This window comes from Mauremys mutica, chromosome 7 (assembly GCF_020497125.1).
Source record: "Mauremys mutica isolate MM-2020 ecotype Southern chromosome 7, ASM2049712v1, whole genome shotgun sequence".
Classification (NCBI taxonomy): Eukaryota; Metazoa; Chordata; order Testudines; family Geoemydidae; genus Mauremys; species Mauremys mutica.
The window spans coordinates 33,290,381-33,351,328 of NC_059078.1; the positions used below are offsets into that span (position 1 = coordinate 33,290,381).

At 59.9% G+C, this 60,948-nt stretch overlaps 5 protein-coding genes across 11 annotated transcripts; 1 reads left to right on the top strand and 4 right to left on the bottom strand.

Annotated features, from left to right (window-relative positions):
* Window positions 1-294: 294 nt before the first annotated feature.
* TAF6L (TATA-box binding protein associated factor 6 like) lies at window positions 295-8,650 on the bottom strand. Of its 5 annotated transcripts, none has more exons than XM_045025417.1 (10): window positions 8,471-8,650; window positions 6,657-6,743; window positions 6,325-6,475; window positions 5,676-5,726; window positions 3,735-3,829; window positions 3,272-3,346; window positions 2,911-3,131; window positions 2,508-2,640; window positions 2,117-2,245; window positions 295-1,704 (listed from the first exon to the last, which is right to left on the bottom strand). In XM_045025417.1, the coding sequence occupies exons 2-10, from the start codon at window positions 6,726-6,728 to the stop codon at window positions 907-909; spliced, it is 1,725 nt and encodes a 574-aa protein (XP_044881352.1). In that variant the 5' UTR covers window positions 6,729-6,743; window positions 8,471-8,650; the 3' UTR covers window positions 295-906. The 5 variants fall into 5 exon arrangements, with proteins under 5 accessions (XP_044881352.1, XP_044881347.1, XP_044881348.1 ...); XM_045025412.1 differs by lacking the exon at window positions 8,471-8,650 and adding an exon at window positions 6,975-7,234; XM_045025413.1 differs by lacking the exon at window positions 8,471-8,650 and adding an exon at window positions 6,975-7,233 and having other exon boundaries at window positions 295-1,689.
* Window positions 8,651-9,945: 1,295 nt separating this feature from the next.
* Window positions 9,946-21,792, bottom strand: TUT1 (terminal uridylyl transferase 1, U6 snRNA-specific). Of its 3 annotated transcripts, none has more exons than XM_045023315.1 (10): window positions 21,622-21,792; window positions 19,924-20,114; window positions 19,630-19,839; window positions 19,205-19,319; window positions 18,996-19,126; window positions 18,646-18,802; window positions 18,178-18,287; window positions 17,911-17,962; window positions 17,716-17,808; window positions 9,946-13,993 (listed from the first exon to the last, which is right to left on the bottom strand). In XM_045023315.1, the coding sequence occupies exons 1-10, from the start codon at window positions 21,692-21,694 to the stop codon at window positions 12,975-12,977; spliced, it is 2,151 nt and encodes a 716-aa protein (XP_044879250.1). In that variant the 5' UTR covers window positions 21,695-21,792; the 3' UTR covers window positions 9,946-12,974. The 3 variants fall into 3 exon arrangements, with proteins under 3 accessions (XP_044879250.1, XP_044879249.1, XP_044879251.1); XM_045023314.1 differs by having other exon boundaries at window positions 17,911-18,033; window positions 18,646-18,872; window positions 21,622-21,791; XM_045023316.1 differs by lacking the exon at window positions 21,622-21,792 and adding an exon at window positions 20,905-21,166 and having other exon boundaries at window positions 17,911-18,033; window positions 18,646-18,872.
* A 64-nt stretch (window positions 21,793-21,856) lies between these two features.
* On the top strand, window positions 21,857-24,202 carry LOC123373973 (putative nuclease HARBI1). The gene is made up of 2 exons (XM_045023318.1): window positions 21,857-22,892; window positions 23,596-24,202. The coding sequence occupies exons 1-2, from the start codon at window positions 22,214-22,216 to the stop codon at window positions 23,967-23,969; spliced, it is 1,053 nt and encodes a 350-aa protein (XP_044879253.1). The 5' UTR covers window positions 21,857-22,213; the 3' UTR covers window positions 23,970-24,202.
* Window positions 24,203-24,735: 533 nt separating this feature from the next.
* MTA2 (metastasis associated 1 family member 2) lies at window positions 24,736-42,541 on the bottom strand. The gene is made up of 18 exons (XM_045023317.1): window positions 42,277-42,541; window positions 40,099-40,166; window positions 39,456-39,549; window positions 37,338-37,455; window positions 36,970-37,033; window positions 36,599-36,716; window positions 36,304-36,406; window positions 36,079-36,178; window positions 35,571-35,759; window positions 35,214-35,288; window positions 35,044-35,102; window positions 34,646-34,743; window positions 34,312-34,451; window positions 33,674-33,902; window positions 33,509-33,598; window positions 26,800-26,918; window positions 26,356-26,504; window positions 24,736-25,407 (listed from the first exon to the last, which is right to left on the bottom strand). Exons 1-18 carry the CDS (start codon window positions 42,302-42,304, stop codon window positions 25,236-25,238), a joined length of 2,013 nt encoding a protein of 670 aa, XP_044879252.1. The 5' UTR covers window positions 42,305-42,541; the 3' UTR covers window positions 24,736-25,235.
* An 811-nt stretch (window positions 42,542-43,352) lies between these two features.
* On the bottom strand, window positions 43,353-59,274 carry EML3 (EMAP like 3). Its single transcript, XM_045025347.1, has 24 exons — window positions 59,113-59,274; window positions 55,272-55,439; window positions 54,952-55,039; window positions 54,123-54,581; window positions 53,505-53,618; window positions 53,112-53,140; window positions 52,896-52,931; window positions 52,419-52,542; window positions 51,948-52,097; window positions 51,511-51,580; window positions 51,126-51,236; window positions 50,634-50,729; window positions 49,917-50,051; window positions 49,628-49,766; window positions 49,180-49,331; window positions 47,333-47,458; window positions 46,928-47,059; window positions 46,678-46,745; window positions 46,291-46,379; window positions 45,925-46,022; window positions 45,339-45,426; window positions 45,001-45,099; window positions 44,704-44,834; window positions 43,353-44,181 (listed from the first exon to the last, which is right to left on the bottom strand). The coding sequence occupies exons 1-24, from the start codon at window positions 59,156-59,158 to the stop codon at window positions 43,984-43,986; spliced, it is 2,946 nt and encodes a 981-aa protein (XP_044881282.1). The 5' UTR covers window positions 59,159-59,274; the 3' UTR covers window positions 43,353-43,983.
* Between the last annotated feature and the right edge of the window lie 1,674 nt (window positions 59,275-60,948).

Below are 60,948 nucleotides of genomic sequence, written 5' to 3' on the forward strand. Positions count from 1 at the left end.
CTTGTGGCAGGCTTTGATTCAGTGTTTGAGAGGGGGCAGACATGGCAGGTGTGGAGATGGGTGGGGGTAGGGGCCCTAGTTTATGATAGTGGGTTAGGAAGACAGGAGCAGGTCCCTCAGATCTGAGAGCCAGAGCTTCCTAGCTGTTAGTCCCTCTGAGATGTGGGCCAGTGCTCACTGAAGGTAGCCAAGGGAAGACTAAGGGGCAGCACCTAGCAGGGGCAAGACAGGGGGTGCTATAGCTACCCCACCCCCATGCAACAAGGGAGAGGTCAACAAGCAAATCCTCAGTCCCCAACAGAAGCAGCATCTTTATTAAACAAGCAGGTGTCAATCCAAGGCTTGGGGAGTGGGAGAAATGCTGTAGGCTGGCAGGAAAATCCAACTCCAAGGGGAGTGCTGAGTACACAAGGACAGGAGCGCTCATCCCTCAGGGGAGGACATGGCTTGGGGCCAGGGAGCTAAGATCCTTTAGTTAGCCTATGGAGTCTCTTGCTGTGTGCTGTACCTAGATCACAGAGAGGCCCCACGCTCTGCAATCACCTCCCCTCTCCCATGCATACTCCCCAAACACCTCCCCAGCAAAGGCTCAGCCATCACACAGCAGAAAACCCTGGATGGCCCTTGGAGGAGTGCACAGTCCATCAGGGCAGAGGTAGCAGGCTCAGCCTGACCCACAGTCTGGGCAGGTAGGCGGCACGGCAGAGGGCAGAATGTCTCTTCAGCACCCCCTGCAGAGTCCTGAGGCTGCTGGGTAGGCCCCCTCCACCCTGGAAAATAAAATCTTCTCCTGAGGGGTCTGGTTTGAGTGGCGGTCCCTGACTTCACCTAGCAAGGGATGCTCAGTAGTAGGGGGGAGGGACGAAGGACCCATGAGCTGAAGTCCTGGAGGGGAGAGGTCACTCCTCAGAGAGGCAGGTAAAGGGAGTACTCTGAGTGGGCCCACTTCTTCACAGGCTTGCTGGTCCTGCCGATCATGGGCAGCTTCTGGGCATAGCGGGAAATGTGGCTAGGGCCGTGGTGCTGGGCGAAGCAGGTCTGGAACAGTCGGCCCTTGCACCGCCGGCCCACCTGCCGCCCAGCAATCACAAAGCTGAAGTGGGGTGGCCCCTGGGGGGAGAAGCGGCACTTCTGGAAAACGTCACGGACCCCGGGCCGGTGGCCCTGCTGGCGTGATGTGCTACGAGAGCGGGGCACGCTGGCCGAGCGATGGAGGGCTGGCCTGCCTGGGGGGTAGTCTGCCCGGGGGCTCTCCTCCTCCCGGGGACTCACTGTGGCATTGGCTGTCAGCTGGGGCATCTTGCGCACCACATCCCCTGTGCCGAAGGCTGGCTGCTCTTTCTTGGTGTCCAAGACCTTGGGGCCGGGAGGTGTCGGCTCGGCTGCTTGCAGCCCCGAGCCCGTGCCAAAGCGGGTGGCCAGGCTGTCCCCAAAGAAGTCGTAGAGCTCCCGGTAGGTCTCATGCAGGGAGACAGCGGGAGGATCAGCAGAGATGCCAGTGCCCAGCTGGGGGCCCCCGCTGCCCAGCTGCAGCAGGTGGCTGGCGATGCCAAAGCTGAACTCCACTTGGGGATCTTGCAGGGGGCTAAGCCAGGGAGAGCTCTCTCGACGGCACCCATCCCTACATGGTCTGTCCCCCTGGGCGGATACTGACTGCGCCTTCATCTTCAGCAAGCGCTCCACTGCCACCTGGCAAAGGAAGAGCTGCTCTGGTTAGAAGCCCTGGCCTCTCCACTCTTTAACCCCAGCTGCAAACCCAGCCGCACACAGCCGGAGACTGGAGGATCCCTGGCTCAGCTGGGCACCTGCATGAGGCTGCTGCTCACACAGCCCTTTCTGCCCATGCCCATCCCCATCCCAGATATAAAGGGCATTGAAGAACCACCTTTACCCTACCCAAGGAGAAGCCAAGTCACCCCCATCCCTTTTCTGGCAGGGGCCCTGTATCTAGTCTGACTGAGGCCAGATGCAATGCTACTGGGAGATGGGAGCTCAGTGCCTTCCCTTCCCAGGAGAGCAGGGGCTTCTGGGCTGCCTGGAACTGCAGTGAGTGTGTGGGCCCTGTGGGCAGAGCTCTGGCCCAGCCTTCTCTCTGGACAGGAGGGGTGAGACTCACCAGGATGGCACCGTATACCTTGTGCCCATCAGCCTTCACCTGAGCATTGGAGACAGAGTAGTCGTCCAGCACAGCCTGCAGGTTTGCCCAGTAGGTGGAGAGATGGGGGTAGAGGACTCGCTCCACAGCCTGGAGAGGAGAGAGCAAAGATCCAGCCCCAAAAGGGCCATTTACTGACCGGGTCCAAGAACCAACAGCACAGCCAATGCATGAGAAGCTAAAGTACCTAAGCTAAAGGGTCCTCTGCCTTGTGTGTGCACAAAGAGATGGGAGTGGGGCACAGAGCACCGGTTACCAGCCCCTGCAGCAGATCACCACTTCCTCCCATGCCCCCCCAACATAGAGGGACCCAGCGTAGCCACCCTCCTGGGAGGCATCACCACTTCCTTACCTTCCACCCCAGGGCATGCAGCCCCACCACTGCCCCATAATGAGAGCAAAGTGGGCGCACTGGATCAGCCAGCACCTTCTGGAGGGACAACAGGATCTGGTGGTACAGGCCACTGACGAGGTCGCCATGCGTCCTGAGGGAGGAGACCGAGCAGAGGCTGAAAATCCCTCGAGATTGGACTTGTGCATCCCACCCAGGACCCTCCCCTACCCCATCATGCTCCATCAGAGCTGCATGCATGGAAAAAGGGAACTCCAGACACCCTTGGGGCACTGTGCCCTGCCAGGGAGAGCAGGGGCAGCACTGGACTCTGAAGGAGAGTCCCACTGACACCAGACATGCTGGCGACTGGGTGGTGGGGGTGGCAGTGACTCCCTTTCAGCCCCTCCCCACCATGCCGCACCAGAAGATGTGGCTCAGGAGCATGGCAGCGTAGTCCCGGAGCGTCCAATGGTCATTGAGGGGGTTGATGGATGCGGCGAGTGGCTCCAGCACGCAGTACATGACGCTGGCAATCAGGCTCTTGACATAGGAGCCCAGGCACAGGTAGGGATTCTGGATGAGGCTCTTGGCAATGTGCAGCAGGCGGTTCAGCTGCTCCAGGTCATGGCTGACGGACTTCACCTGGGACAGGAGAAGAAAGCGAGCGAAAGGCTCAGAGCTGCCGGAAGGAGGGCACAGGCTGCCCCAGGGGAGCCACACTCTTGGGAGGGTCTCCTGTCCACCCCACCCTGTTTCTCAGGTGGGTCACATGCTCCACTCACCCCGCTGACCACATAGACAAAGTAGGGCAGCAGGGCAGCGATCTTCGAGTTCGTCTGCAGGTCCTGGAGGGCAACCTGTGGGGGGAAGTGTCAGATGAGGGTCAGAGGAAGAGGGGTGCCACAGCCAGGAATGGAATGGAGAGCCCCAGCCTGGGGTGGGGGTGTTGCACCACAGTTTGTAATGTCATCGTTCTCCCTCAGTCAGGCTCCCCACACGGGGCCAGCGATCCCTGCTGCATGTCCTCCTGAGACACTCGGGCCAATCAGAGCTGGTGGGCAGTTCTGTGGGTGGACCACTGGTGCCAGAACTTTCTGCGATCCTTCCCCTACCAGGCTGCATCAAGCCTGGAGCACAAATAGCTTCTGTGGAGGCTGGGGCTCTACAGTCCTTGAAGCCCTCATTTGCCCCCCACATTCCAGGCCAGTCTGAGATAAAGGCACCGATCCCCAGCCCCTCACCCACCTTCATTAGCTGCGGGTCATCCCCAAGCACAGCTCGGGTCACATGCTGGTAGTACTTCAGCAGGTCATCTGAGAGTGTGGAGACAGCACTGGGCACTGCAGGAGAAGCCAGGAAGGCAAGAGTTACAGGAATTCAGCGGAGACCCCTCCGAAGCACCAGTGATCCCTACGAGAGCAGCAGCAGCCCGAGCCCCAGTACAGGGTAGGGACCTGCCATGGGGCATTGTTCAGAAAGGAGATGGCAGAAACGTGTGTAGTGTCGGAGAATGACTGGGGAAAAACTCTCATATGAAGAGATTGAAAAGACTGGGATTGTTTAGAAAGGGGAAAGGAGAAAAGTTGATAATGACTGGGACAGAGAAGGGAGATCTGGAGCTTTTTGTGACACTCTGTACTTCGGGGGAACACCCTACACCCCCACGTTCATCTTTATAAAATGATTGTGTGCTATCCAATGCAAAGTTTGTCCTGTTGAGCGTCTTTGGAAGGCTCATCATGCACTGAGCATGGTTGTTATAGTGATGTTATAGAAATTGTTACAGTAATGATATAGGTTATAATTTCATGTATATAGTTATGAGGCTGAAAATGTATCCTCATGGCTTAGAGCAAGCCCAGGCAAAAACTCTCCAAGAACAGAGAGGCAGTTCACACCTCATCCAGGGCACAGATGGGACAAACCCAGCCCAGCCTCACAGGAACAATGGACACTGGCTTCGGCAGCAACAAAAGAATCTGTTAGACCCTTGAGGGAGTCACCCCCTTCCTTTGGGTCAGTTTAGGACTGCGATGAGGTAATGCTCACCTGACTCTGAAGGTGGAGGGCGGGGGGAAGAGAGCAAAGCCAAGAGGAAAGAAAGGACATGATAAAAGGGAAAGACTTTGCCATGCTCTCTCTCCTCAACCTACATCTACAGACACCACCACCAAGCAACTGAAACGCTGATCAAAGGGGAGAGCCTGACTGAAAAGTAACCAGCCAGCCTGTGGTGAGAAGCATCTAAGTTTGTAAGGACATTGAAAGTGTTAAGATCAGCTTAGAATGTGTTTTCCTTTTATTTCATTTGACCAAATCTGACTTGTTATGCTTTGACTTATAATCACTTAAAATCTATCCAGTTCATAAATTTGTATGTTTATTCTACCTGGAGCGGGTGCGTTTGGTTTGAAGTGTGTCAGAGGCTCCCCTTGGGATAACAAGCCTGGTACATATACATTTCTTTGTTAAATTGACGAATTCATATAAGCTTGCAGCATCTAGCAGGCATAACTGGACACTGCAAGACGGAGGTTCCTAGGGTTGTGTCTGGGACCAGAGATATTGGCTAGTGTTATTCGCTTGCAAGTAGCTGGGAGCAGTTTCCATGCCAGAAGCTGTGTGTGAATAGCCCAGGAGTGGGAGGTTCTCACAGCAAAGAAGGGTAAGGCCCAGAGTCGAGGATTGGAGAGGCCTAGCAGATCACCAGTCCGGATAATACCAGAGGGGGAACATCACACTTCTGTTCTCCCAATCTCCTAACACAAGGACAAGGGGACAGGAGCGACCAAAAGGGGGCAAAATTCCTAACTGATAAAAGGACATACTTTTCCTCACACTGTGTGATTGGCCTGGGGGACTCCCTGCTGCAGGATGGGGCAGAGGTCAAGAACTAAGTGAGATTTAGAGGGACTGGATGTTTATGTGGATAACTAGGACAAGCGACCGTTGCATAGTTAATGCTAGCAAAGATTTGGGAAGGGAGAGAAAACCTCCTGCTTCAGGGCTTAGTTTGAGAGCAACTTAACAGGGAGTAGGATGAGGTCATTGTCAGCTCTGCAGGGCAGCAACTGTCTGTACAGCACCCGGCACAGTGGGGTCCCCCTGGTGGTTGGGGCCTGTACGTGCAGCTTCAATACAAAGAGGAGCTAAGGGCAAGGGAATGGGTTGCTGAGCAGTTCTTACCAGCTCCCTGTGGTTCAAGATTTCCTTTCCCATCCAGGTAAGAGACGTGAACTACAATGCAAGCACAGATGCTGTTAAACAACTTGGCTGATCCCTCCAGCCTTCCCTGGGCAGGATGCTCCCCTTCTCATGAGGTAGCCTGGGTGAGGGTTTTAGGTACCCTAGTCACAGAGCACGGGGCATCAACCCCCACCTCGCTAGCTCTGAGAAGACCCCACTTGGGATATCATGCTCAGGTCCAAGCTACGCATTAGGTGCAGGTCCAGTGAAGAGCCACTAGCCCAACACCTTGGATCTGAGTGTCAAAGGAACTAATTTACAGGGGAAGCAACATGTGTCTTGCCTGGCTGAGCAGTGACTAAAGGAGACTGGTAAGCAATCCTGACAGGGAACTATCCTCCCCTGGGGGCCTCCATTGCACCCTACTATGGGATGGGGAGGAGATTGTCCCCAAAGTAGAGGGGCTGGGTGGGTGTCCTGTTGCTTGCACACAGAAGGAAGGGATGTGGCCAGGAGATCCTCCCCAGGGGAGGAACTGGGAGCCCTGTAATTTGGGACATTCAGAAGCAGGCTGCCCAAAGCTCTAGAGAGAGAACCCTGGAGGATGGAGTAACCACACACACCCAGCCCCGCCAGCGGGGTGACACACCTCTCACTGCTGTCTCTGCACAGCCCTTGGGGAGGTTGGTGGCCAGGGCAAGCTCCACCAGATTGATTTCACGGTCCTCCTGGAAGTAGAGCTCCCCTTCCTTTATAGCACGGAAGGGAAGGGGGTCCTGGGAGCCATAGCCGCACACCACCTGCAAGGACACCAGACGGTCACTCTCTTGCCAGGCCCACCTTGGGGACGGCTAGGCCTGCCACCACCACCAGTGTCCTGGTGGAGAGGACTGGACTGGGCGCTCCTTGGACTCCATCCAGCTCGCACTGGTCTGTGGGCAGGAGAGCAGCAGCAACAGGTGAGTCTCTCGCTGCCCTCACCTCCACGTTGCTCCAGCGAAGGGCCCGGTTGAAATCCTCCACCGTCAGTTTCCGGCGCTTGGTGTGTTTCATGAACTGGGAGCTGTTCTGCGGGGGGAGAGGGAACGTGAGGAATCGGAGGGGCCAGCCCCAAGGGCGGCGGTGCGGGCCCCCAGCCCAGCCGCCCACGGGGGGCTTAGGCCAGTCCTGGGGGCAGCCCCCCACGCCTAGGGGGTCACAGCCGGCCCCTCACGGGGAAGGGTCAAGGGTCACAGGCCGCCCCCCCAGCCCCGGCGCAATCTCCGCCCCCAGGACCAGGGCCGGGCCCGGCTCCCGCACCTGGGCGGCCTCCCGCAGGCGGTAACACACGTCCTCGGCCAGCAGCGCGGCCACCTCGTCCGTCAGCTCCAGCCCCGCGCTCTCCGCCATCAGCCGCACGGACTCGCGCGGCAGCTCCACGAAGCGCCGCTCCTCGCGCTCGGACATGGCGGCGGCGAGGCGGGGGGAGCCCGGGGCCCCTTAGGGCTCGGGGGGGGGGGCGCTCGGGGTTCTCCCGGCTGCAGCCTGAGCAGCCCCAATCCCTTGTCTCACGGCGCAGCCAGCCCCGCCCCCGCCGCCTCTCAGCCTCTGGAATCCCAAGCGCCTATTGGCCGCCGTGCAAATCTATCCAAACCCACGCGGGGATATGTCGTGAGGCCGTCATGGGGCGGGGCGGGGCGGGGCGCGGCGCGTCGGGTGCTCGGGACAGCAGAGGGCGGGGCTCAGGGTTCGGAGTTCGAGTCGCAGCCCGCTTTGGAGAGCGGCGCGAAGGCTCCCGCTGCCGGAGGTGTCAGGCTGCTGCCCCGGGCTGTTCCCTGCGCCAGGCAGGCCGGTTTTAGGGCTTGTCTGCGCATGGGGCGTGCCCCTGTCGCTCCACGGACCTAGTTACACTTCAGGGGGTCCAGGCGGGGGATTGGCTCCTGTGACGTTAACCCCGTGTATGGACGCGCTGTGCCCGAGTAGTGCCGCCCTCCAGGGCCAGGGTACCCACCCACGCTGTTAATCCGGATTAACTCCCAGCTGTAGATGGATCCCCATTGCACACACATATCTGCACCTCGGTTGCCAATTTAGGAAAGTATTCTTGTTCAGAGCAGCACTTGAGCACATGCATAAATCTCATCAATTTAAGCATGTGCTTAAAAAGTAGGTGCTTAAATGCTGACCTGACTAGGAATGGGTTTAAAAAAGCATTAAATACTCTTCTAAATTGACGATTTAAATCTATTTCAGGGGTTCTTTTGAAACGGGGTCAGGACCCCTCAGGGGGTCACAAGGTTATTGTGGGAGGTTATTACATGGGGAGTCATGAGCTGTCAGCCTCCACCCTAAACCCTGCTTTGCCTCCAGCATTTATAATGGTGTTAAATATATTTAAAAAGTGTTTTTAATTTGGGGGGGGGGTGACAGTCCATGCCCCTAGGGTCAGGTCAGCATGGGCTATCCATCACAGTTCGCAAAGCAGCCATTTGGCACAGGGCTGTGTGGTCTAGCAGCCAGAGTCTATGGCGCCCCCTCCGATGCAGGGTGGTGTGGCCCAAGAGCCAGAGTCTACAAAACAACCCTGTGGTGCCAGGTAGCATGGCCTAGTGGCCAGAGTCTATGGTGTTGGGGTTTGATAGCCCCGGTGGGGGGGGGGGGGAAATCAGGCCCACTCGACTCCACTGGGCCCCAACCCAGGGCCTAACAGTAGTGTAGTGGCTTGCCACTGACTCAGCAAGGGGTCCTACTGAAACATGCTGAGTTTCCCTGAGTGGCAGAATGGTACCTGCCACCCTCTCTGGGTCACTTCCTACCAGAGTCTGTGTTGGGGTTTCCCATGAGACGTCAGGTCCTCTATGTTCGGCAGGTCCAGTTGTCTCCAGGGTCTCCTCCAGTCACCGGGGTGCAGGCGGGCTGTGACCAGCTTCAATGCCCAGTGTAGTCAAGAGGCTGTCACTGGCCCTCTGCAGGTGCTTCCCAGGAAGGTCCTTCTCCTGCAGCATCCAGCCCAGAATGAACAGGTCTCTCTCCCTTTATACTACTAGAGCACTTGGAGCATGCCCAGTCTTGCCAGGGAGGCGGGACTTCTGCTATCAATACCTGGGGCTTAACCCTATCTGGGCTAGTGCAGGGTAAGCGGACCCCGTCCCAGGGGGTCGCACTCAGAGGCTTGCTATTTGAAAGGGGGCACCGGTACAAAAGTTTGAGAACCACTGATCTACTTCCACACCTAAATAAACATGGGGTGATATCGGAGGTGGAGTATTCACCCCATGTTCCACACCTAAATAAACATGGGGTGAATACTGCCAACTCTGCACTCGCTTTGCTTGTCTTTTGGGAGGCCGAAAAGAGAAGCCACAAGTCTTCACTGACCTCTCCTTTACTGACAGTATAGTGCAGCCCCCTCAGGAAGGGGGAAGGGAATGATGGTTCTCAGGTCCACCAGCAGCCTGTCAGCCACTTAAAACATGTTCCCCTGTGATATCCAGCCCCACACAAATCCCAGATCCTCAGGTGTCCCCCACCCCCACAAGAAGCAGTGTCCCTACCCCATTGTATTAGCTTTACCTTAAATCCCTGCGATTGTATAACATGCAGCACTTGTAATGAAATAAAAGTTTTATTTAAGAAAACAGATTCCACTAGCAACAAGGGAATGGTGGAAACAAATGGTTACAATACAAAACACAATAAAATGCAAATTAGGACCTATGGTGCACAAGGACCAGGATCCAATCAGTGAATGGGTACAGGGTGCCTGAAGCCTCTCCCCCACTCCTCCCTTAAGTGCAGGGCCGGCTCCAGGCACCAGCGGGCCAAGCGCCCGCTTGGGGCGGCATCCTGGGGAGGGCGGCAGATGGCCCCGGTGGACCGCCCGCTGGCATGCCTGCGGGAGGTCCACCGGAGCCGCCGACCGGCAACCGCCAAAGCGCCGCCCCCCGCCCCAGCAAATCCTAGCCGCGGCTGGGAGTTAAAAGGCTCTGTGCTGCCCGCCGCGGCGGGGAGCCTGGAGCCTTCTGATTCCCAGCCGCGGCTGGGAGTTAAAAGCGGGGAGCCCGGAGCCCTCTGATTCCCAGCCGCGGCTGGGAGTTAAAAGCGGGGAGCCCGGAGCCCTCTGATTCCCAGCCGCGGCTGGGAGTTAAAAGCGGGCAGCCCGGAGCCTTCTGATTCCCAGCCTGGGATTTAAAAGGCTCTGGGCTCCCCGCAGCGGGGAGCCCAGAGCCCTTTAGACACGCCTGCCGCCCTAAGGGCGCACAGACTGCCCCCCCAGCCCAGGGCGGCAATTCAGTGCGCTGCTTGGGGCGGCAAAAACTCTAGAGCCGGCCCTGCTTAAGTGAATGACAACAAAAGACTGCTTTAGTCTAAGAGGCCTATGTCCCACCCTTTGTCTGTTCAATCTCCCAAGGCACAGCCGCCCATTCCCTCCCCGTCCCGGTGTTTGGTTGGAGTAGATCCAGTGGTGAGCTGGAGCCAGTTCGCACCGGTTCATGGGAACCGGTTGTTAAATTTAGAAGCCCTTTTAGAACCGGTTGTCCGGCGCGGGACAACCAGTTCTAAAAGGGCTTCTAAATTTAACAACCGGTAAGTTGAAGTGACCCAGGAGCGTAGCTAGGGGGGGAGCAGGGGGAGTGGCTGCTCCCCCGAGCACATTATTCAAAAGTGGCACCTTAGGTGCTCCAGCTCCCCACTCCGCCCCAGCTCACTTCTGCTCCGCCTCCTCCCCTGAACGCTCTGCTTCCCTTCTCCCCCTGCCCCCCACTTCCCGCGAATCAGCTGTTTGTGCAGGAAGCCTGGGAGGGTGGAGAAGCGGTGTGGTGGCTTCACACTCAGGCCTGCGGAGGCGGAGCGGCGGTGAGCGGGCTGCTGATGCCACAGCAGGTAACCCGGGGGGGGAAAAGGAGGGGGTGCGATGCGCAGGGGAACCGCTCCCCACCCCAGCTCACCTCCGCTCCGCCTCCCTGGGCCTGAGTGCGAAGCCAACACTTACTTCTCAGCCCTCCCAGGTTTCCCGCGCGAACAACTGATTCGCGGGAAGCAGGGGGGCTGCGAGCTCCGCATGATCCGGTGCTCCAGGTGCTGCGGTGGCATGGCATGGCTCCAGCTGAGCGGCACAGCTGTAGCGCTGCCAGCCACCTCCAGGCAATGTGGTAAGGGGGGCAGGGAGTGGGGGGAGGGGGAGTTGGATAGGGCAGGGGAATTCAGGGTGGTGGTCAGGCGGTGTGTGGATAGGGGTCAGGGCGGTCAGAGGGTGGGGAGCAGGGGGGCTGAATGGGGGCAAGGGTCCCAGGGGAGCAATCAGGAAGAAGATGGAGTTGGATGGGGCACTGGGAGGCAACCAGGGGCAGGGATTCCAGGGGAGGTCAGGGGACAGAGAGAAGGGGTGGTTAGATGGGGCAGGGATCTCAGGGGGCCATCAGGAATGAGAGGAGGGGTTGGATAGGGTGGTGGGGAGCAGTCAGGGGACAGGGAAGGGGGGTGGATGGGGCAGGGGTCCTGGGAGGCGGGCCACAACCCCCTTGTGGGGTGAGGAGGGAACCGGTTGTTAAGATTTTGGCAGCTCATCACTGAATAGATCTGCCAGCCAGATCAACCTCCACCACTCTTCTCCCATCGTGCACACTGCGCAGTGGGCTATGGGAGAAAAATCTATTTTGGATAAATACATCAAAATTTTCTCATGACACGTTAAGCCTGAACCAGAAGTAGATTGGTGCAGCTGGAAAAGCAGTTCAGCCTCCCCTGTAAATCAATCTAGAGTCCGCAACTCAGTCCTAACTGGCTCAATTGTTTATGTAGCTACAGTGAAACAATCTGCACAGACCAGCGTTAAATCACACACTGCACTGCTGGGCTCTACTTGAAACTACCAGACACCTCACTGCTGCTGCACCCCCACCCCTGGCTTAACCTTCTCCTAAGGTTCTGGCTGCACTTTTCCCCGCACCTCCTATCCATGGCCCCACAAAGTCAGCAGCCTTCCTTGTCAACCTCCTCTTGGCGCTGGGAAAATGGCCAGCTATAACCCCAGGAAGAGGATGTTGGACAGGGACGTGCTCTGCGACTGTGGGGCCTATTTCCGCTCCTCCCTTCCATCACGCATCCGGGCAGAATTCCTCTGGGCTGCATCCAGTGGCTCCCTAGACCCCCTTGAGGAGCAGTAGGCGCTGTCTGGGGTACTCTGCTCATTGTCCCCCTCCAGTTCCCTGCTTAGGGCCCTATATCCTCAATCCTGTCCCTGGTTTATTAGCTGTCCCCCAGTATCACTTGGTTGTTGCCCCTCCCCTTAGGCTGGGGCGCCCGCCTCTCAGATCTCAGTAGGTGCAGTGAAGGGAGTTTAGCAGCATACTGCACTGCAGGGCTCTACTTGAAAGTACCAAGTGCACCCCCACCCCTGGCTTAACCTGTTCATCTCTGTGAAATGCCCTCAGGTCTGGTGCCCACAGGTGAGGCACTATGGGGAAAAGGGGCTATATCGCCTCTAGAACCCCAGTCCTAGCCTGGCCCCCTTCTGCCCATGCTGCCTCACCTGCCTGTCCCTGAGGGAGGGAGTGTTGCAGGCTCTAGGGCCCTAAATACCTTTTCTTCTTCCCTTCCCCCACCCCGACCTATTCCACCTGGGAAAGGCAGTACCTAAAGCTCTGGGAGGGGCCATGGCCCAGCCTGGGGCTGGTCCTGATCTGAGCTGCCTCTCCTGGGGGCCTCCCATCCCTTCCCAGTAACCCCCCCCCTACTGCCCCCTTGGACTCCCTTCCCATAGATCCCTCCCCGATAGCCCCCAATGGAGCACATAATGCTGCTGTTGCTGCATGGAGAGGACAGAGGAGCTGAACTGGCCAGAGTCAAGGTCTGTCCACCCCAGGACTCTTACACCTCCTTCTGCTACTGCCCCCCACCCCTTCCCGGGGCATCAACTGCATTTATACTCACCACTCGTGCCCCATTGGCCATTGCTGATAGTCTGCCCCCGCCCCAATGAAGAATCTGCCCCACCCCCGATAACGTGCATGCAGAATACTGCCAGGCCTTCAAATCCCAGTGCTACAGGGCACCAGAGGGGACGAACAGCAGCAAATTCGCAAGAGGCTGGGCAGGGAGATAGGAGACGGGCCTGCATCCAGCTGGGGACCCGCTCCCCACTCGAGCGAGGCCCCCAGCCACTTCCCCCCATGCCCCAAGCAGCGGGACAGGCACAGCCCAGAGGGGCACTTGGCTAGGCCCTTTATTCCCTTCCCAGTCACATGGTAGAGACACGGCAAAGTCCATTTAAAATAGCATCCCCCAGTCTCAGGGTGCTGGCATGGATGTCACTAGTGGTCACTGCCTGCCCCAAGCTGCTCTGCCCACATACCGCTCCACCATCCTGGGCAGAAAGCCCTGCAGAAAGTGATAGAAGTCCTGGAACAGGGGGCCCTGCTGGGGGGCTGGGGTGAAATACAGGAGGGTCCGTGTGTCCTCCTGGCCTCCGCCCACTCGGGCACAGGCCGTGAACCTCAGCAGTGGCTCTGCCCCCAGGGAATCTCCCTCCTGCTGGATTATGGCCTCCGACACCTTCTCCTCCACCTCCAGAGAGCCAGCCTCCTGCTCCGTGTCTGGCTGGGGGCTGCCCAGGTGCCGGAGCTGGCGCCGGACACGGCGCCGGCCCATCCAGACACGGTGCCACACAGCACAGCTCCAGCTCACGCTCTCCTCCTCCTCTGGCGCTGGGCCCTCCACTCTCGGCCTCTTCTTAGCTGGGGAGACAGCCAAGCTTCCTCTCTCATCAGACCGGGGCTGCTCCCCTCCATTCTGCTCTGTGGGCTCCTGCCCCAGGGGCTCCCCTGCAGGCCCCATGCAGCTGCACTTCAGCACATCCTTCAGCACGAAGGTGATGGCGGCACACACCTTGTCAAACCAGCAGCGCCGGAAGTCCCTGGCCTGGCACAGCTGCTGCCGGCTCCCAGGGGAGAGTGCCATCAGCATGAAGGGGATGGTGATGAGGAGCCCATCGGGGCCCAGCTCCCCAGCCTCTGGCACCCCTGGCTGGAAGAGCCGCACCAGCCCCCAGGCCTTGCCCTTGCTGGATTTGCGCTGGTACTGCAGGCTGCGGCAGTACTTGGCCCCGTCCCGGCAGCAGTGCTGGAACCGCTGCGCTATCTTCTCATTGACGTTGGCTGCCACGTTGTGGCTCAGCTCGAAGGGGTCTTGCACGTTGAAGGGACCCAGCTTGAGCTTGGCACCCACTTCTGAGAGCAGGAAGCTGGGCAGGGGCAGCGCCCGGCCCTCCTGCAGCGAGATCACGCAGCCGGCAAAGTCATGGTCCCCAAAGACCCGGAAGAATTCGGCCAGGAGGGAACCTGCAGGGAGATGCAGACAGATGAGAGGAGAGTGCTGGGGGGAGAAGGGTGAGCCCAGGAGTAAGGATAAGGCCTTTTCCTGTAGCCATATTGTAAGGTCTGAGGCCTTTTTTAATGCAGCTGTATGGCAAAAAGCAGAGAGTCACATCCTCACATTCCATCTAAAGTACTTCAAAACAGGGGTTCTCAAACTGTGGGTCGGGACCCCATTTTAATGGGGTCGCCAAGGCTGGTGTTGGCCCTGGGCCCCAGCCCCACTGCCCGGGGCTGAAGCCAAAGCCCAAGCCCCACTGCCCAGGGCTGTTACATGCCCCCGGCCCAGGGCAGAAGCCCTTGGGCTCCAGCTTCCACACACACCCAGGGTGGCAGGACTCGGGCAGGCTCGGTCTCCAGTCCCCCCTCCTGGGGTCATGCAGTCATTTTTGTTGTCAGAAGAGGGTCACGGTGTAATGAAGTTTGAGAACCGCTGCATTAAAACAACGTCCTATTGGGCTGCTAAGAACGTGATCCTGTCTTAATACCCACCACCAGATAAAGAAACAGAGCTTAAGATGGTTAAAGAAAACTTTGTTTGATGGCATTCTGTCTGGCGAGAAATCACTTTCTACAGTCGTGACTGTACAATCTACACTTCTATTGTTTTGCCTTTATGTTCCCTCCTTCTCTATTGTTTGTCTGTACAGCAGGGGTCCCCAACGCCCGCGTCCTGGCTGGCGGTGGAGCATCCGCCGAAATGCCACCGAATTTCTGCGGCGTTTTGGCGGACAGGGCCGGCTTTAGGCCAATTCAACCAATTCCCCCGAATCGGGCCCCGCGCCTAAGAGGGCCCCGCACCCAAGCCCTGCCAGTGGACTGTACCGGGGTGGCCCAGCTTCCCCAGGGGGCAATTTAAAGGGCCTGGGGCTCCCAGCAGGGACTGGAGCCTCAGGCCCTTTAAATTGCCACCAGAGCCCCACTGCTGGAGCCCTGGAGGCTATTTAAAAAGTCTGAGGCTCCCCTTGCTTCTACTGCCCCGGCCCTTTAAATAGCCCCTGGAACCCCGCCGCTTCCCCAGGGCTCCCCGGCTATTTAAAGGGCCGGGGTGGTAGAAGCAGGGGAGCCCCGGGCCCTTTAAATAACCCCCAGAGTCCTGGGGTAGCAGGGGGCTCCAGCTGCCTCTGCTGCCCCGGTCCTTTAAATAGCCCCCGGAGCCCTGCCGCTTCCCCAGGGCTCCCGTGGCTATTTAAAGGGCTGGGGCGGTGGAAGCAGGGGAGCCACGGGCCCTTTAAATAGCCCTCGAGCCCCGGGCTGCTGCTGCTACCCTGGTGGGGGAGGGAGGAGGAGGAGGCACTTACCGTACAGGGTGGGCTGTACCCCCTGTACCCACACCCCCTGCCTGCAGCCAGCCCCTGCCTGCAGCCAGCCCCGCACTCCCTGCCCTGCCTGCAGCCAGCCCCTGCCCGCACCAGCCCCGCACCTCCAGCCCTGTCTCCAGACAACCCCTGCCACACGCCCCTGCCTGAAGCCAGCCAGTCCCGCACTCCTCTGTCTCCAGCCCTGCCAACCCCTGCCGCACCCCTCTGCGGCCCTGCCTGAAGCCAGCCAGCCCACCCCACATCCCCCTGTCTCCAGCCAGCCCCACAGCCCTTGCCCTGCTTGCAGCCAGACCCCACCTCCAGTCAGCCCCTGCCCTGCCTCCAGCCAGCCCCATGGCCACTGGTGCCCTGCAGTTCCCAGGGCAGTAACCCTGCACACCTGCTTCAATGAGGGGGGGCAGGGAACAGCTGGGACCCACACATGTGCACACCCTAGGGTGACCAGACAGCAAGTGTGAAAAATTGGAACAGGGGGTGGGGGGTAGTAGGATCCTATATAAGAAAAAGACCCAAAAATCAGGACTGTCCCTATAAAATCAGGACATCTGGTCACCCTAGCACACCCCCAGGGAGTGGTGGGGACCCACACATGTGAAACAGAGCTCATTTCTAGTTCAGGCCCATCTTTTTAAAAAAGAACTTTAGGTCGGGTTAACATACAGCCGTATTTTCCTGGACACGTCCAGCTTTTTGGTTCTTAAATCGCCATCCGGGAGGAATTTTTAAAAATACGGACGTATGGTAACCCTATTGGTACAAAATATACATACTGTGGCACATCCCTTAAAGCAGAACTTTTTACAGAGAACCCGTTGCTAAGAAATGAAAGGCTTTTTTTTACATTTTTTTTTTTTTTAGTCATCCCTGCCGGGGCCCCGCCGAAAATGTTCGAATTGGGCCCCGCACTTCCTAAAGCCGGCTCTGGGCGGTGACACCTCTCGATGACACCACTTGCCGCCGACAAGCAACGTCATCGAGAGGCGTCACCGCCGAAACGCCGCAGAAATTTGGCGGCATTTCGGCGGATGCTCCACCGCTGCTATGGTCCTTCATCTGGCGCCCGCCAGATGAAAAGGTTGGGGACCACTGCTGTACGGTCTCTGGTTCGATTGTTGCTGTCCGTTGCATAACTAATTTTGCTAAGTGTAAATCAGCTCTGGTGGTGGGGTATAATTGTCTTACAATGTTAGGATTGGTTAGAAAACTGTTTAGTAATATTTTGGTTATGATTGGCTAAGGTCCAGCCAAGCAAGACTTAAGTTTCACTATATAAACTAAGGTCCAAAAGGAAGTTCTTTGGAACCAACTCCAGGACACAGCCCCAAGATCAGAGCTGCCAGACCTCAACTCCCTACAAACCACACCGTGCAAAAGCTGGAGTCCCCCAGATGACCTGATCCTGACTGGCCTTCAAGAAAAGTTCATCTGCCTTATTGGAAGTAGAGAGCATCATATGCTTAGCGTGTGCATTCTGTTTTGGTGAGTGTTAATAAATAGAGGTTAAGTAGGATATTACTGTGTAATGCTCTTTCACTGGTCAAAGACCCTGTAAACCCACAGAAGATTAAGCTCGGAGTCCATGGAGGGGTAAAGCCCAGAGCCCATGGAGGGGTAAAGTTAGGTGCCTTTCACCTGGAGCCTTAGGAACTGGGAAAGGGAGAGGGTGCCTAAAATCAACCAGGTTACGCCTTGAGCCCTAGGAACTAGGTAGAGGTGGGATGTCCTAGAGTGTGCGGGCAACAAATTTAGGGAAAAGTTGGGTGTCTTATACCCAGAGCCCTAGGAACTGGGAAAGGGTGGGTGTGCCTAAATGGACAGGGTTATGCCTTGAGCCCACAGAAGGGTAAAGGTGGGTGCCCTAGAGATAACAGATAATTTTGCGCAGGTAACACAGGGTGGCCGCAGGAGACTCGGGTAGGCAAGAGGCAGGGTGAGGGTGGGGAGACAGGAGCCCCGCACAGCCACGAGAACACAAAGGGGCTGGGGAAGAGCCCTCAGCCTGCAGGACATATGGGGAGCTGGGGAAAGAGAAATTCTCTTCTCTCTCCTCTCCCCCACAATGGCACCAGAGAACCTGCCTGCACAGGACTGCTAACAGGAAACCAGGCTGGATGGACCCAGCTCAGGGGAGTGTTCATCTCTTCCAACTCCAGAGCATGATGGGAAGGGAAACCATCCCTGAATGCTGGGACAATCATTCACATCCTTGTGCCCAACTCCCCAGGGATTGAGACCACCCTCCCCCCAGCCCCACTCCAGGCAGGCAGGGTGAGCCCACCTGGTCTCAAGCGGCAGGCCCGTGTGTAGGCTGTGTACGTGGGGTGGGGGGACGTCTTGCAGGCCATTACCCACCCCCCTGGCACTCACACAGACTCTCCGTGTTGGCGCTGGGCTCCAGCTGCGACACGTCCTGGGGGAAGCTGCAATCCCAGCCGTCCACAATGGCCTGATCCTTATCCCCTGGGGAGGAGACAGAGGTAGGGGGTGAGATAAACACTGCCCCAGGGGCACAAGGGGCTAATGCAGCAACGGCAACTGAATGCAATGTGGGGTAACTCCTACCTGTCAGCTCCCTGAGCTGGGCCAGTGTGGGCAAGGCCGGGGGGCTGCGCGTCTGCAGGAAGAACAGCACCAGCAGGGTCAGTGCGTAGTTGTTGAGGAGGGGGCCGCCCCCAAAGGGGTTTCCTGAGGGGAGATGGGGGACATTAGACAAGGTGACAGGGGTGTCCATACCCCCAAGTCCTAGACCCATGCACCGCCCAGCATTATTCCTCCAGTTGGGCGCTCTAACCATGCACCCCCCTAGCCAGGGGAAGCGGGAGTCCTCACCTGCCAGGGCCTGCTGCTTGGCCCAGTAGCGCAGTGCATAGACCAGGGGCCGCACCCGCTCATCTGCCTCTGTACAGAGCTGTAGGAAGCGTGTATTGCAGAGCGCCAGCCTGCCAGAGAGATGGGACAAGTTGGGGGGGCAGCATCAACCTCCCCACCCCCCACACACACACCTGAGGCACCCCCAACACTCGCCACTGCCCACTCCACCCCCCACCCGGCCAAGGGCAGCCCCATGTGCATTTGGAGCTGGTAAACAAGTCTCAGCCATGGAGCCAGGATGCTCCGTGTCTCCCTAGAGACGCTCAACTGTTCTCTGCACACCCTGCCCTGGGGGTATGCTCTAGATGGGAGAGGTCCCCCTCCCCTCCCAGATGGAGCTGGCTCCCACCCCAGGCTCGAGTTGCCCTCCCGCCATCCCCCACATGCACACCCTGGCCTCTGGGCCCTGCCTCCCAGGCTCTGCACCTATTATTGATGGAGATGTCTCCCAGCAGCCCCGAGTCCTTGTGGCAGAACTTGACGACAGGGCGGCGGGCACTGTGCACCACCTGGACATTGTGCACACCCGGTACGCACTTCCGTAGCACAGCTGCCACCAGCTCCAGCACCTCGGGCACCGTCGCTGTTGTCAGATCAATGTCACTCAGGATGGAGTCCTCTGAGTCAGAGTCTGGCCCTGCCCCCTCCTCGGCCTGCAAGGGGTTGGACTTAGTGCCCAGCACTCATCATGCCCCCCACCTGCAAAAGTCCCTGGTACCAGTGCCTACCCTGCAACCCTCCAACCCCCAGGGGTCCCTGTTACCATCCATTCTCACCTGTGCCCCCTGGGGTCCCTTTGCAGATGCCTGGAAGGTTTTTGTTTTCTCCAGGTCCAGGAACAAATCCAGGTCACAGCCATGGATGTCAAATCCATTCACCGATGAGCCAAAGGGGAGGATGGCGCACCCTGTGTGCACACAGGAGGCAAAGGTCATGGCAGTGACACACACACACACACCCCTACCTACCTACCTCTGAAACTTACCAGGGAAGAACTCTGAGAAAACCTCCTGGAACAGGGTGACCAGTAGGTGTCGCAGCCGCCTCTCGCTCTCGGAGAGCTCAAACAGCTGCACCAGCTGTGACATCTGGGCATCCACCTGGGTGTGTGGGGAGGGAGTGAGGGAGCATCATCATCAAACAGCCTCCCCCCACCACAACATGTGCACAGGATTGCACAGCCCAAAACCCCACTCCACCCATCTAAGAACCCCCCTGCCCTCCTTCCTCCCCACCCCTAAGCTCTGTGAGCACACAGCCCAAACCTCCACTCCAGGGATCATCCCAGCTCCAGACAGCTCAGAATCTCCCCGCATACGCACACCCTAGGGGACTGTCCCTGCCCCATGCAGCTCAGCAGCCACCTTTGTCAGCAGCCAGGAGACGCCCCAGGTCCCCATCCACACTCACATCATCAGCCTGGCACAGTGCCTGGACCAGCTTTTCAGGACTCAGTTGTACATGATGTGCAGATCCCTGCTTCTTGGGAGGCATGTATTTGAATTCCTTCTTCTCCCGGGGCTTCACCCGCAGCCGCTGCCCCCCCAGGCAATGCTCCGGCTGGGCCAGCACCTTCTCCATCACCTCCTGGTCCTGCAGCTCCACAATAGCATAGACCCCCTGCGGGCAAAAAGCACAGGCTGTTAGTACCAGGGAGGGGTCTCATCCACCCCAGGAAGCCCCTAGCCTGACCATGGGACTCACCTTGTCTTTATCCATCACCACACTGGCCACGCCCCCGAAGGCCTGGAAGTACTCACTCAGCTCAGGGGCTGATGTACCCTTGTGGAAGCCACTGACAAAGACACTGCGCAGCTCCTGGTCTTGGCGTTTGGCACGCAAGCTCTCCAGCCGCTGGTGCTTCTTCCCCTGCAGATGATCTTGTAGGCTGGGCTCTGCAGGGGAGGCACATGCAGCTCAGGAGTGATGGGGAAATGCAGGGGCAGAGGCAGGATGGGGTTGAAGGTCACACTGTCCCCAGATTGCAACTCCCTCAAATACTGACATCCCTGAACCAGAGGCCAATCTTTAACTTGACACTAACCCCCATATAGTGACCTCTGATCCAACACCCCCCACAAGCACTCCCAGTCTGTGACCCCTGACCTGGCCGGAGACCAAGACATCTACACTCACAATGCTGCTTTGTTTGCCCCGACACTAACCTCTGCCCCCCCAAACACACCATAACACCCCAACACTGACCCCGATTGTGACCTCTGACCTGCATGGTGACCTGACAGCACTCACAAGTCCGGATTAACCTTTTGTGGGCCTGGCGCCAAACTTATTTGTGAGCCCCCATGGAGGCAATGGAGCATGACGCATGGAGGTCAGTCCTCAGAGGGAGGGGCCAGCCAGGGGCAATGGGGCGGGGCATGGCAGGGGCAGCCCTGCTCCACTCAGCCCAGTGCGAGGGCACTATTTACAAACCAACAGTTGCCAGACACACAGTGGCCCGCCCGGCCCTGTGCTGCCAGCATGCCACTTCCCGTCAGGGGTGGGGTGTGGGCCCATGCCGTGCCACACAACACCATCCCTGCCCAGCACAGCCCCATCACAACTGCCCAGCACCCCCCACAGAACCCCCACATACACATCTTCCCTGGCCCCTCACAGCCCAGCAACACCCCCACCCCCGCAAGAAACCCACTTCCCCATGCCCTGCCTCCCAGCCGCACTCACTGGCCCTGCTGGGAGGAAACTGTGTCTGCCAGGCTGAGCTGGCAGTTCAGCCAGAGCTGGTCCCAGAGTGGGGAATTGCTCAGGTCCCTCGGGAGTGTTGTGATCAGCCAGGCCAGGGCCTGCCCCGGACAGGCTCCCTCAAGACACACTTCCCTCAAGACACTAGAGGGGCCCAGCCAAGCTCCCCACACTATCTCCCCCCAGCTGAGGCTGGCCAAACTTCTGCACCAGTCCCAGGCAGCTCAGCTCCAGGGAGACAGGTGGGGTCCCACAGGTGGTGGGAAGCAGAGACTGCCCAGAGCCAGAGGTGCACTGGGGTCCAGCCAGGGGGCAGAGAGGAGCAGGGAGGTGGGGACAAGGAGGCAGCAGGCCAAGCGGAGCAAGTGGTGGGCGGGAGGAGCCAGCGGGGTCTCGGGGCACAGTGCAAGTGGAGCAGGCCAGGGTCCCTTCTGAGCACGGGCTGGGCTCCATGGAGCCATTGTAAACCTGGGACTAGACAGGAACCCATCCAGGTTATGGTCCAAAGGTGCCACGTCCTCTGACCCGTTGTGACCTCTGACCCCAGGACCAGACCTCCTATAACCTCTGACCTAAGTGGTGCCATGACCCCAACACTGCAGCCCCACCAGAGGGTGATCTCTGACCCCGACCCCCCAACTTCACCCCCCGCCCCGACCCCAGGTAACTCGCGACCCCGGTGACCCCGACCCCCCTCACTGTTGGCCGCAGTCACGTGACAGAGGCGGCAACGGAAGCCTCCGCGGGGCAGCGACTCCACATCCGGCTCCATCCCGGGACCGAACTGCGCGCCACCGGAAGCGTTTCCTCCCTGATCTGCCCTACCAGGAAGCACTTCCAGCGGAAGTGCCCCATCTAGCGATCGTTTCTACAGGAAGTGGCGTGACGCCACTATAACTTCCGCCGGACGTGGTCCGTTCCGTTCCCATTCCCCCGACGGAGGTGGGGCTAATTAGAATGTGCCGTATTGGTAGCGTAGGGGTCGACACCTCATTAATAATCACGAGTGGGGCGCGCTGATTGGTGGAGGAGGGGGCGTGTCTTGCGCAGGGGCCGCGGCGAACGGGAGGCGCTGAGCCACCGGCAGCGGGTCCCTCCGGCTCGGAGCCGCCCCCAGCAGCGGGGGGGCCCCAAATATCTAGATACCCCCGGGGCCGGAACAAGTAGAGATCCCGCTCCGGCTCCTCCCCCACCCCCGGCCGGGGCAAGTAGGGACCCTGCTTCCCGCCCCCCAATCCTAAATACCCTTCCCAGCCCCCTTCCTTCCCGCAGCCCCCGTAGAGCCTCCCCCATGGCGCTGTACCTGCTGGCCCAGCGTGCCCATGCCCGCCGGCGGCGGCGGGTGCCCCAGGAGCGGGTGTTCAAGCCCCGGATCCAGTTCCTGAACATGCCAGAGGAGCAGGTGATGCGGCGCTACCAGCTCAACCCTGAGATGATCCGAGACCTGTGCCACGCACTAGAGTGTGACCTGCAGCCCTCGACTGGCCGCAGCCATGCTCTCCCTGTTTATGTCAAGGTGACGGCTGCCCTCAACTTCTACACCTCGGGCACCTTTCAGACGCCGGCAGGCGACGCGGCTGGCATTAGCCAGGCCAGCATGTCCCGCTGCGTCTCCCAAGTCACGACTGCCCTGACCCGCCGTGCCAATACCTACATCCACTTCCCCTTCCAGCCTCGGCAGCAGGCCCGCACCAAAGAGGAGTTCCTGCGCATTGCTGGCTTTCCCAACGTGCTGGGCACGCTGGGCTGCACCCACGTGGCCCTCAAGCCGCCCTCGGATCACGAGAACCTCTACCGCAACCCACTGCGCTTCCACTCCATGAACATGCAGCTGGTGTGCGATGCCCATGGCATGATAACCCATGTGGTGGCCGAGTTCCCCGGCTCTGTGCCGGATGCCCACATCCTCAGCTGTTCCAGCCTCAGGGGCATCTTTGAGGGGCACCAGAACATGGATGGCTGGCTGCTGGGTGAGCCATGGCCTAGGGGCCCCTCCCTCAGCTGCCCCACCTGCCAATCTCATGCACCCGGGGCACCTCTTGGCTGTCCCCACTCCCTGGTGTCTCCACTGTCCACCACAGAAATAGGACTCTTATCTCAGCAGAGTAACCTAGATTCCCACCCCTAGCCCTGCCTGCACCTAGCAGCCAGGGAAGAAATCAAGGCTCCCTGCACCAGCTGTGAACCACAGGCCAAGCTCCAGTGGTGAGATTGCTCAGGGTTGTTCAAAACACAGGTTGTGTGGTGAAGGCTCCATGACAGTTGCTGGTCACCTGCATCCTCCAGCCCAGCCTGAATTCTCTGCTATGTGCAGGGGGCCCTGAGGGAGTGCCCACTCACCTACCAGATTCTGCTACCTGCCTCAGCCTGCCCTGCCCCTCCCATAGGGGAGAGGGGCACACTATGTCTTGATAGGCCCTTCCTCCCTCTTGGAGCATCATGGACACTTGCAACTTCCAAGGTGCCCAAGAGAGGGAAGGACCCCCATTATTCCATTACCCACTCCCCTGAGCCTGTCCGTGTCCCTGCCCAGAGCCTGATTGGAGTTGGCATCCTATAGAGGGGAGAGGCCCCATCTTAAAGGCTGGAGATTGCCATGGGGATGGGTGGAAGGACAGGGACAGCCCGTGAGTCAACCTGCATAGCATAACCCATGCGTCTGGTTCTCCACAGCGGATGGCACCTACCCCCTGAAGCCCTGGCTGCTGACACCCGTGGAGGCAGCAGAGACAGCAGCTGAGCAGCGATATAATGCAGCGCACATGGCCACGCAGGCTGCGGTGGGACGTACAGTGGGGGCACTAAAGGGCCGGTTCCGGTGTCTGGACCGGGCAGGGGGGGTGCTCCAGTACAGCCCCCTCAAGGTCTGCCACATCTTTGTGGCATGCTGTGTCCTGCACAACATGGCTGTGGGGCGGGGCATTGCTATGCCAGAGGGGGTGGAGCTGGGTGCCAGGCCACTTGCCCAGGCTTCTCCTCACCCTGAGCCCCTCTCCCAGGAGGCCCAGTACCTGCGGCAAGAGCTCATCACCAGCTACTTCAGCTGAGGGGCACCCTGACCTACATGCATGTGGGGGAAGATGTTGAGGGAGATGCAGGGGTTGGAAGCCAGCCCATAGACGTGTGTATGTGAGGGGGGAGAGTTTGTGGTAGTGGAAGGGCAAGACTCTCTGGGCTGGACTACGGGCTACAGCCCTACTCGAGCCAGCCCCATTTCCCTCCCAGCCCTTTGAACGGGTGGGGAGCACATACCTTCCGTAAGACAGAAACAGCAAGAGGCTTTGTTTGTGTAGGACCTATCCTCACAGGCAGCAGAGGCTAGGATCCTGCCACTGCAGGGAGCAGACTGGGCTGCTGCAGCCATTTCCCCCACCCCAGCCCCTCCCAGGGGAGGAAGCTAGCACTCTGGCAGCACTGGAGAAGGTACAGAGGGCACTCTCTTGCGTAGCCCCACACAGATCATAGGTGGCCCCCTGGCACCTCTCCCCTGCTAGGATATTAAACTGGCTCTTTGCCCCAGGACTGTGCCTGATGTTGAGTTGCGCCTCAGAGGGTGGGGCCCAATCACCCTTTACTTCCTTCTCAACACAAATACCCCCACAAACTGGCCCCCTCCTTCCCCTCCAACAGGGCCCAGCCCCAGGGTGAGATGCAGTCATGTGACCAGCACCAGGCTGGCCAAAGGCATCAGCCCAGCATGAGGAGCCCCCTCTCTTCCCTGAGTGGCCCCCATGAACTGAGCGCTCCATCCACCTCCTGTCCCTCCCCCACCAAGTGAGCCCCCAGCCCCCTCCTCCCCCAGCAGCGGGCAGGTGAAGAAAAGGCGTTGGTTTATTTCCTGGTTGCTATAAGAACTGGTTACAGGTTGAGTTAAAAAAACAGACCGATTCTCCTCTCTGATCATGTACAAAACCCAGGCCCGGCTGGGCTTGGTGGGGGAGCTGGGCCCAGCTGGGGACATGGGCTCACGGGGGCACAGCTGTGGCTTGTGGGAAATGAGCAGAGACAGCAGAACCAACCCAGGGAAACAAGAAAAGACAAGTAGTAACTGCATTTGGGGAGAGGGGGCAGACGGAGCCCCTGGCTCCCCACAATCCTGACACACACACACCCCCAGCCCTGAAGAGGGAGGGGGAGTTTGTGGAAATAAAAAAATATTTAAAAATAGTGGAAGCCACACCCCTGCTCTTCAGCCCCTGGGCGGGTCCCTCAGGGGGCCGGGGGACACGTGGAACCAGACGCTGCAGCCCAGCTTGCCAAGCACACAGGCTCTGGAGATGGCGGAGGTGCGGCTCTGGGAAGAGGGGCCGGGCTCAGTCCTCCAGGATGATGGGTTCACTGGTGCTGGCAGGGTGGGCTGGGGGCCCCGGCACCAGCGGCGCTACCACAGGCCGTATGGGCAGCACTGGCTTCACCTTGAGTGGCAGGTTGGGCCTACGGGCAGCTCGGCGCATCTCCAGGTGGGTGAGAGCCTTGCGCAGCGCCCTGCAGGAGACAGACAGCGGGTCAGAGTGGGACAGCCTGTAAGCAGGGGGTCAGGGCCCCTCCAAATATCCCCCCAGGCAGGGGCGGCTCTACCTTTTTGGCCGCCCCAAGCAGTCATGTGCGGGAGGCGCCCCGGAGCCGCGGGAGCAGCGGACCTCCCGCGGGCATGACTGCGGAGGGTCCGCTGGTCGCGCAGCTCGGCTGGACCTCCCGCAGCTGCGGACGGTTCACAGGTCCGGCGGCTCCGCTTGAGCTGCCGCAGGCATGCCTGCGGGAGGTCCAGCCGAGCCGCGGGACCAGCGAACCGTCCGCAGTCATGCCTGCGGGAGGTCCACTGGAGCCGCGGGACGAGCGCCCCCTCCGCAGTCATGCCTGCGGCAGGTCCGGTCGTCCCGGGGCTCCAGTGGACCTCCCACAGGCATGACTGCGGCAGGTCCGCCGGCCCAGCCTGCCGCCCCCCCGGGAAAGGGCCGCCCCACGCGCGTGCTTGCCGCGCTGGGGTCTGGAGCCGGCCCTGCCCCCAGGCTGCTGGAGGTCCAAACAGGCACAAGCCAGATAGCTCCTGCTGCCGCAACACACAAGAGCCCTCAGCTCGGTGAGGGGCAGCAAGTCACAGCAAGAATGAGCCACAGCCCCTGCCCTCCTCCCAGAGGGTGGGGGGGGGAGGGGAGGGGAGATAGAATGCCCTCCCCCATTCAAAGACTAGTGGGTTGGAGTGGGGGTGAGACTAAATCCCCCAATTTCCCACCATCCGAGAGCTTCGATTCTCCCCCAGCTGGCCTTGGGGTGCTCCCCACCAATCCCCTCCCATTACCAAGTGTTCCCTCTCCCTGTCCCACCATCTGCCATGATTTCCCCCGTTGTCTGGTGGGACCTGTCCTCCATGACCTAGTGACTCCCCTTCCCCCCGTTACCTGGGGCCCCCTCTGCCCCTCACCCCCAAGGTACCTGGTGTCCTTAGTGGCCACGAAGACAACAGGGTTGGGGGCATCAGCTGGGTTCAGCTTCTGACGCTTGACAGCTGGCTGGGCACTCGACCGCATCCCTGAGGTCATGGGCCGGCCATTGGCCGAAAACGGGACCCCGCTCCCTGCCACCTGCACCAATCACAGACCAGAGCCATCAGCTGGGCCTTACGCTCGCCTCTGCATGGACCCCACCCCCTACACCAATCATAGACCAAAACCATCAACTAAGCCCCACCCTCTATTGGGATCCACTAACCTGACTCCCATGGGGTTGCCTGAGCAGCGCCCCCCTTGGGAAGGGGCTCTAGGGTCCTGGAGCACAGGCAGAAAGTTCTGACAGCAAGCACCCACCCACGGGTGGGGACCCCCCCGGTCACTCATGCCATCGCTGCCCCCCACACCAGAGTGTGTGTGTGGCACTCACGCTGTCATACGCCCTCTTGCCCACGATGCCGGCCAGGCCCCGGTTCTGGCTCATTTGGTTCCGGTTTATGGGCGTCTTGGTGCCACGTGGCGTTTTTGGTTTCAGAGGGGCCTGCGCAGCTGGAAAACCAGACAGCACCATGAGGATCCCACAGCCTAGTTCATTGCCCTCTGCCCCTCCCCGACATCCTAACTCTCCATGCACACCCCTACCCCAATATATTAACCAAACACAGCCCTCCCCCACCACAATGCCCCACTGTACCCCCATGAGGATTCCTGCAGGGCTGCTCCCCAACCTTCCCTTGGGCATTCCTTAACTTGCACTAACTGGGGGGCTTGGGGATGGTGGTGTCCATGGGAATTCCCCTTTAAGTGTCTGAGCCCCACATGCGAGATGAGAATCATTTGCCCAGCAGTGTCCTGCCTGCCCGGTTCCCTCTCCGCACACCTGAGGGTATGAAGGGCGGCATGGCCATGACCATCCCTCTGTTCCCTCGTGTGTGTGCCTGCACGGATCTCATCCTAGGTGACTGGCCAGCAGTCCCACCTCCCAGGTGCCATCAGTGGCCCTGAACAGTGACTGGAACATGGCCTTTCTGAACCTGGCCTCTGGGCTTAAAGCCCAGTCTAGGACACAGCTCTGGACACAGGGCAGCAGGTTACTCCAACGGGAGGGTTCCTGAAACATGCAGAGGAGGCAGCCTGACCTGTGGCTGAAAAAGCTGTGGTACCTGGGGAGAGGGAACGCCTGCCATGTGATAACACTGGAATCCACTGGGGAAGCCATTTAGATGGGCTCTAGGAAGAGACCACTTGTCCCTTAGCGGTGGCAGTTAATGAAACCAAAAGGCAGGGAGACTGGTCCTACTAGGTAAGAGCAGGGCCATAGAGATCTCTCCAGGGTGGAGCTACTTCTTTCCCCCACAAGAGGAATTGTACTTAGGAAAGAAATACAAGAGGAAGTGTAGTTAGGAAAGAAAACAGGGAAATTCACTCTGGATTCAGTGGGAATCTTAAAACACCTTTAGGAGGTAGTTTTTCCACCCCCTGATCTGGATGAAACATGGTATAATGGAGCCAGGGGGCTTGGAGTTTGCTGACGTGCTTGGCTGATAGAATGGCCACTAGAAGATCCACTTTGAGAGTAAGGTGCTGAAGGGAATATTCAGAGAGGGGCTCAGAGGTGGCTACATGAGCCCTGCCAGGCCTTTATTTGGCTTTCTAACTGTAGGGGGGAGAATACACCACATGACTGGACTGGGCTGGCATGCTCTAGCTGCTGCAAGGTGGACCTTGACCAAACTGATCTAGAGTCCACAGAGATTCAGATGCAGACCACACAGTCAAGATTCTTGACACTAGGGCTTTCCAGAGAACTCCCAGACTGAGAATCTTCTCATTGTGAGAAGTTAGCTCTCCACAAGGAGAACCTTCTGCTTAAAATCAGTCTTCAGACTTGCAATGAACAGGCTCTATTGGCAGCCCTTAACCAGACAACACGAGTAGGTAGTTGGATGTTTGCGTCTGGATGGAGAATCTCGCCATGATTCTGAGATACTGTATCAGGACAATCTGGTAGTGCTATTGAAGGCAGAGGTGATATTTGAATGAGATCCAGCAACTAGAGATGTTTGTAGGCAGTCTCATCTCTCCCAGAGACGATGGTTCCCCTGTCTGAAGCTGGTCCATCTGAGCACCCCAGCCTGTCCCAGAAGAATCTGGGGTTGAGGTCTTTGCTGGTGGAAGGATGGAGATGCAGAGCTTCTGTCGACCAGTTTAATGATGACATGATACGAATTGGGATGATGACGTGCACGTCTGTCTTGTAAGGCAATACACCGACCTGAGCCAGCCCTGTGCTGGGGGAGGCAAAGCCTAGCTAGCAGCATCATGTCAGAGCAGCCTAAGAGTCGAGGACAGGTTTTCACCATGGCTGATTGATTTAATATGATGTGGGAGGTCACAGAGTTTAAGCCAGGAGGACCATCTAGTCTGACCTCCTGTATAGCACAGACCCCACCCAGTTAACTCAGGCTATTGGGCTCAATAACCAGGAGCAGACTAAGTATTACAGCCCTCACGGGACTAACTAGTATGTGCCACAGGCAGAGACTAGGAAGGAGCAAAGTGCACTACTGCTTGAGGCCCCTGCAATGGCCAATGGTTGTCTGGGGAAATCTCTCCTTGGGAAGGTACAGCACTGATGAACTGGGAGTCAGTCAGAGCTACTATGAACCATCTGGGGTGGGATGAGTTGCTGGAATTTATCATAATCAAGACAGGAGAAATTCCAAAAGTCTGGAAGAGGGCAAATGTAGTACCAATCTATAAAAAGGGGAATTAAGGACAACCTGGGGAATTACAGACCAGTCAGCATAACTTCAGTAGCCAGAAAGATAATGAAGCAAATAATATGTGGTATATCTTGACTTTAGTAAGGCTTTTGATACTGTTGTGCGTGGCCTTCTCATAAACAAACTAGGGAAACACAACCTAAATGGAGCTACTATAGGGTGGGTGCATCTCTGGGAGCGATTTTCGAACCAGTTAAGAGTTATCAGTGGTTCACAGTCAGGCTGGAAGGGCATAACAAGTGGGGTCCCGCAGGGAACAGTTCTGGCTCCGGTTCTGTTCAATATCTTCATCAATGATTTAGATAATGGCATAGAGAGTACACTTATAAAGTTTGCAGACGATACCAAGCTGGGAGGGGTTAAAAGTGCTTTGGAAGATAGGATTGAAATTCAGAATGATCTGGCAGCAGGTTTGAAGTAAATAGGATGAAATTCAGTAAGGACAAATGCAAAGTACTCCACATAGGAAAGAACAATCAGTTGCATACATACAAAATGGGAAATGACTGCCTTGGAAGGAGTATTGCGGAAAGGGATCTGGGGGGGTGGGTCATAGTGGATCATAAGCTAAATATGAGTCAACAATGTAATATTGCAAAACAAGGGCAAACATCCTTCTGGGATGTATTAGCAGGAATGTTGTAAGCAAGACACGAGAAGTAACTCTTCCTCTCTACTCCGTGCTGATAAGGCCTCAGCTGGAATATTGTGTCCAGTTCTCGGCACCACATTTCTGGAAATGTGGATAAACTGGAGAAAATCCAGAGAAGAGCAACAAAAATGATTAAAGGTCTAGAAAACATGACCTATGAGCAAAGATTGAAAAAATTAGGTTTGTTTAGTCTGGAGAAGAGAAGACTGAGGTGGGACATAACAACAGTTTTCTAGTACACAAAGGGTTGTTGCAAGGAGGAGGGAGGTAAATTGTTCTCGTTAAGCTCGGAGGATAGGACAAGAGGCAATGGGCTTAAATTGCAGCCAGGGAGGTTTAGGTTGGACATTAGGAAAAACTTCCTAACTGTCAGGGTGGTTAAGCACTGGAACAAATTGCCTACGGAGGTTGTAGAATCTCCATCATTGGAGGTTTTTAAGAGCAAGTTAGACACACACCTGTTAAGGATGGTCTAGTTATTACCTAGTCCTGCCTTGAGTGCAGGGGACTGGACTAGATGACTTAATAAATTCCCTTCCAGTTCTATGATAAGGCTGAGTTTCTTGAATACTCCAAGGACAGAATCTAGGGAGACTTCCTGATGGGGCTGCCTAGACATCCATGCTCTGTCTTTTCAGATGTCTCACCAGGTACTTTGTGAAGACTCTTGGTCCTCTAGAGATACCAAAGGTCAGCACCTTGCAGTGATAATGGTTGCCCCTACAGTCAGAGGCACTTCCATAGCACAATTGCTCTAGCCCACAGGAAGGGCACATCCTGTAAGTCTGGAACCACAAACCAGCCTTGAGCCTGTAACAAAGGGATGAGGGATGCGAGCGTTGCCATCCAGGAAGGTGCATATGTGCCTGCTTGGCCTTCTCAAGTTGAGGATGGGATGTGGTCCCCCTTTTTTCTTGGAATAAAGAACTATCAGAAGTAGAAACCTCTTCCCTGCTCCTAGGCAAGGCAGGGAGGCCACTTGCAATAGGTTTTCATGAGAAGGGCCCCTGGAGAGGGACAGGAAAGGGGGCAGAGACTGGAACGGGAGTACCCTGGGAGATGATTTATAGTACCCATTGGTCAGTAATTACTCCACTCCACATCAGAGTGAATAAAGGTGGCATCCCAAGATAAGGTTGGGGAGAGGACCTCTGGATTGTGACTCTTGACCTGTGTGTCAAACCTGCTCCCTAGACAATGAAGTTGGGATGGCTAGTGGTGGATGAGAAAACCTAGGCTGCTGCTGCGAGCAGATGGCTGTTCCTTGCCTGGTCTGGCTTCCTTCTGTAGGCCGGAGTACGAATGCCCAATGATCGCAGCAGGTCTCTGGAATCCTTCAGGGAATGTAGAGCATCATAGTACAGGGGCTAAATATCTCTTGAACAGACAGTCTGAAATGGTATTCTGCAACTCCTTTGGGACACCTGGTGCCTGTAGCCATGTGGTGACTCCTATGGCCATGGATCTAGCCACATATCCCAAGCATCTATGGCTGCTTGGAGAGATGTTTGCACCAGTGACAGATGTTATTGCCTTTAGATATTGTGTATCCTCTTAACAAAGTCTACTGATAAAGGGAGCTACTTTCTCCCAAGTTAGAGTCCGACTCAGAATAGTGCTTGGTAATTTGCTATCTGTACCTGGGACGAGGCAGAGAAATAAGATTTTCTACCCCAGAGAGGTCGAGCTTTCTATTCGGGGTTTTGTCTTTCAGTGTAGAGATCAGTGGACCAGCCTGTCTGTCTGATTCCGAGACCACCAGGAATCCAGAGACCAGGTGGGTGTAGAACTTCTCAGCTCCCTTCTGCAGAACTTGATCTCCTTTTTCCTCCGCTTGCTTTGAAGTTGGGGTGAAGGTACCCAGGGGTTTCCAGAGATCTGTGACTGGCTCCACTGTGCCCTTCCCAACTGGCATCACCATCCTGTCCAGAGCAGAGATGTCAAGCAGTCTGAGGGATCTTGGATCACTGAGGTCTCAGTTTCTAGGGCATCAGAGTCTGAGTAGTCTGCTCCTGAAATACTCTGTAGCCATCCAGAGCAGAGGAGGCTGCTTTCTCAGGTGAGACAAGGAGGGATCTATTGGAGAGGTTGGAGACACTGCTCCTCAGTTTCAGGACCGGTCTCTCCCTCCTCTGCAGGATGTTCTTCCTCATCTCTAACCCTCCAAGCGTCTCACGGCCAAGGTATCTGGGTCGTCTCTTAAGGGGCCCTTGTAGTCAAAGCTGCAGGAGAGCGGAACATTCTTTGCTTGCCAGTGTGCTAGAGGGAGAGCTACTTCTGGAGGATTTCAGAGTGGAGCCCAGTACGGCCACAGTGAAGAGCTGTAAGAGTGGGGCAGGTCAGACCACTGCCATGGATGTGGGTGTCAGAGGACAGAACAGCGCTCTGAAACAAGTGGTGCTCCCTGGAGAGGAGCCCTTCCCAGAGCCCGGTATACGGGCGGGAAGAGGTGGTGTCTGGAGAGGGAGAGGAGATTTCCTGCAACAGCAGTGTGACCTCTTGGCCGGTGTGTCAGCACACCTGTTGAAGATTGTTCTGTGTGTAGCATCCTTGGGACCAGAGAAGTAGCAACTCCCCAAACCAGAAACTGTTCGAGTCTATCACTGGTGCTGACAGCTCCAATGCCAACAAATTTGTCATTTTAGTACTCACAGGTGCTGGACCACTCGATTCCTTGTCACTTGCCCCTGGATTCTGAGAGGGAGGGGACCGAAGACCAATGACTTTTCTTAGGCCTCTCGGCACCTCCTCGTTCCTGGAAGGTAGATTGGTGCCTAAAGCTATGTGTGGTCTGGTGTTCTCGGCAAGTCTGCCTCAGTGGGGAGGATGTGGTACCAGTCTTCAGCACTGGAGCAGCCAGTGATGCCAAGCTGACTTTTGGCAGCTGTGGCTGGCCTATTGGTACCATTTCAGATTCCCCCAATGGTACCGGTCTCAGGAGCTGCATCCCAGCTGCCAGCAGCACTGACTGCCAGGGACTTGAAGTGGAAGGTCTTGTGTGGAGCCAGATATCCATTCTTCTGGGTTCAAAGTGCTCCCCGACTGCTCCAGAAGCAGCATTTCAGCCGAGTGTCCCTGATTGTCTTGTTGACAAGAAGGACTAGCAGAGAGTGCACCAATCGGATACATGTCTTGCCTAGGCAGACAGTTAAGGGCCATGTCCATGGGAAAGGGGAACAAGCAGAGGATGGGAAGCCTGAGGGCCTTCAATCCATAAAGCACCAAAGAAAAATAAGGAACTTGGGAGAAACAGGGAGGGGATTGTTGAGAAAACTAAGGGAAAAAAGCATTTAAGGGATTAACGCGACCTACCTACCACTAGGAAACATGCTGAGGGCAGCAGGCAGCCACAGCCTGGCTCCATCTCGCTGCCAGGGACAGCAAGAGGAACTGAGGGACGGTTGCATCCACTCTGCCCTTTATGCCTACAGCTGGGGGCATGCAAGGGCATCCAACCTCATGCAAATGCACCTAGAGTGGGATCCACAGACAAGCACTCAAAGACCATGGAGCAACAGCCCTGTTCAAGTGGAGAGCAGTGCTGTCCGGTCAATGCGGGGGCTGAGGAGTTTCCCCCTTGGGATCGGGGTAAGGGCTGGTGTGGGGCATGGGAAGCCAGGCAGGTGTGGGGCTGCAGGCCTCAGTCCTTCCCAGCTGGGCTCTCCCTGCTGTGCCTAGAGCTCTGTGCCCCTGGCCCTTACCCAGCTCCTTGACGATGGTGGCCAGCGGCAGTCGCACCAGGGGGTGAATCTTCAGGGGGGTCTTGGCTGCCTTGGGTAGCCGGATCGAGCCTACGGAGGGAAGCAGAGAGTGGGTATGAGATAGGGGAGCCCATGGTGTCCTCCCTCCCAGCCCAGCACACGTACACTCAGCCTTGATGGCGTTGGCGTTGATAGGGGCATAGGGGCGCCGGGCAGCACGGCGTGGCTGCAGGATGTCGCGGCACATGCGGCGGGCAATGCGGGTCAGCTTGGTGGTCTGCAGCAGGAAGGTCTGGCGGTTCTTGGCCAGCAGCTTGGCCCGGTTGGCACTGGTTGTATAGGGAGAAAGGCTCTGGGCTTCCGGCCTTGACATGTGGCCCCTGGAGTGCGGCTCCTGCGACACAGAAGGGGAGGTGGGTCAGGGCCCAGCATGGGACACTGGGGGAGCCTGGGGGCAGGGACACAGCCCAGCACAGGTTGGACAGAGGAGCCCAAGGCTCAAGTGCTGGCAGTCCCCAGATCTCACCCTGTGGGGTATGTACACCCCCTGGGACCACGAGAAATGAGGGCCTCCCTAGTGCAGCCTAATACCCCTGCCCCCCCGCCCCAGCCCCCAACGCAGGCATTAACCATGGAGGGCTGCACCCATGCCCATCCACTCCAGCAGGCATTACCGAGGCACTGCATGCAGCTCCCTGCATGTCTATGCCCCTGGGCAGGGATTGCCACATCACTGTCAGTGCCCTGCATGCCCATCTCCCGGGAGGTGTTACTGTGGTGCCATGCCCCTCAGCAGGCATTACCGTGGCACTGCGGGCAGCTCCCTCCAGCTGTGTTGGGGTCTTCAGCCCCCCGTATTTCTTCCAGTAGATCCAGCAAGAGGCACAGAGGCGGCACTGCATGTTGGGCGGGCCCCAGGCATACCACTGTGCTGACTGGGTGGCTGAGGGCAAGGAGAGACTGCATCATTAGGGGGAGGGGACTCCACAACCAAGCAACCCGCTGACAGGGAGGCCCAGGGACCCGCCCTCCCCCCCCCCCCCCCCGGGACAGGATCCATGGCAGCAGTCAGGGCCCTCCACCCCCAGGACTGGGCACAGACAACCCCACTCCTTGGAGCCCCATGTCAGCACTCACTGTGGCAGCTCTCACAGGTCAGCCCCTTCTGGAAGCCAGCCCCGTTCATGCCAGGCTTGGAGCCCACCGAGATGATCTGATTGGGATTAGGTTTAGTGCTGCCAGGGGAGGAGACACAAGGTCACACCCAACTCCAGCTCCAGCCCACCCGCCACCTAGGAGGAAGGCAGGTGGCCTGCTCCCCACAGTGCATGGGACAGGCACCTCTTACCCCAGCCCTCCATTAGAAGGAGACATAGTCCCTCCCTCAGGCCTAGCCTCTTGTCGTCCTGTCCTAGCTCCCCCACATGCTCACACTGCGGGGGAGGTGACTCCCCCCTCCCCCATGCTCATACGAGGCGGGGGTGAGGGCCACACACACACACACACACACACCCATCCCCCTCCACAATACTCACTAGGTAGGGATGTAGACCTGCTTCAGTTTGCTATCAGCTTCAGCGGCCTTCAACCTTTTCTGCAAACAGAGACACAGCCTAAGCAGGGGAGGAGATGCAGCCCCCTCACTCACCCCCCGGCAGGAGGAAGGCCCAGTCCCAGAGCCCCTTACCTCCCGGGCCCAGCTCACCTGCTGGATGTAGCGGTCGGTGGTTTTCCACATGTAGTAGAACTGCACAATGCTGGCCAGGGACTTCCAGGGCAGCTGCAAGGGCCAGAGAGGCAGTCAGACAGCGCCAGGAGAGCCCCACACACCCAGTGCCCCAGGAGGCATGGGGTGGGAGAGAGACAGCAGTGCCTCAGCACCCCCTGCCGACCTGAGCCAGTGCAGGATCAGTCTCCAGGGCTCCCAGCCCCACTCCTGGGTCCATGTCCCCCCCCAAGATAGAGCAGTCCAGTGTGGGTGCCTGGGAGGTTGTTACCACCCCCGCAGAGGAAGGACTTAGAGCTGGTCCCAGCTGGATCCATCCCCCCCATCCCCACTCACGAAGTCCTGTCGGATGTCATTGAAGTCCTTGCCATACTTCTCCAGCGCCTCCTCAAAGAGCATGGCCTCCGAGGCCGACCACTCCTCCATCTCATCGCGGCACAGCACTGGGCCCCCCTGGGGCACCAGCGTCGACATGGCCTTGGCCAGGTCATAGCCGTTCCGCTGCAGCGTGTCCATGGCGTGGAACTGCAGGGAAAGGGGTGGTCAGCAGGCTGTCGCTCCTGGCTGCCGGGGGACACACGAGGCCCCGAGCCAGCACCCCGTGAGAGGAGTGCAATGTTCCCCAGGGGTTACATCTCTCAACCTCTGGGCAGGGGGCAACCCAAGCCCCCCAGCCTTGAGTCAGGAGGGTTGAGGCAGCTTCTGAGGCCCCTGTAACATCCAGTGAGTCACCTTGGGCCGTGGGGGCCCTTCAGGAGCCAGTGGGGATAAGGACACCACACAAATGGACTGCAGAACTCAGAAAACACACAGCCTGTTCCCTGCCCCCCCATCTCCTTCTCACCAGTGTGATGTCCCGGGAGGCGGCAGCTGCGCTCATGTGCAGACTGGGCTGCCGGATGGAGCTGCTGCAATCCAGAGCTCGAGCAAAAGTCCCGACAGCCCTGGGGAGGGACACAGGTTAGCGACAACCCAGAGCCCAAGGGGGCCTCACGTGAATCAAGCCGCCCCCCCCCCCCGCCCCCAAGTCCATTGAGCACCATGCCCCCCTCCCCCGCCGGCGTCTCACCGAGCCACCACCAAGAATTGGTCGATCTGCCGGTCGGTGAGTGGGTTGTCAGGGTCCCAGACCTTCATCTCCATCTTCTGCTGGTTCCGATTGTCCGACTCACCTGTGGGGAGGGGCCAGTCAGGAAAGACAATACTGCATCTCTTCCCCCAGCCCCCACCCCGAGAGAGACAGGCAAGGCACATGGCTCCCCTAGGGCATTGGGGTCCTCCCCCTGGGACATGGTTCCCCCAGACAGCGAGGCTGACCTCCCCCAGGGGCACAGATAGGTCCAGGAGACACCCTCCCCCATCACCTTCAGCCAGCCGGTCGGGGATCTCAGCTTGGTACTTGCAGCCGACCCGGATCTCCCCCTGGTCGGCCAGAAGCGTCTTCTGGACAGGGTCAAAGACCAGCGAGTAGAAGAAGCAGTCCTGGGGTAGGGGCAGAGGGATGAGGCAGGGCACCCCAGCAGACTGGTCTCCCACAACCCTGCCCCACCCAGAAACAGCTCTTCCCATCCTCCCAAGAGAGAGCTCTGCCCTGGTTTCAACCCTTCTCACCTGCAGTCAAGCAAGGGGCAAGTCCTCCTTCTTCCCTGCCCCCACCCCCTGACCAGTTCCAGGGGGCTGAGCCCAGCCCCTCAACCCCTGCAGGCCCAGCCCCTCCACGGGCCCAGCTCCTCACCTCCTTCTCCAGGTACTGGCTGAGGATGTCAGTCTCGTTGAGCAGCGTGACGCTGCATTTCCCCCTGCAGGAACCAAGCACAGGTCACATCACAAGCTGGGCCCATGGCTCCCCCTGCTCCAGATCAGGGCCCTGAGGGATCCCCATCCTGCCAGACCCACCAGCAGCAGCGTCAGCCCTGCAGAGCTGCTGCCCCAGGCTCACACCCCTCCCTGTGCAACAGCCCTGGTGCTGGATCCCCCCAGAGGACACAGAGTCGGGGATGGCAACAGGGAGGCACGAAACCCAGGATAAGGCCCCCCAGGCCTAGGATGCCCCTCCCTCAAAAGAGCCCTAGTCCCCATGCCCAGCAGAGCTCCCCCACGCACCGTATGTGGGTGGCTGGCAGCGACTCAAACTGGCGCGACAGGAAGAGCTCACGATGCTTCAGCTGGTGCCGCTGCTGCTCCGACACCCCCGGCTGCTTCGACTCCTCCTCAAACTCCCCTGCAGCAGGACACAAGAGTCAGGGGCTCCCAGCCTCCCCACCTCCCCCTGAGAGCCCGCAACACCACCATCTCCCCTCAACAGACAGCCCCACAGAGACCTCCCTAACAGAGAGCCCCATGGAGACCCCCTCCCCCGACACACACACACACACACACACTCACTTCTCCCTGACAGACAGCCCCACAGATACACCAACCCCTACAGCAAAATCAGACCCCAACCTCCCACATGCCAGCCCCAAGGCTGCTACTGTCCATCCCTAATCACTCACTGCCCCCAAGTGCACACCCCCCACCCAGTCCCAGGAGCAAAGCTCTGCTGCTCCCATCACCCACTATCCCCCAGGAGCAGAGAGTACTATCCTACCCCCCATTCAGCCCCCAAGCTGAACCCTCCCCTTCCTACCCCCACCACAGGTTCACAGCACACTGCCCTGCCCAGAACAGGGGAACCCCCAGGATTAACCATCCCCTCCCTGGCCGGGGGCACCCATAACTCCCCCTGGAGCAGAGCACCTGCCTGGGGTTAACCCTCCCCATGCTGAAAAGCAGAGTGTTCCCCCTCCCCAATAACCCCCGGAGTACAGCACCGCCCCGGGTTAACCCACCCCCGCTGCCCAAGAGCAGAATGCACCCCCCTCAGAACCCTCCCCCTAGCAGAGCATGCTCCCCCATCTTCAGAGGCCCAACCCACCCACCGCCAGCAGGAAGTGGCCAAGCTGCACCACCGCCAAGAAGCTCATTGTTCTCCAAGCCCCACTGTCTCCAGCACTTGGCAGCAGCCCAGTGGGGGATGGCACTGATTCCACCCCTGTTCACGTGTTCAGGAAGCCCTGCGGGGTGGCGGCAGGGTAGGTGGGGACAGCCCCCTGGGACCCAGTCCCACTCCTCGCCCACTCCACTTGGGCAGAGTCAAGGGTGGCCCCCACCGAACAGGCCCAGAAACCCCAAGCCCAGGCAAGCAGCTAGCACAGGCCCCAGCCGGAAGAGCTCCCACGGCCTGTTAACCCTACACTGCCCATGGCCTCCATGCTGCACCAGCCTCATATGTGAGGGGCTAGGGAAAGCTGGGCAAGCTCCGCCCCCAGCACCCCTCACTCCTGACCCACAGCCCCCTGCTGTGCCAGCTCCCCCCCCCCCCCCCGCCTACAGCTCTGCTGGTGCCCCTCACTCCCAATCTGCAGCCCCTGCTACAGCTCTGAACTGAGAAATGAACATCCCCACCCCCACCCCCCCACACACCCCCTAGGCTTGGGTCTTATCAGTTGCATTTGCTGATTGTGTGTTTGACACCAGTGCTCTTGGGGCGAAAGGTCAAAGTCTTGGCACCTGCAAGACCCTTCACAGATCCTTGGGCACTGCCCAGTGCAGGGTGAATAGGTGTGAGACAGGGAGGAGGAGGATGTGGGACCCTGACTGTACTGTGTGCTGAGGGGCTCATCACCCCAGAGACACCCCCTGCCCCATACCACAAATGACAAGGATTAGTGCCACTCTTACCCAGTGCCTGCAGCCTAGGGGAAAGGGAAGGAGGAGGAGACGGGGCTGGGGAAGGAGCTGGCAGCTCTCCTAGCCAGGCAAGCAGGGAGCTGCCCAGGGAGGGGCGGGCGGGATGGCCTTTCACCCACTAGCTCCAGGTGGCAGCAACTCTACTAGCATGTCTGCCCTGCATCACAAGCACGGGGCCATAATCTTCCCCCAACCAGCCCCACCCCACACATGCCCCACTGCCCCCCAACAGCATCCCACACACATCCCAGTGCCCAAGACTCCACACCTGAGAGAGCCACTGCTTCCCAACGACTAAGACTGTCCCCCAACCCTGTGCAAGCCCCTACTACTTCATCCCCAAAGATAGACCCACCCCCTGCTAGCCTGAGACAGCCTAATAGCCCCCCAAGACCTCTACCCCACTCCACACACACACACACCCCAAGACAGACCCATATCAGCCCCAGGCCTGCCAGTAGAGCCATGGGGATGGGCCCCAGCACTCACGAGCGTTGCTGTCAGCCAGGCTGTTGAGGCTGCTGGAGATGTCCCGGCGCCGGAAGAGACACACCACCTTTGCCTCCACATTGCCATTGGCTGTCTGGGGATGAGAGCAGGACACTGCCTGAGAGGAGGGGCTGGCACTGCTGTTCCCCTGGGAGTTGCTCCTCACCACCCCCATATCCTGGACACAGCACTCGGTGCAGCCTCCCAGCTGGGGCACTGAGGCAACCGCCAGGGGATGCCAGCTCCCTCCCATACTTACACATGGCAGGCTCAGAGCAGCTGCAGTGCCCCCAGGAGCAACCTTTCAATCTGGCCAATGGGTCCCTCCTGTAGAGGGGGTCTGGCTACAAATCCCCAAAGGTGGGGGGGGGGTCTGGCTGCAGATGTATGGACAGGGTACATCTGTCTGTTGCTCCCAAGCCCAGTAGGGGGTGCAGGGCGGGGGAGGGGTGTGAGTCTCTGGTGTGTGTGGGGGGGTGGATGTCTAGCTCTGGTCCCAAAGCCCGAGGGAGGTGGGTCTTTGGTGCATGGCTGCTGGGGGTGAGCATACAGGTACCAGCTGTGGTCCTGTGGCCCTAAGGGGTGCATGCAGGACATGTGGTGGAGGGGGGGGTCCCCTGGGTGTGGTCCCATGGCCCCTCACCTTGTTGAGCTCCTCAATGCGCCGGACGAGGTAGGGGTTACTGGAGGAATTCTCAAAATAGACGTAATCTGCAGAGACAATTGAGACTGAAGATGTCAGAGGGAAATCAGGAAAACAGGCAGGCACCCAGGAAGCACAGGCTGAACCCTCAGAGCCATCACACGAGCCACCTGTCCCCACGGGGGCACACCACCACCTTCAGTCTCCACCCCAGTGCCACCTGCTCCAAATGGGGCATTCATCTCCTCCGTGGAGCTGCCTCACCTAGACTGCCCCAGCTGTTTCATACTCGCCTGCCAAACACCCTGTGTATCCATGGGGTTTCCTGCCCCAACCCTAGGCCAGGCCCTGAACAGCAGTAGCCAGGCAGCCCCCAAAGGGTGGGGTCCCTCTCCCAGTCTCCATCTCACCAGTCAGCACAGGAGCAGGCACCAATACATTTCTCCCATCAGCACCCACTTGCATACATAGGCAACATTGCCCAGGCTGCAGCACCCCAGAGCAGGGGCCAACTTCCTATCCCACCCCCCTTAGCACCCAGATCTCCCACACTGCCACTCCCAGTCACAGCCAGGCACCAGGTAGCGCCCCCCTGCTGGCACCACCTGCCAAACATCTGCACGGACAGGGCCCAGTCTAAGGGCAGCATTGCCAGTGCCTGGTGATAGGTTCCAGCATGGAGCAGCAAAAGCTAGGCATGGGCAGCATTTACCAGGCTCAGAAGGTAGCTGAGACACAGTGCCCAGGCAGCGGAACAGCCAGGTACTGGTGTAGGCACAGTGCTGCCACGATAGGAGGAGACAACCTCCCACCCCCCTTCCCAAAGCAGCACAACTGCAAAAGGATCTCAGTGTAAGATCAGACACACACACACAGTCAGCACAAGGGCAGGACGTTATCAAATAGAGCAACCAGGAAGGAGAGACCCTTCCCTCCAAAATGAGATGTCCCACAACTGTCCCCACCTCCCAACCAACTGTTCCACACACCATTTCCATAACAAGACCCCCCAAGCTACCCCACATAACTTACCCTCCACAACATCCCCCAACCAGGCCTCCTCCTCCCACAGCCCATAATCCACCCACAACTGCCCCAAAAGTACATACACCTCTCCCAGCCCTCCAACTCCCCCCCCCACAACCCACTCCCCCCACATACACCCTACCCCCCTGGCCTCCCCACAAGCAGATTCCCGCTGACTCCCCCCCCAAAGCACCTCACACCCCACTTGGTCAACTGCCCCACAGACACCCCACAAGCAAACTCCTGACCACACAAACACCTCACTGACCCCCATTTCCCAATTGCTCCCCAGCCAGCCATACCCACAGCTCACCAAGTCCTGTACTCCATACAACCAGCCCACCACCCTGGACCCCATATGGGCCCCACACCCGGTAAATTCCCTTACCCCATGTAACCAAACTCGCTGCCCCCCAAAGGATTCCCTCCACCCCATAACCTGCCAGCTCCCACCACAACCTACCTCATCCCCAAATAACCAGCCCATTACCAGCCCAACCCACCAGCCAGAACACAAGTGCCCTATTTCCCCCCAGTCCTTGAACTTCTTCACACCATGCCACCAGCTCACTACACCAGACTCCTGCCCCCACATAACTAGCCCATCATCCCTAACCCGCATTGTCCACCTCCCCCCCACAACCTGATCCCCCCAACCGCCCCATGCCCTCCAGAGCCTGCGAACACCCCCATACCTGATGAAAGCGCCTCCATATCCCACAGCGCCCCCACTCTGTAACAGCCCCCCCATAACAAACCCGCTGCTCCCCACCCCCAACCCCCTCATATAGCCTGCTCCCTGTGGGTCAGCCCACTCCGCCCCCTCCCCTACCCCGACACAAGGGCGCAGCATGTTGGGGGCAGAACAGCCTCTTCCTCTAGGGAACTAAGGGGGCAGCCTCTCCCCTCTCCCCCCACCCCGTCCGGCCCCACTTCCCCCCACACTGACACCTCCGGCCCGGCCACTCTCCTGGGGGCGCCCCAGCACCGCCTGCCCCGCTCGCTCCCCCAGCCCGCGGCTCCCCGCACCCACCGCCCAGCCCCCCACGGGTCCCCCCGGCCGCGCACTGACCCCCCAGCCCGGTCCAGCCGGGCCAACCCCGCTCTGGCCAGTTCAGTCCCAGCCGGGGGCAGCCCCGGCCCCAGACTCACCCCCCACCCGGTACATATTGGCCGCCATGGCCCCGCCGCGCGATGGGGGAAGCGGGGGGGGGGGTTTCCGTCCGGCTCCGCTCGGGCCCTCGCTAGCCCCGCTCCCGGCCGCTCTTCATCTCCTCCCGCTCCGCCGCGCCACCGCCTCCTCCTCCTCACGCAAGGCCAGGGCCAGGCGGCTTCGGGCGGTTCCGGCCGCGCTTCGGGGGTCTCCGGGAAAGGATCGGGGAGACTCGGAAATATCCGAGGCGGCGCTGGCCCAAATCGGGTCTCTCCGGAAACGTTCGGGTATTTCCGGAACAGCTTCGGGCATCGCCGACGACAGCTCCCGGCGATCGGGTCCTTCCGGCCAGCGACTCCAGTCCGGGTGGCCGGCGCCGGGCAGAACTTCGGGCCTTGCCAGCGATCTTCGGGTAAATACGGAGACTGCAGCATTCGGCTATTTCCGGACGGAGACTGCCCCGCTCGGGCCTTTCCGGAGGGAGACCGCAACGCTGGGTTTTTAACCCATTCCTCTCCGAGAGGCTCTGCAGCGAGGCTGCCCCTGGAACAAGGGGCAATTCCCAGCAGCCTCAACTGCACCAGGGTTATTTGCATACATGTACATATGCAATTTTACAGCTGTGCAGCCCAAAATAGCCACTAATGTATTCCTCATGCCCATGAATTCACTGATTGCAAGGGGATCCGGCATCCAAAGGTGAGATGCAGCCACCTCTGGAGTGGGGCACCATTGCACTAATTCCAGTGTCCACAGAGCCCCAGCAGAGAGGCGTAGATGTTCTCTCTGTATCCGACTAGACTTGGGGAGCTAAATCCCTCATTTCTCTCTCCCCACACTCTGGAACCAAAGCCTCAACACGCTCCTGCCCCCCACCTCCCCCTGCTGTGTTAACAGTGATCCCTGCACTGCCCCATCCTAACGCAGGCTAACTCCACCCTCTGCTGCCCCTAGCATGCCTTCCTCTCCCCCACCCCAGTGCTGTGGCCCCTGCCCACAGCCTTATGCCCCCCACCCCCTACCACTGCTGTGCGCCTGCTCCCCAGCCCAGACAGGAAGGAGACAGGAGCCCAGCCCCTGATGCCAAGGCTTTATTGCTGCCTCTCACAGTGTTCAGCGTCTTGCTGCTCTGGCGCAGCCAGGAATGTAAACGAAGCGGGGAGAGCAATGTCCTGCTTCTCCAGGCTTGGTCCCAGCATTGGGGGAAGCCCTCAGGCCCCTGGGGGGAGAGAATGCCCCCAGGTGGACAGGCCCCATCGTACACACGTTCTGGGAATGGGGAACCGAGTGAGGGTGGATATGGGACAGCCCCAGCCCTAAAGACGGCCTGCCTCCATTAACACCCACATGGTCCCCCTAACCCCATGAGTTCCCCTGCCAGACATCCCACCTCCCCCTGGCCCTCATGCAATGAGGACTTCAAGGCAAGAGCCCCAATCCCAGCACCCTCCCAGCTGAGCCCCTGGGCCCTGGTGGTGGGAGCTGCCAACAGGCCCTCAGCCCTGCCCCACCACTCTGACCTGTGCTGGGCCCTGAGCAGAATCCAGGCCTGCCCCCCAGTGTTAATGAAGCAGGTCGCATTATTAGCACGCGTTAGTGCCAGGAGGTGAGGGAACCCTCTGGCTGGGCCTGGCTTGCTGGGGTCCATGTGCCAGAGCTGTCCAGGCCCACAGGCAATGAGGCTTGGTCCCTGCAGTGTCTCCAGCTCAGGCACAGCCCCCAGCCTCCTGGGAAGAGAGGGAGGCAGAGGAGAGCGAGCAGCTGTGGGGGAGGCTGCCCCCGAGCATCCGCCATTGGAAGATGCTGGTGTCCTTGCCCCCCAGTGAGACCAGGTGGCTGTCATCATTCGTGAAGCGCACATTAGTCACGTGGCTCCCGTGGCCCCCATACACGTGGCTGGGCGCCTGCAAGAGAGAACAAGGGAGTGGGGTCAGGGGTGGGGGCTGCCACTGGCCTCCCACCCCACCCAGAACCTCCAGAGTGTTCCCCAACCCTCTGGTTGAGGCTCTTGGGCTCTGCCACTACCCCCAGGACCACCCAGAACCAGCCTGATACCCCAGTTGAGACCCCCCACCCCACTCAGAATCCCCAGAGATACCCCATTCCCCTGCCCAAGATCCTACAGAGACTCTCTGATCCCCTGGGATGTCCCTCCATAGAGTCCCCAGTTCCCTGCCCAAGACCCCCTGGGCATCCCTGCGCCCCAAGCCCTCAGGGCAGTCCCCAGCCAATGGGCAGAGGGGCAGGCAAAACCCTAGTTAATCTCCCCCCCCCGGCATGACTCCTCTCACCTTGGCCCTGGCACAGGGGTTAACCCCACCCCCTCCAGTCTCACCTTGGCCCTGGCACAGGGGTTAACCCCACCCCCTCCAGTCTCACTTTGGCCCTGGCACAGGGCCAATCCCTCCCATCCTTGCCAGTCTCACCTTGGCTCTGGCACAAGGGTACTGGAACAGATGCACCTTGCAGAAGTCATCTGCCACAGCGACTACTCGCTCGTTGTGGGAGCGGCACAGGGAGTTGATGTCTGTGCCATCCGAGCCATCCGGCCACACGCCTGCAGGGGGACACACGACATACACAAGCTGTTAGTGCTCCTTCCTGACCATGGCTCTCAGAGCCTCTGGAACCCCTTCCCCCCCCCGTTACACTCTTCTCCCAGGGACCCCTTGTACCCCAACATTTGCCCTCTCCCCCCACACCCCATGGGGCCCAACCCTCACCAAAAACATGGAAGCCCAGCACGCAGGTGTACGATGCCCACTCCCGGTCGCGGCTCTCAAAGCGATTCCTCAACAGCTTGCAGCCGCCAGCCACATCCCCTGCAAATGGGAGAGAGACACATGGGGCTAGGGTCCCGCTGCAGCAACAGGCACTGCCACATGAGGGCACAGCTCCCAGCCACAGGTACCCAGGGGACGAGACACACACTTGTCCCAGGGCACCAGAGCCACCTCCACCCATGATGGAGGCTTATGGACGGGCCCACACACAACGAGGGCAACTCACGCCCAGGCACCAGGGTGACGGGCTCCTGAGCAGCCCACTTCCCGGCACTCACAGTAGAGGATCTCATAGTCTCCGGAGTTGGACATGATGAACTTGCTGTCCTTGGACCAGTCCAGGTGGGTGATGAAGCTGGAGTGCCCCTGGGGGGAAGGGGAGGAATGGGGCATCAAAACCAGTTACTCAAGGACCCCCCAGCCCAGCCTCAGATACCTCCCGAGGGGGTACAATCCAGGGGCCTGGAATCATGCACCGCCCCGCATCTCCCAGAGACCCTCTCCCCTTCCCTCCTCCACCTTTGATTCAGTGACCCGCTCCACCATCCCAGTAGCCCCATCCAGGGCCGCCTGAGGGGGGGCAAGTGGGGCAATTTGCCAGAAGCCCTGCAGGGGCCCTGCGAGCCCTGGCCCGGCAGCAGTCCAGGTCTTCAGTGGCATTTCAGCGGCGGGGGGGCCCTTCAGTGCTGCCGAAGATGCGGAGTGACTGACGGGCCCCATGCCGCCGAAGACCCGGACCGCCGCCAGGTGAGTACAAGCGCTGCAGCTCCCCCGCTTTGCCCAAGGCCCCCGAATCCTCTGGGCAGCCCTGGTCCCATCCCTGCCAGCATCCTCCTGGCAGCCCTCTCTCCTTCCCCCCCTCACCGTGCAGCGGCCGAAGCGGCTGTACTTGCGCTCCCCCTCCCCCACGCTGTAGATGTAGATGAAGTTGTCGTGGGAGCCGATGGCCAGGAACTCACCATCTGCAAGGGGGAGAAAAGAGGGGTGGGAAGGGGCCACGTGGGGGGCAGCTGCAAAAGGGAGGCGGAGGAGGGGGTGGAAACAGAGCCATGGGGGATGGGGGAGAATGGGAGAAACTTGCTGTTTGGGGTGGGAATGGAGCCATGGAGTGCTGGGGGCCAGAGGGGGCCAGAGCTACAGTGGGGGAAGAACCTGGTTGGAATGGGGCCTGCGGGGGAGGGGAGTGGGGCAGGGGAGGGGTGTGGGACGGGGGGGGCGTGGGGGTCTGACCTGGTGAATAGCGCACCACCGAGAGCTGCTCATTCCCGTCCGAGCCCCCCGACAGCACCTGCCGTGTCTCTGTGTCCAGCACCAGCCACCTGGGGGGGCACAGGAGGGGGTCAGAGCGCCAGACGTGCAGAGACAGATAAAGGACCCCACCCCAGGGAGCAGGGGCAACAGAGAGGGGGTTTCCGACCCTGGGGGCAAACTCAGTGGCCCCTTAACCCCAGGGGGCCAGACTCAGGGAGCAGAGCCCCAAATCTCAGGGTGCTGCTTGCAGTGCCACCAGTAGCCCCTCAACCCCTTTGGGTGTGACTCTGGTGGGGCGGGAAGGGCTGTCTCAGCACCCCCTGAGGGGCCAGAATGGGGGCAATGTGTGGGTGGGGAGAGAGTTACCGTCCAGTGTTGAGTCCTACAGCCACCACCCGGCCACTGGGATGGAAATCAGCGCAGAGCCCAGTCTCCTGGGGGGGGAGACACCCTGTAAGAACCTTGACCCTCCTCCCACCTACCCCACCCCAACTTCTCAGGCATTACCTCCAAGGGGAGGCTCCAGCCCACTGTGTCCCCCCCATCTCCCCCAGGGCGCTAACTCCAGGGGAAGGCTCCAGCCCACTGCGTCCCCCCCATCCCCCCAGGGTGGTACCTCCAGGGTGAGGCTCCAGGCTGCCGTGTGCTCCCCGCTGTCCCACATGCAGACCTGCCTGTCATGCCCGCAGGTGAGGAAGAGGCTCCGCGAGGGGTGGGTGGCCAAGCCCCACAGCTCGTCCGTGTGACCCTGCAACCAAGGAGAGCCTGAGGGGGACAGGCGGGGGCCTAGCTCGCCCCTTTGTATGCTGCTCCCTATGACCTCAATCCCATCTGTCCCCCCATTGCTCCCCAGCCCCCAACCCCATTTGTCCCCCTTGCCATTCCATAGGGCCCTCTGCTTTCCCAAGCAGCCCCCACCCTGCTGTACCCCCATACTCCTCCCCTAGACCCCTCTCTTTCCCAAGCCCTCCCACAGCCCCTCAGTCTCTGTATCCCCCAGGCCCTCCAGCTCCCCGCTCACCTGGATGATGGGGGTGAAGCCAGCGGCCAGGCTGCCCCTGAGCAGCGCATTGCGCGTAGTCCCAACCAGCAGCTCATCCCCGGGGCCCTCAACGATGGTGCGCACAGCTCCAAACTGCTCCGGGATCTGGGGGGCACCAGGGGCTGACTGAGCAGGGGTGGAGACAGCAGGAGCCATAGATCCCCCCACATGCTCTCTGCAGATCCTCATCTCCACCCACGACTCCTAGAGACCCCTTCCCCTCCAGCAGATTCACCTATGCCTCCTCCCACCCACAGCCTCCTGCTGCACCCCAGACACGCACCCTGCAGATCCTGAGCTCCCACCCATGACTTCTGTAGTTCCCCAACCATACCCCCCCACAGATCCCCAAACCCACTACAGCCCCCTCACCGACCCCCCAAACACCCTCTGCCTGCCCCTGCAGATCCCCCCACTACAGCCCCCACACCGACTCCCAAATACCCCCTGTCCACCCTTGCAGATCCCCAAACCCACTACAGCCCCCTCACCAACCCCCCAAACACCCTCTGCCTGCCCCTGCAGATCCCCAAACCCACTACAGCCCCCTCACTGAACCCCCCCAAACACCCGCTGCCTGCCCCTGCAGATCCCCCACCCACTACAGCCCCCTGACTCCCAAACACCCACTGCCCACCCCGCAGATCTCCCACCAACTACAGCCCTCTCACCAACCCCCCAAACACCCTCTGCCCACTGTGATGTAGTGGAGATTTTCCCTTATGTTGTATGTGAGTTTTACTGTTGAGCCTATGTGAGTTTTACTGTTTTGCATGAATACTGTGTGTGCCTCAGTTTCCCTGTGTGCTGCACCAATACCTCGGTGGTGGGAATAGGGGTGTGTGACTTTGGCTGAGATCTCTGGGGCAGGTGAGGCTGCTCCAGCTGCCTGCACATGTGACCCCTGCCCTTCATAATCTGAGACCCAGGAGGGGGATGCAACCAGGTGACTCTTTGCCAGGAAGTCAGACAAAGAGAAGGAGGAGGAGCAACTGGGGTGTCTGAGGTCAGGTTGCTGGAAGCTGGCAGTTTGCTTGTGGGGACTGGGAGAGAGGGAGTCTAGGGCTTCTGGCCCAAGACTCCCCAAGATGGACTTGGCTGAAAGTCACTGATTTCTCTGCTAACAAATTCTGTGTTCCTGTTGACTAATAAACCCTCTGTTTTACTGGCTGGCTGAGAGTCACATCTGACTGCGGAGTTGGGGTACACGTCCCTCTGGCTTACCCGGGTGGACTCACTGCGGGAAGCGCATGGTGTGGAAGGGGATGTTGAATGCTCGGAGGTCAGACCCAGGAAGGTCGAAGCTGTGTAAGCTTCTTGCCCTGGCGACAGCATGCTCAGAGAGAGGAGACTCCCCAGAGTTCTGGCTGGCTTCATAGGGAATAGTTCCAGAGCATCGCCCGGGGACTCCGTGACACCCACCCCCACAGATCCCCCCCCCCCACTACAGTCCCCTCACCAACCCCCAAACACCCCTTGCCCACAGATCCCCCACCCACTACAGACCCCTCACCAACCCCCAAACACCTCCCCGCCAACAAATCCTGCAGGCAAATCCCCATCCATCTCTGTGTCCAACCCCAGAGCCCCTTGCCCAACCCCTGCATACACCCCAACCCTCCCCACAGAGCCCCCTGCCCATCCCCCCTTCCAACACTGGCAGATTCTGAGCCCACTCCTGCCACCTACAATCCCCTATGGATCCCCCATACTCAACCTCACCCCAATCCCATGCAGATGCCACCCCAAGAACCACTGCCCTGCTCCCGCTTTGGCTCTGAGCCCACTGGACTCCCTACCCCACGCAGGTTCAGGGTCCCCCTCACCTCCACCTCCTGAAGCAGGGCAAGGCTGGGGCTCCAGTGCACAAGGCGCCGGTCCTTCCCGCCCCCACTCAGCACCGAGCCGTCGCGCCGCAGGCAGAGCGAGAAGATGCTGCCTTCGTGTGCCCGGGTCTGACGCCCGATCTGGTAGGTCTCTGCAATGTGGGGTGGGGTCATTGCTGGGCCCTCTCCCCCCACCCCTCCCAGCCCAGGGGAGTCCTGCATTCCCTCCACTCCAGGGTTCCCCCCCATCCTCACCCCCCACCAGCCCAGGGGTCTGTGCAGGCCTCCCCCAGCCTAAGGGTCCCTGCCCCCCAGCCCAGGGGTCTGTGCAGGCCTCTCCCAGCCTAGGGGTCCCTGCCCCCCAGCCCAGGGGTCTGTGCAGGCCTCTCCCACTCTAGGGGTCCCTGCCCCCCAGCCCAGGGGTCTGTGCAGGCCTCCCACCCAATACCTTTGGCGCCCTTGCCCAGCGTGCGGATGTCGGCGGCCGTGCGCGCCCAAGTCAGGATGTTCCCCTCTGAGTCCCCAGTCAGCACGTCCCCGTTGGCGTCGAACAGGAAGCACTGGATGAATTTGGGCTTCTTGTACTTCTGGAAATGGGGGCGGGGGGAGTGAATCGAGGGGCGGCTCACGGGGCAGCCCCTCACAGGCTGAGCCCAGAGCCCTTCCCCAGCCAGGCTCAGCACAGGCCACCGGCCGGGCTGAGAACTGCCCCCTCCAGCCAGCCCCCAGCCCCTCACCCCGAAGATGCCCTGCTTCTTGCTCAGGGTGCTGCCGCTCCAGGTCCAGAAGTAGACGTGAGATTTCCCGCTGGTGATGAAGTTGCTGCTGTCCTGGGGGTTGAACTCCACTGTGAACACGGACTCGTTGGTGCTCTGGAGAAGGGAGAGAGGGGGCATGACAGGACAGGGGGCAACTGGAGGGTCAGGGGCATGTGGGGATTGTGGCTGCCCAGCAGGATTCTGTGTGGGGCCCCCCCAAGGGTGGGGATGTGGAGACCCCTCATTGCTCCTTTCCCACCGTGGATGGCACCAGGGGCAGGGGGATGCCCAGGGGCTGGGGGGGTCTCTCGCTGAGTTTTGGGGGGCACCTCTACCCCAGGGGAGTCCTCCTCCTGCAGCTAGCTCCAGCCCCAGGAGAGCGGGATCAATGCACAGCCCAGCCTCAGACCCTTGGCCCAGCCTAGGGTCCCTGCGTGGTGGCAGGGGGGCAACACAATGACCTCAGCTCCTCAAATATGTACAGGGTGCCATGGAGACAGCACTCAGAAAGCAGGAGCAGCACCGCAGCGTCACCCAGTGAAGGAGAGCGGGGCCTGCGGCCTGGACGCCTGGGTTCTCTTCCCAGCTCCGGGAAGGGAGTGGGAGCTAGTGGGTGGGAGCAGGGCTGGGAGTCAGGACTCCTGGGTTCTGTTCCCTGCAATGTTATGCAGTCCTGGAGTCTGCCTCCTGGCTCACCTTGATCTCAGCCTGCTTGGTGCCGCGGGCGCAGTCCCACACCGACAGCATGTGCTCGTTGGAGTCGTCCACCACGCACAGATAGGCCCCCTGGTCCTGCAGATGGCAGACGGGAAGGACAGTTGCCAATGGGGGCTCCTCAAGGAAGGAATATGGGAACACAGGGGAATGGGGAACATGCAGGGGATGGGGGGGCTGGATAGGGGACACAATTCATCTCCCCCCTTCCCCAATTGCACAGCCCAGGCCCCCAGCACAGCCAGGGCTGACAAGGACTGGGAGGGGAGGGGGAATTGGGGGCACTCCAGCCACTTCACCTCCTGTCAGGCTGTCCTGAGGGAGTCCTGCCCCCAGAGCCCAAGGGGGCAAGGAAGGATCCAAGCTGGGGTGGGGCAATGGGCAGCGTGGGGCAGGGATTTTAGTTGGGGGTGGAGAAAGGGAAGGCAGGGAGACGTGAGGCCAAAGGGGGGCAGAGCTAGCGCTTGAACTCACAGCAGTGGAGAAGGCAAGGGAGCCAACGCCCCGCTCAAAGCTCCCCAGGCCGATCTGCTGCAGGGTGAGCAGCGTGGAGGAGTCCCAGATGTGCACAAAGGGCTGCAGGGGCTGCAAGAGAAGAGACAGGACAGGGACAGACACAGGAGCTGGGGGGTGTCAGGGACCGGGGGGGCAGGTCCCAGGAGACAGGGCCTCCTGGTCAGGGACCCGGTGGTTGGTCTGGCCTCCTGCACTGAGACCCCTGCTCTCCCCACCCTGCGGGGCCAGAGCCCAGGGCATGGCAGGGTTTCTCACCCGGATCTCCAGGAAGCTGGCTCAGTGGGACTTCCCTAAATCCCGCTCTGGGACAGCCCTGCAGGATCTGTCCCCTCTCGGTGGGTACCTTGCCATCCTTGTCCACTCCAGCAGTCTGCCCTGTGGCCACACGCACTCTGTCGGGATGCACGGCCAGGCTGCAGGGGAGAGACGGGGTGGGGGGTGTTACTGGCTCAAAAACTCAGGGTCCACAGCCAGGGTGGAGACCAGCCTGGGACCCCCCATGTGCCCTTGCCGCAGTCAGTGCCCCCTGTGCCCTTGCCCTCCACATCAGACCGTGCCACCGTGTACTCTCCCTCTGTCGTAGTTAGTGCTGCCCAGCTGCTCTGTGCCCCAATGTACTCCCCATCTCCTTCAGTCAGTGCCCCCCAGGCCCTGGCCATCGGTCCACATGCCCCCTCGCACTCCTCCTCGCACACTGTTGGTGCTGCCCCCTCGCACGCCATTGGTGCTGCCCCCTCACACTCCCCCTCGCACGCCATCAGTGCTGCCCCGTGCACTCACCATCGCACACAGTCGGTGTGGCGCAGGTAGTGGCGCTGGCTGCGGTGCTGGATGTGGTACAGCACCACCACACAGGCGATGAAGTAAACTAGCTCCCCTGAGGCCAGCACGTAAAGATTGGAGCGGCTGTCCCGGCCGCGGTACCCATAGCTGGGCAGGACCGTCAAGGAGCACAGAGGGGAGCAAGGGGGCCAAGCCAGCCAGCCCCAGGGCTGGGGAGACAGAGGGGGACAGTGCACCTCAGGGGCTGCAAGGGGGGCTGGGAGCACAGCACCCTCGGGGGGGGGGGCGGGAGTGCAGCACTCTCTGGAGGGGGGCACAGTGCACCCTGTGGGCAGGGCCGGGGGGCTGGGAGCACAGCACCCTCTGGAGGGAGCAGGGGGCATAGTGCTCTGTGGGGAGTAGTGCTGCCTGGGGCAGGGCAGGTGCGGGCTGGGGGGGCGGGTGGGGCATTGCCCTCCTGAAGGATACACCCAGTCGAGCTGCAGGTGCTCAGCGGGCAGCTCCGCACGCAGCTCCTCGTAGTGGGAGATGCCCGATGGGATGTACATGGTGATGGGCCGGCCCCGCAGGAACATCTTGATTGAGAGGCCCTCTGGGGGTTAGCGGGGGTGGGAGGGAGACAGGTCAGAGCTAGCACCACCCCCCCAGGCCCATCCCATGCAGCCTGCCCACGCCCACCCCTGCCACCTCCACCCACTCCATCCCCCAGAGCACCACACTCCCAGGCCGTCCCACCCCCCGGCTCCACCCAATCCCCCCCGCCCTCCATCCCATCCACCAGTCTCACACACACCTGACCTCCCACAACACCATCCCCTGGGCTACCCCCCCAGCCCCTGCAGGCGCATCATTTCACAAGCCCCATCAGAAACATGCACTGGGTCCCATCCCCCCGTGGCTCCAGCCACCCAGGGCAGCCTCCAATGCCTGCCCCAGTAGCCTCACCAAGGTTGTAGGTCCCACGCCGAGACCCCAGGGGCCCTGCAAGGAAACAGGGAGCATCAGGAGATTTTGGGCCATGTGTGGCGGCACCAAGGACCAGGGCAAGGGGCTGAATTCCCCCCCCCAACCACGTGCCCTCCCCACACTGCCCAGGGCCCTGGCACCAGTGAAATGACACCCCCCAGGCACTGACCACCACTCAGCTTTCCCGCAGCTCACCTGGGCTCAGGTTAGGGTCCTTCATCCGGCTGGAAGGGAAAAGCAGAGCATCAGCAGAGTGGGCTGTAGGGAGTGGCTCTGGCTCTAACTGTGGGGAGTGGAGCAGGGGGAGCCCTATGCAGCAGGGTGTGTGGGGGAGGTGTTCCAGCAGGGATCGGGGTGGAGGGCAGGGGATGTGGAGGAAGGGATGTTCCCAGCAGGGGTCACCGCAGGGAGTGGGGCTGTTCCCAGCAGGGATCGCTGTGGGGGGCAGGGTGTGCATGGAGAGGGCTGGTCCCAGAGGGATCACTATGGGGGGCAGGGTGTGCATGGGGAGGGCTGGTCCCAACTGGGATCACTGCAGGGAGTGGGGAGCACTGGTTCGGGGTGGGGGTGAGGTTGGAGTATCCCTACTTCTCCAAGCTGCTGGAGCGCGTGAGCAGGTTGGCGGAGGATGCTGCCTTCTTGCTAAGGCGCTGCCGGGCCTTGGCCTTGTCAGGCTTGTCGGAGGAGCTGTTCCTGCGCAGGCTGGGGGGAGAGGGAGTGGTCAGCAAAGGGTTAACTACATGCACCGGGGGGGTTAGCATGAGCCACCCCCCAGCTCCCCAAGGCAGGGGCACCCTGACATGAACTCCCTTTTTCCACATCAATCCACCCACACCCCACCTCAAGCAAAGGGGAGAATGGGGCCCTTTGTTCAGTGATTCCCCCTGAGGCTCTCCCCACCCTGGCTCCCCCGCGTGGGGGGCCTAAGACACAGACAGAGTCTGATTTTACCAGCCCCACAGTTCAGGCTCACTGGGGGATGTGGCTGGGCAGATCAACTGGAAACAGAGCCCAGGAATCCTGGTTCCCAGACAGCTTCCTTCACCCTCCACCTGGCCCCTGTAAACACACACACACCCACTAGACCCCAGTCCCCACCCAGAGCCCTGCCTTCCACACCTCTGCTCTAACCATTAGACCCCATTCCTCTCCCAGAGCTGACAATAGAGCCCAGGTACCCTGGTGCCCCCTCCGTCCCCCACTCACAGCTCTTTCCTGGTGCCTTTCAGGGCATGGAGCGCTGGCACTGGGGAGGCCGTGGCACTGCTGCTGCTGCTCCCCTCGGATGGGGGCTCCGGGGATAGCATCTCCTCCCTATGGAGCTGACTCTCAGGGGGCTGGCTGCCATTTGCACTGCCCTGGAGTGGGGCGGCTGCTTCACAGTCGTGGGGAGGCTCGGAGGAGTCCTGGGGGGGCCCTGCTCCCAGTATGTCGGGGGCTGAGGCTGGCTGGGCCAGGCCTAGTGGACTGTGAGGCATCCTCGGGGCGTTTGGCTCTTCTGCCTCAACCCCGATCCCTAGAGGGGTCCTGTGGCTGGGGCTCCAGCCCCACTTCACGTCCAGCAGGGCTGACTCGTCAGTCTGGGTCCCAGTGCTGATGGGGGCGCCCGGCAGGCTCCCTGCACCCAACTCCTCATGGCGCACAACTCCCGACGCAGGCACTGGGCTGTGAACCAAAGCACCACAGCATGGGCTGAGAGAACGCCCCATGGGGTAGGAGGCCCCTCAAGTGCCCACCTCACCCCCCTCAACCTGCCCACACTGCCCGCCCCAAAACCTCTTACCCCTCCAATCCCCCAGACTTGACCCCATGGCCTCTGCCTACTGTCTCCCCAAAATACCCCCACTGCCCCCCATCCCCTCTTCACTCCCATCTGGGGGGCTTGCCCTGGGGTCCCCTCCCCAGAACCTGGCACTCCCTCCCCCCTCAGTACTTATCCTGAACCTCTCGTGCCTGCCTCTGGCCCCCTCTCTGTCCCTGAGCCAGAAGACCCTGGGGTCCCTGCGCCAGGGTGGGGGCACAACCTGGGTGATACCTGCAGCTGGTGGTCAGTGGGATCCAGGATGCCCCATGGCCCAGCAAAGGATCCAGGAACAGCCGGGTGTCTGGGCCGGCATAATTCGCTGCAGGGAAATGACAGAGAAATGTCAGCCCCATGGGAAACCCCAACTCCCCAGATCACTCTAACGCTGCCTTCCACAGTGCCCTGACTGCTCCTGCCCAGTGCCCTACAGCGCCCTCTTCTGGGAGAGCCTGGGGCTGGAGTAACCCGGAGCTCCGCCCACAGCCAGCGCTCCTGCCCTGCTCCATGCAGCGCCCCCTCTAGACTCCTATCCCAGTTCCTGCATGTCCCACCTGCCAGTAGCTGCTGTGTGAGGAGTGGGATCTGCTGGTCGTAGAGGCTGAGTCTCCGCAGCGCGTCAGCCAGTGCTGATTTCACCAGCGTCAGCTCTTCCTCCTGGCTCTGCAGCCGGAGCTCCAGGCTGGCCAACCGGTCAGGGCGCAGGGCTGAGATAGTCTCATCTAGCAGGGGCAGCATCAGAATCATTAGCTCCAGCCACTTGGGCAGGTTCTTGCCCCCAAATCAGGTCCCTGCTCTAACCACTAGACCCCACGCCCCTCCCAAAGCAGGGACAGAACCCAGGAGTCCTGACCCACAGCCCCATGCTGCTCTAACTTGCTAGACCCCATGCCCCTTCCAGAGCTGGGGATAGAACCCAGGAGTCCTGACCTACAAGCCCCTGCTCTAACCACTAGACCCCACACCCCTCCCAGATCGGGGACAGAACCCAGGAGTCCTGGCTCCCAATCCCCCTCCTCTAACCTCCTCACATGGAATGGAGCCCCGAAGACCCCTAACACCCAATCCTGAGAGACGGGGAAGCTGATGCCAGGGAGAAGGGGCTGGACAGTGCCTGCTCACTGGGGCCGCTCCCCACCCCGACACCCCTTGCTGCATGATGGGACAAGGGCTAAAGCACTACTTCTACCCAGGCCAGCCCCAGCGGATGAGCCCTCACAGGGAGGACTGAGGAGAAGCAGGAAGCCCAGGCTGAAAAGGGCCCGGGGCTCTGTGCAGGGCCAGAGGGAATGGGATCCTGCCCCGGAGGGTACCCTCCCCCCCCACACACTGGGGGCAGCTCTCTGAGCAGACTCCAGCACGATGCGCTGATGACATCCACCCCCACTGCCCCACACCCCCAGCCCCGGACAGGCCCTGCTTTGTCCCCAGGGAGCTGCAGACCCAGCCGAACACAAAGCTGCTTTCTCAATGGCATTTACAACTCCCCCAGGCACCAGCCTGACAGCCCAGCCCCAGCCAGAGAGGGGAGGGCACCTCGGGCGTGTGGGGGGGCAGCCTGGCAAGAGTCTGGTCAGGAAAGCCAGGAGTTGGGCAGGCCAACTGGTCAAGCACCAAAGAGGGAGGGGCTGGACTGGGCACGGCACCGTGGGACCCCACCATCTCCCTTCCAGAGCTGGGCTAGAACCCAAGAGCTCTGGCTCCCAGCCTCCCTTGCTCTAACCACTACCCTCCAGCCCCCTCAGAGCTGAGGCTAGAACCCAGGCATCTTTGGCCCATCCTGCGCCTTAAACCACAGAGCTGCTTTTTCTAGCAGTTCCTCGCAGGAAGCCGCACCCCCCACCCACCCCCAGGGAAACACGTTGGGTGACATTTTTGGGTGAGGTGCTCAGCTTGGCATTAACCCTTCAGGGCCTGGTGCTCCCTTGCCAGCTGCAGGGAGGAGATGTAGGACTGGGTGCTGGGGAATGGGGTTGCTGCCCTGGGGGTCTCCCAGCACTCTGATCCCGCTCAGTTCTGCAATCTCTGGGCCCATGGCAGCTTCCTCCCTGCTCTGGGTGGGAGGAGGGGGAAGAAGAGGGCAGTGCCAGGGGGCTGTGGCTGGGCGTTGAGCACAGCTGTGGTGGAGGTCTTCTGGCTGGGGATATGGAGCAGATGGGCTCAGCCACCCAAACCCCCACTTCTTCCGGCTGCCACCTGGCTAGAGAGAGGCCCATGGGGAGCAGGGGCCAGGCCTGGGGGATAGACCCAAAACTTGGGGGGAGAGGGGGAAGAAGGGGTCATCTTGGGGGATGGGTCCAGGGGCAGGCCTGGGGAATAGGCCTGGAGCTGGTGGGGGCAGGCCTGGAGGAGTGTGGGGCTGAGCTGGGTGCTTTCCCATCTCCTGGCTTCCCTCCACCAGCAGCACATATGTCTACATGGGCCCCTAGGCTGGGCCCAGCTTGGTTTTGCTGCCATCAGTAGGAAAATCTGGGTCTGGAGAGATGGGATGGGGGGGGCTGAGTTTATGAATCCAACATCCCCGGACAACAAAGCTGCTGAACCCAGCCCTCAGCCCTGGTCCTGCCCCACTGGGGTCGCACCCCATAGGGGTTCTGTTCCCTGGACATGGGGACGGCCCGAGGGTGCTGGAACAATTTTCATAGTGGGGGTGCTGACAATGGAAACCCGGTATTTGGTGTTTGTTATTACTACTTCAAGCACCCCCAGCACACCTATTTCTACCACCACTGAGAGTCCCGGCTGGGCTGGGGGGGTAAGTCATCCCCCCGACATGTGGGTATGGGATCTGTGCTACAACATGAACCCCAGCAGGGACTGGCTAGAGCTGGAGAGGGAGGGGACAAAGGGGCTTGTTAGTTTCTGTGCCCCTAATGGGCAGATCCAGGCTAGACAGAGCCCCCCGTCAGGACCCAACTCCCTGGCCCTCTGCAGTGGGGTGGGGTTGAGGGAGCAGCTGCCAGTGGGAGGTGGGGCAGGACGCCAAGACGGATGGGACCTTTGGACCCAGTGTGGGATGCTACCCAGCACTACAGGGACCTTTGGACTCAGAGTGAGGGGCGAGGCCAGCCCCAGGCCAGGAGCCCCACCAGCCCAGTGGTCCAATGGCAGGAGAGCCCTGTAAAGCAGCAGAGTTGGAGTAGGGGCCCAGACAGACACCACCTGAACTCTCTTCTCTGCTCCCCCTAGTTCTGACCAGTGACCTGACACCCCCCCTCTCCAGTCTTCCCTCCTCCCCCATGTCTCTGGGCTGGGCTGCCTTGGCGCTGGCTGAGCTTCCTCCTGGCTTCAGGATGGTTAGGAAGCACTGATGTTTCCACAGGGCGGAGGGTACCAGGGGTGCTAGGGGAGCCAACAATCCTGCAGAGAGGGGGCACACAGCCCCACTGCAGATGCTATGCCAGCCTGTCCAGAGATGGAAGGAGGCCAACTTTGCAATTAAGGGACTGGACTGGGAGCCAGGATGCCTGGGTTCTATCCCCAGCTTCAGGACTGGGGGTATTGTGGCTTGGAGGGGCGCTGGGAACCAAAACTCTTGGGTTTATTCCCAGCTCCCTGTGTGCCTTTCTGGGCCTCAGTGCCCCCATCTGTGAAATGGATAAAGCCATGGCAGCTAGTGAGGCTGAGTCTCTGTGGAGAGAAAGGTGCAATGGGGCGGGGGAGGGGGTTGGCAGGTTGGAGGTATTGGTGGGGATCAGAGAGATGGGGACCCCAAAGAGGAATTTCAAACTCTGTCCTAGGAGGAAGAGCCTCCCACTCCCCCCAGCACAACATGCACCCCCACATACACAACCCCTGCCTTCTTATGCACACCCCAGCACCCTCCTTATACCCACCTACCCCATCCAATACACCCTCCCCCACCCAGCCCACCCCGCTCCACACGCAGTGCCCCCCAATAACTGCGGCCCCAGCCCCTTCCCAGGCAGTGCATTCTCCTCCACACAGACCCCCTACACAAAGTACACCCCCTTTCCACACACACCCAAGTGCCCAGCATGCAGGCAACACCCCCACCCATCTGCAAACACAGAGCACCCTCTGGCTGACCCATAACCCCTGCATCCCCACAATTCACCCCATGGACTCCCCAACACCTGAATCCCCCTCCCCAGGCCATGCTCGCTCCATAACACCCCCTCCCCATGGACCCCCAAACACCTGCATCCCCACCCTGACCCCATGCACACCTTGCACCCCCACAAAACGCGCCCCACACACCCTCCCCATGTACCCCAACCCGCCCCGCCAGGCCCCCGGCTCCCACCCGCACAGCGCCCTCTCCAGCCCCCGATCCGCTAGCGGGCCCCGGGCGGAACATGGGCCCCTGGCGGTCCGGAGCGCGGGGGAGCCGCGCCTCGGAGCTGGCAGCTTGGCCGGGCCCCCCGCACTCACCCGCGGGGCTGTGGTTCGAGCACCGGTCCATCGCGCCGCGGGCCATGCGCCCCTGGCGCCCCGACTCGCCGTGTGAGCGCCAGGGAGGCAGCGAGCGCTGCGGCCGCGGCTCCCCCACCCCAGGAAGCGGCGCGCCGTGTCATTTCCCCTCCGCAGCCCGGGCCCGATCCCGATGTGACTCCGGATTCGCTTGGCTCGGGGCAGGCATGGGGGTTAACGCTTCGCTGCCGGAGCGACTCCAGCGACAAATCCGGAGGCGAGAGTTGTGGGACGAAGGGCCCAGGAACTGAGAGCCCCCAGAGGCGAAGGGCACCCAGAGAGACAGGGCATGGTGGGGAACGGAAGGGAACCCAGGAGTCCTGGCTCCCTGCACCCTCAACCACTAGACCCCACAGCCACTCCTTTCCCGGAGCAGAGGCTAGAACCCAGGAGTCCTAGCCCCCATCCACTCACACACAAACTAGACCCCATTCCCCTCTCAGAACCAGAGGACAGAAATCAGGTGTCCTGGCTCCCAGCACTCACTGCCTCCAACCACTAGACCCCACTCCCCTTCTAGAGGCTGAGATTAAATTTAGGCTCCTGGCTCCCAAGCCCACCACACACAGGGTAACTACTAGACACAGACCACTCTCCTCCCAACCCTGGAAAATTAACCCAGGAGTCCAGGCTCCCAGCCTCCTGCTCTAACCACTAGATGCTACTCCCCTCCCTGAGCCCAGGATAGAATCCAGGAACCTGACTCCCAGACCTCTTAACAGTGTGAGGGGTGACACTGAATGGAGGGAGCCCCCCACATATGGGATGCACTGGATCACCTTGGCACGGATAGTAGTGTCCATCCACCTCTGGACTGGAGGAGCCAAGGGCTGGGGACAGTGGCAGTGCTAGCCCACTGGGGGCCCTAGGCAGGAATACTCCCCCCCATACTAAAACAGGCAAGTTCTTATAATAAAAAACGAATGGGGGGGAGGGGCTTGAGCTGCTCAGGGCCCTAAGCAACTGCTTAGCCTGCTTACACCTAGTGCTGGCTCTGCCTGGGGGGCAGGGTCTGTGTGGAGGGTCTCTGCAGCCAGAATCTGGGGTGGCTGGTTTGTGGTGGGTCTGGGGGAAGGGTCCTGGCAGGGGGGCTCTGCAGCCAGTATCTGGAGCTGGTTGGTTTGTATCCAAGCTGGGCAGGCAGCCTTGGGAGGTGGAAAATCCCAGGCTGGAGCAGTGGCTCCTGTTTTCCTTGGCCCCCACAGTGCTGACGTTGCATTGCCAGGGCCTGGTTGCCAGGACGCACCGTCACCCAGCCTCGTCCAGGGGCCATGGGCAACACTGGGTAGAAGAGTCAGCCAGCTGCCCCCAGTGGGATCCGGGGCACTACAGCCAGGCTGCACAGTCCCAGCCACCCCAGCGCCCAGGATCCATGACCCAGGGCACTAGTGGCAGGATTCACACTCCCAGTGGGATCTGCACTCCAGGACCCTAGCACCAGGGAGTCACAATCCCAACCCCTGCTCCTACCCCCCACTGGGATCCACTAGCACCAGGATTCCCACCCTTAGCTTCCTTCAGTGGGATCTGTGCCCCAGGGCAGTGGCTCTCAACCTTTCCTACTGTACCCCCTGCAGGAGTCTGATTTGTCTCATGTACCCCAAGTTTCACCTCACTTCAAAACGACTTGCTTACACAATCACACATCAAAATACAGAAGTGTCACAACTCACTGTTACTTTCCCATTTTTACAGTATAAACTGATTGGAATATAAATATTGTACTTACATTTCAGTGTGATACTTGAGCCTGAATTTCACTTGCCAGCCTTGTCTGAAGCCTGAGCCCCACCACCC

What these genes read in the sequence shown, in the direction of transcription:
- TAF6L (XM_045025412.1), bottom strand. Translation starts at nt 7,121, where the DNA reads ATGTCCGAGCGCGAGGAGCGGCGCTTCGTGGAGCTGCCGCGCGAGTCC. An exon ending in TTCGCTGGAGCAACGTGGAG is followed by an intron (nt 6,476 to 6,656) that starts GTGAGGGCAGCG and finishes GTGTCCTTGCAG; the next exon opens with GTGGTGTGCGGCTATGGCTC. An exon ending in AGGTATACGGTGCCATCCTG is followed by an intron (nt 1,705 to 2,116) that starts GTGAGTCTCACC and finishes TAACCAGAGCAG; the next exon opens with CTCTTCCTTTGCCAGGTGGC.
- MTA2 (XM_045023317.1), bottom strand. Translation starts at nt 42,304, where the DNA reads ATGGCGGCCAATATGTACCGGGTGGGGG. An exon ending in CCTCCCGGGACATCACACTG is followed by an intron (nt 35,760 to 36,078) that starts GTGAGAAGGAGA and finishes CTTTCCCTGCAG; the next exon opens with TTCCACGCCATGGACACGCT. An exon ending in CCGACCGCTACATCCAGCAG is followed by an intron (nt 35,103 to 35,213) that starts GTGAGCTGGGCC and finishes CTCTGTTTGCAG; the next exon opens with AAAAGGTTGAAGGCCGCTGA.
- LOC123373973 (XM_045023318.1), top strand. Translation starts at nt 22,214, where the DNA reads ATGGCGCTGTACCTGCTGGCCCAGCGTGCCCATGCCCGCCGGCGGCGG. An exon ending in CATGGATGGCTGGCTGCTGG is followed by an intron (nt 22,893 to 23,595) that starts GTGAGCCATGGC and finishes GGTTCTCCACAG; the next exon opens with CGGATGGCACCTACCCCCTG.
- EML3 (XM_045025347.1), bottom strand. Translation starts at nt 59,158, where the DNA reads ATGGCCCGCGGCGCGATGGACCGGTGCTCGAACCACAGCCCCGCGG. An exon ending in GAGTGGACAAGGATGGCAAG is followed by an intron (nt 51,237 to 51,510) that starts GTACCCACCGAG and finishes CTTCTCTTGCAG; the next exon opens with CCCCTGCAGCCCTTTGTGCA. An exon ending in AGACTATGAGATCCTCTACT is followed by an intron (nt 45,100 to 45,338) that starts GTGAGTGCCGGG and finishes TCCCATTTGCAG; the next exon opens with GGGATGTGGCTGGCGGCTGC.
- TUT1 (XM_045023314.1), bottom strand. Translation starts at nt 21,694, where the DNA reads ATGGAGCCGGATGTGGAGTCGCTGCCCCGCGGAGGCTTCCGTTGCCGC. An exon ending in AGGGACCCCAGGGGGCACAG is followed by an intron (nt 18,873 to 18,995) that starts GTGAGAATGGAT and finishes AACCCCTTGCAG; the next exon opens with GCCGAGGAGGGGGCAGGGCC. An exon ending in CGCCAACACGGAGAGTCTGT is followed by an intron (nt 13,994 to 17,715) that starts GTGAGTGCCAGG and finishes ATCTCCCTGCAG; the next exon opens with GTTCCCTCCTGGCCGAATTC.